At 37.4% G+C, this 71357-nt stretch overlaps 5 protein-coding genes across 9 annotated transcripts in view; 2 read left to right on the forward strand and 3 right to left on the reverse strand.

Annotated features, from left to right (window-relative positions):
* Positions 1-18882: 18882 nt before the first annotated feature.
* LOC107766542 (protein DAY-LENGTH-DEPENDENT DELAYED-GREENING 1, chloroplastic) lies at positions 18883-28704 on the forward strand. The gene is made up of 7 exons (XM_016585336.2): positions 18883-19866; positions 20711-20796; positions 24433-24606; positions 25972-26086; positions 27037-27134; positions 27601-27736; positions 28438-28704. The coding sequence occupies exons 1-7, from the start codon at positions 19243-19245 to the stop codon at positions 28504-28506; spliced, it is 1302 nt and encodes a 433-aa protein (XP_016440822.1). The 5' UTR covers positions 18883-19242; the 3' UTR covers positions 28507-28704.
* A 995-nt stretch (positions 28705-29699) lies between these two features.
* Positions 29700-47872, reverse strand: LOC107766543 (uncharacterized). Of its 3 annotated transcripts, XM_075223491.1 has the most exons (15): positions 47410-47872; positions 46449-46973; positions 45922-46020; positions 45778-45830; positions 38476-38533; positions 38191-38273; positions 37758-37835; positions 37479-37558; positions 35820-36007; positions 32103-32177; positions 31513-31553; positions 31200-31305; positions 30856-30938; positions 30224-30297; positions 29700-30024 (listed from the first exon to the last, which is right to left on the reverse strand). In XM_075223491.1, exons 1-15 carry the CDS (start codon positions 47608-47610, stop codon positions 29915-29917), a joined length of 1854 nt encoding a protein of 617 aa, XP_075079592.1. In that variant the 5' UTR covers positions 47611-47872; the 3' UTR covers positions 29700-29914. The 3 variants fall into 3 exon arrangements, 2 of the variants coding, with proteins under 2 accessions (XP_075079592.1, XP_075079593.1); XR_012695863.1 differs by lacking the exon at positions 31513-31553 and having other exon boundaries at positions 47410-47869; XM_075223492.1 differs by lacking the exon at positions 32103-32177 and having other exon boundaries at positions 47410-47869.
* A 2851-nt stretch (positions 47873-50723) lies between these two features.
* On the reverse strand, positions 50724-57487 carry LOC107819507 (serine/threonine-protein kinase STY13). Of its 2 annotated transcripts, none has more exons than XM_016645617.2 (3): positions 57197-57487; positions 55205-56179; positions 50724-51301 (listed from the first exon to the last, which is right to left on the reverse strand). In XM_016645617.2, the coding sequence occupies exons 2-3, from the start codon at positions 56101-56103 to the stop codon at positions 50962-50964; spliced, it is 1239 nt and encodes a 412-aa protein (XP_016501103.1). In that variant the 5' UTR covers positions 56104-56179; positions 57197-57487; the 3' UTR covers positions 50724-50961. The 2 variants fall into 2 exon arrangements, with proteins under 2 accessions (XP_016501103.1, XP_016501104.1); XM_016645618.2 differs by having other exon boundaries at positions 55205-56145; positions 57197-57446.
* Positions 57488-63621: 6134 nt separating this feature from the next.
* LOC107819504 (cell division control protein 6 homolog B-like) lies at positions 63622-70808 on the forward strand. 2 transcript variants are annotated; one of them, XM_075223493.1, is made up of 17 exons: positions 63622-63890; positions 63977-64079; positions 64353-64579; positions 65345-65419; positions 65504-65613; positions 65827-65933; positions 66062-66121; positions 66472-66545; positions 67457-67507; positions 67682-67731; positions 68160-68295; positions 68761-68850; positions 69418-69480; positions 69563-69658; positions 69763-69852; positions 69975-70091; positions 70670-70808. In XM_075223493.1, the coding sequence occupies exons 1-16, from the start codon at positions 63660-63662 to the stop codon at positions 70011-70013; spliced, it is 1602 nt and encodes a 533-aa protein (XP_075079594.1). In that variant the 5' UTR covers positions 63622-63659; the 3' UTR covers positions 70014-70091; positions 70670-70808. The 2 variants fall into 2 exon arrangements, with proteins under 2 accessions (XP_075079594.1, XP_016501100.1); XM_016645614.2 differs by having other exon boundaries at positions 63624-63896.
* Positions 70339-71357, reverse strand: part of LOC107819508 (beta-amyrin 28-monooxygenase) — a 3805-nt gene continuing 2786 nt past the window's right edge. The window contains exons 2-3 of the mRNA XM_016645620.2: positions 71311-71357; positions 70339-70808 (exon numbers count right to left, since the gene is read on the reverse strand). The exon at positions 71311-71357 is cut by the window's right edge and continues 141 nt beyond it. Of these exons, the coding sequence (XP_016501106.1) occupies positions 70506-70808; positions 71311-71357 (350 nt within the window). The 3' untranslated portion in view covers positions 70339-70505. The remainder of the gene's footprint in view (positions 70809-71310) is intronic.

Consider the following 71357-nt stretch of genomic DNA (forward strand, 5'->3'; position numbering starts at 1 on the left):
TGGACGCCTGATTGCTGATACTTCCACTGTTGTTCTTTGTTCTCCAGGTGGACGCCTGATTGCTAGTACTTGGTCACGCTCTTATCTTTGATATCCGTGTTGTTCTCCCTATTCTTCAGATGGGCACCTGACTTCAACAAAAATAGACAAAACAAAAGAAAATTTTCTGCCCCAGTTTGGTAGCTGGGCGCATCTGTGAGTTTAAACTGAATCACATCACCAAATATTACTAAGAATTTGAAAGCTAGGTCCCATTATCCAGGGGGTCCTCACAACTCTTAACTAAACGACGATTTTAAATCTAAGTTATATCTTGTTATCTAAGGAGGTATTAAACTACTCCCCATTATCCAAGAGGGTCCAGACAATTCTTAATTAAACGATAATTTAATAGATAAATTATATCTACTAAAGGGTATGCCTTATGCTAAATCTTGTTATCCAAACCAGTTTTAAACTACGTCCCATTATCCAGGCGAGCCCTGACAACTCTTAAATCAAGTCTTATCTTAAGAGTGACAATTCTACGGCTAAATTATATTATCCTACAACAAGAACTTATGCTAAACCTTGTTATATAATGGAGATCTCAAAGCTAGGTCTCATTATCCAGGAGGGTCCTGAAACTCCTAATTGAATCATATCTTAAACATGCGAACTTTAAAACCATCTTATTCCTTGGGATACATTTATGCTAGATTTTACTACTCATGACTGTTTTAAAATTTAAACTAGGTCCTATTTTCCAGGAGGGTCCTGACAACTCCTAACTAAATTCTATCTCCAGAATGAAAATTTTGAAACCAACTTATATTCTTTTGGGGTACATTTATGCCAGATCTTGCTACTCAGTCGTGTATTTTGAATTTTAAACTAAGTCCCATTTTCCAGGAGGGTCCTGAGAATTCTGCGATCAAACCTGCATGGTACTTGTCTTCCTTACAGGGTGTTTCCTGAAACAAATGTCATCTTTGCCCATGTTTCAAATCAAAGAAAATCTTGTCAGTTTAAACGTGGCGGTTAGTTGTGGCATTCTTGCTGGGGGTGGTTTTCTCTTTGCTAGGCTCTGCTTCATTTCGACTGCCTTGAACATGGTCGAAGGATTGTTTTGACTTTCTGACTGATCCTTAACTGCAGTATCCCCAACTGTTGTTCTCCATTTCTGACCTTTCTGTTTGAACTCGTATATCTCCCACGACATTACTGAACCATTCCACCGATTTAACTTTTGCTTACACCATATGTCCCACTTTTCATTATATCATCTCTAGCATGTTCTAGCCGCATTTTGCTTTGTGCAATTTCAAAACTGGTAGTAAGCTTTGAAATTCCTTCTTATTTGTTGAAACAAGGCTAAACTTGGAAAAATTAACAACAATGAAATGCAATGATTTTGGGAATTAAGAATAAAGAAGAAAATCCTAATTTGGATGACTGTTGGAGATAGGAAAAAGGAACTTATCTGAGTGGAGTCACTGGCACCAATGATCATGGTATTCATTTTGGATTAATCGGCCCAGTCTATTTAACCAATCTCTTTTCCAATTGTTTTACTTTGTGCTCCAAGATGTTCCACAACCCAATTTACTTTTCGCCAACTTTACGGATCTTGTTCGACTTGTAGTGCCCTGAAGGGTTTTCACTGACAAACCTCTCTCATTTGTTGATTCCTCAATTCTTTGTCGCCTGATGGTGCCCGTGAAGGTTTTCACCAATAAGACTCCCTCATTTTTATTTTCTCTTAGCTTTCGTCGCCTCATGGTGCCCGTGAGGGTTTTCACCAATAAGACTCTCTCATTTTCATTGATTTCCCTGCTTAGACCAGAGCGTTACCCTGATATGAATCACCTCTATTTGCTCGACTTGGCATCTATCGAAAATTTGATCGGAAGGTTTTTCTTTGGACCGTAATGTGGGCTTTTGGATGGGGTTAGAAAGAAAGGGTATCAAAGGCTCAAAACAATTTGACATGGGTTTAAAATTACAACTTTTGGAATCACATTTCTTATTACAAATACAACCTCTGCCCCAGTTTCTTGCTTGGGGATCTTTTGACTTTTATTTTACTATGACTGAACCGTAAAACTGCCTACGTATCCTTAACAGGAATCAAGTCAAACGTAGTTCACACCTGAATTTCCTTGTTGTTATACTTTTCACTTCTTTTCTTTTCCCTTTTTCTTTTCTTTCTTTTTCTTTCTTTTTCGTGATTGATTCCAAAAGAGGGGTATGAAAGAAATAAATAAGGCTCAGAAAGGGGAAACAAAGGGTAAAGTGTTTAGATAGTAGAACAAATTGCCTTTGCCATTTCAATCTTCGAAATAATGCCAAATACAAACAATCAACAATTATAACAAAGAAATCATACATAATATTTTTTACTGCATCAGAATTGATAGTCATGTCTATGCATTTTCCTTCGATATTTGTTAAACATAAAGCACCATTGGACAATACTCTGGTTAATATGAATGGCCCTTGCCAATTCGGGGCGAACTTGCCTTTTGCCCCAGCCTGATGTGGAAGGATGCGTTTCAGCACTTGCTGACCCACTTCAAACTTTCGGGGACGCACCTTTTTATTTTATGCTCTTGCCATTCTCTTTTGATACAACTGGCCATAACACACAGCTGCCAATCGTTTTTCATCAATCAAGCTCAACTGCTCTAAACGGGTTTTGGTCCACTCATCATTATCAATCTCAGCCTCAGTGACAATACGAAAGGACGGGATTTCAACTTCCGCAGGTATCACTACTTCAGTTCCATATACCAACAAATAAGGGGTTGCACCTACTGAAGTACGGACAGTAGTGCGATAACCTAGCAACGCAAATGGTAATTTTTCATGCCATTGCCTGGAACCTTCTACCATTTTCCGAAGTATCTTCTTTATGTTTTGTTGGCTGCCTCAACTGCTCCATTCGCCTTGGGACGATATGGGGTGAAATTGCGGTGTGCAATTTTAAACTGTTGACATACTTCTTTCATCAATTGTTGTTAAGATTAGCACCATTATCCGTGATGATCACCTTTGGGATTCCAAATCGACAGATGATATTTGAATGAACAAAATCGACCACTTCTTTCTTGGTTACAGACTTGAAAGTTTTGGCCTCAACCCACTTGGTGAAATAATCAATGGCTACCAGAATGAATCTATGCTCATTGGACGCTGCTGGCTCAATTGGTCCAATGATATCCATGCCCCAAGCAACGAAGGGCCATGGTGCCGACATCGTGTGCAATTTCGATGGTGGAGAATGAATCAAATCTCCATGTATCTGGCACTGATGACATTTGCGCACAAAACTGATACAATCTCGCTCCATGGTGAGCCAATAATAACCTGCTCGGAGAATTTTCTTTGCCAGCACATATCCGCTCATATGTGGTCCGCAGACTCCTGAATGTACTTCGGACATGACAGCCGTAGCTTGTCTAGAATCTATGCATCTTAACAATCCAAGGTCTGGTGTTCTTTTATACAAAACTCCTCCACTTAAGAAGAATCCACTTCCCAACCGTCTAATTGTTCTCTTTTGATCCCCCGTGGCTTGCACTAGATATATCCCCATTCTGATGTACTCCTTGAGATCATAGAACCATGGTTCTCCATCAAGTTCTTCTTCAATCATGTTGCAGTAAGCATGCTAATCTCGTACTTGAATATGCAAAGGATCGACATAGGCTTTGTCCGGATGGTGCAACATTGACGCTAGGGTAGCCAAAGCATCGACGACCTCATTATGGACCCTTGGAATATGCCTAAACTCCACTGATTGAAATCGTTGACAAAGATCATTCGGTATGGTATGAGCTTCAAATCGCGTGTTTCCCATTCTCCTTGAATTTGATGTACCAGAAGATCCGAGTCTCCTAAGACCAAGACTTCCTGGACATCCATGTCTGCAGCTAGCCTTAAACCCAAAATGCATGCTTCGTATTCAACCATATTGTTGGTACAATGAAAACGAAGCTGAGCTGTAACATGATAGTGATGCCCTGTTTCAGAAATAAGCACGATTCCTATTCCCACTCCTTTCATGTTAGCAGCCCCATCAAAGAAAAGTTTCCAACCTAGTTTTTCGGCCTGTTCTAGCTCGTCAATATGCATCACCTCTTCATCGGGAAAATAAGTCCTCAGTGGCTCATACTCTTCATCGACCGGGTTCTCGGCCAAATGATCGGCCAATGCTTGGGCTTTCATCGCAGTCCGAGTCACATAGATGATGTCAAATTCTGTGAGCAAAATCTGCCACTTCGCAAGTCTTCCTGTCGGGATGGGCTTTTGAAAGATATACTTCAATGGATCCAAGCGTGAAATGAGGTAAGTAGTGTAGGATGACAAATAATGTTTCAATTTCTGTGCCACCCAAGTTAGGGCGTAACATATCCTTTCCAGGTGAGTGTACTTAACCTCATAAGCCGTGAACTTCTTGCTAAGATAGTAGATGGCTTGTTCTTTCCTGCCTGTGACGTCATGCTTCCCCAGTACACAACCAAATGAATTTTCCAGGATAGTCAAGTAAAGAATCAAAGGTCTCCCTGGTTCTGGTGGTACCAGCACATGCGAGTTAGACAAGTACCCTTTTATCTCGTCGAATGCTTTTTGATACTCATCAGTCCACTTAATCGCAGCATCCTTCTTCAGCAACTTGAAAATAGGCTCACAAGTTGTCGTAAGCTGAGCAATAAACCTGCTGATGTAGTTCAACCTTCCTAATAGACTCATCACTTCAGTCTTGTTCCTCAGAGGTGGCAATTCTTGTATGGCTTTGATCTTTGATGGGTCCAATTTGATGCCTCGCCGGCTGACTATGAATCCCAACAGCTTTCCGGATGGAACACCAAATGCACACTTGGCAAGGTTAAGCTTGAGGTTGTACCTGCGAAGCCTCTGGAAGAATTTCCTCAAATCCCCAGTGTGGTTGGCCTGACGCTTTGATTTTATGATCACATCATCTACGTATACCTCAATCTCCTTGTGTATCATATCATAAAACACGGTAGTCATGGCCCTCATGTAAGTTGCCCCGGCATTCTTCAAACCAAATGGCATTACCCTGTAGCAATAAGTCCCCAATGGCGTGATAAAAGCCGTCTTTTCTGCATCTTCTTCATCCATTAGAATCTGATGATACACGGCATAGCAATCCACAAAAGATCCTATCTCACGCTTGGCACAATTATCGATCAAAATGTGGATATTGGGTAGTGGGAAGTTATCCTTCGGACTTGCTTTGTTGAGATTGCGGTAATCGACGCATACTCTGATCTTGCCGTCCTTTGTCAGTACAGGCACGCCATTAGCCAACCAAACAGGATATCGAGTGACCCGAATAACCTTTGCATCCAACTACTTGGTAATTTCTTCTTTAATCTTCACACTCATATTAGTTTTGAATTTCCTCAACTTTTGCTTGACGGGAGGGAATGCTGGATCAATAGGCAATTTGAAGACCACTAAATTAGTGCTCAAACCCGGCATGTCGTCATATGACCATGCAAAAATATCTTTGTACTCGATGAGTGCTTTGATTAACTCTTCCTGGATCTCTGGCTCGAGGTGGACACTTATTTTAGTCTCTCGGACATTGTCTATATCCCCTAAATTGACGACTTCTGTATCATTTAGGTTGGGTTTAGGTTTTTCTTCGAAGTGAATTAACTCCTTACTAATCTCTTCGAAGGCTTCATCCTCATCATCGTATTCTGATTCGTAATCACAATCTACTTCTTGAACTAATATTTCGGAATCAGATTGATTTTTAAGACTAGGCTGAGGATTCCTTATGCATGCCATGTCATTAGAACCAGCGTAAAAAGAACTGTATAGAAAAGAAAATAAAATAAAAAAGGAAACCATCAGGAATGATGAAGAAAGGGAAATTGTATTTCATTGAATGATAAAAGATAACAAGGTTTGCACACTCAAACAGACTGGAAAAAAAATGAAATCTGGATTACAACCCTGGAATAATCCATACAAACTTAAAGGAAAATCAAAGCAAACTATCAAGACTTATTCCGAGTAGGGAGAGGAGTAGCCTTCCAATTATTAAGCTTTGTTTTTGGACCGACAAATTGCACTTCCGCGTTGCTAGAACCTTCTCCAATTTCCACCATGTTCACATTGTCGAACAACTTCTCAAATCTTTCAATTAACTCCTTGTCAGGATCAATCACAGAACTGAGAATTGCTGTTACTGGGCGACTCCTCGTACCGGACTTGACAAATGATCTGGAAAGACATGGGACCGGCTTTGGAAGGACCCATGCCCTCTGTTTCAATTTCCTGTCTCTTTTTATGTCTGCGGCTGTGGGCTTGAATCCCAGACCAAATGTTCCCAAGTTTTCAGGAAGAGACACGGGCTGTATGATGCCTTGCAGAGCTGATCCCAAACCCTTTCCTGGTACAAAACCATTCTTCAGCATTTCATACGCTACCATGACTGATGCGGCGGTTATCTTTGGATTTGGGATACACTTCCCTTCTGGAACTTTCTCGACTACATTGCGTCAGAAACTGTGGTCCCTTGTCATCTTCCATTTCAATGAATGGAACAATGGTGTTGCTGTGAGCGCAAAAATTATCTTCGCCGTGCACAACTATTTCTTGTCTGTCCCATTCAAACTTGACCATCTGATGGAGTGTTGATGGTACTGCTTTAGTGGCGTGAATCCACGGTCTCCCTAATAGCAAATTGTAGGAAACAGCTATATCCAGCATTTGGATTTCCATTGTGAATTCTACTGGACCTATAGTCAGCTCCAACATTATGTCCCCGACGGAGTCTTTGCCCCCACTGTCAAATCCCCGCACACAGATATTATTCTTATGGATCCTCTCATCTTCTACTTTCATCTTGCTTAGAGTGGAGAGAGGACAGATGTTCGCACTTGAACCATTGTCAATCAATACCCGGGTAACCACGGAATCCTCACATTTCACTGTAAGGTAAAGGGCTTTGTTATGCTCAGTACCCTCTACGGGCAATTCATCATCGGAAAAAGTGACTCTGTTTACTTCAAAAATCTTGTTGGCTATCTTTTCCAGATGGTTTACCGAGATCTTGTCGGGGATATGGGCCTCATTCAAGATTTTCATCAGCGACTGACGGTGCTTATCTAAATGGATTAGCAATGAGAGCAATGAGATCTGAGCGGGCGTTTTACTCAACTGCTCTACAACAGAATAGTCATGCACTTTCATTTTCCTCAAAAATTCCTCTGCCTCTTCTTTAGTTACAGCTTTCTTTACCGGCGTTGGATTATTTTTAGCTCTTCTTAACTCCTCGGGAGTGAAACACCTTCCTGAGCGAGTCAAACCTTGTGCTTCACAAACTTCTTCTTTGATTTCTTTCCCTTTGTAAATCACTGTCACCCGTTCATAATTCTAAGGAACAGCCTTGTTGTTGATCACTGGAAGCTGAGTTACTGGTTTTATAATAACAGGCTCTGTGCGAGCACCCTTCACGACCACAACAGGTTTACTTGCAACCCCTGGTACTACCACTTTAGCTTTCTCTAGTTTCACTGCAACAGTGCTTGACGACCCTTTCTCGACTACCACAGCTGGCTTATTGTCTACCCCTTTCAAGTGGACCACTGATTTCCCACTGGTTACCTTCTCCTTTGAAATGGTTTCGCTGGAACGGATCATCATTACCGTCTGCGATGGTTTCTTAGGCTCTTCTCTTTGGTGTACCAACTCAATCATATAGGTCTCATGGTGAGCTGGCAGTGGATTATGATTGATATTTGGTGCTTCTAGGGCCTGGACCTCGATCCGATGAGTATCAATAAGCTCTTGCACAACTGTTTTCAATTTCCAACACTTCTCTGTATTATGCCCAGGGGCCCCTAAACAGTACTCACAACTCACTGAGTGGTCAAGATTTCTAGGAGGGGGATTTGGCATTTTAGGCTCAATTGGATTCAGCATGCCCAACTGCCTCAACCTGTGGAAAAGACTGGTATACGATTCCCCCAGTGGAGTGAAAGTCTTTTGCTTCTGTAACCTCTCACTCTTGAAGGCTTGGCTTGGTCGGAAACCCGTTCTGGGGGGATTTATGTAGGCTCTTGGGGGTGGATATGTATTTTGTGGAGTTGGGTATGGATTTTGTGGAGCCGGCGCACGCCATTGTGCGTGTGCCAGGGTTTGGGTATAGGTTTGTGCCTGATGGACGGAAAAATGGGGATCTGGCGGTGGGTAATATTGTTGTGGAGGGATATATGGAGTGTGGGGGTAATTTTGGTGGTAGGGTCGGGGTTGGTTATAGTAGGGTGATGGGCCTCTAGATCTGAACCAGGCTCCGGACTCAATTGTCGCAACATCTTCTTTCTGCTTTTTCCCAAGTACACCCCCAGTGCCGTTTTGGATAGCTTGGGTGGTTGCCTTGATTGCTGAATAACTCATGATCTTGTTGGACTTAAGTCCCTCCTCGACCATGCCTCCCATTTTTACAACCTCATTAAAAGACTTGCCGATTGCGGACACCAAATGACCAAAGTAGGTTGGCTCTAAAGCCTGTAAAAAGTAATCAACCATCTCGCTCTCTTTCATTGGGGGATCTACCCTTGCTGCTTGCTCCCTCCATCGGAAGCCATATTCTCTGAAGCTTTCACTGTGCTTCTTCTCTAGTTTAGTCAAGGACAGTCGGTCTGGAATGATCTCAAGATTATACTGGAAGTAACAAGCAAACGCTTGTGCCAGATCATCCCATGTGTACCATCTTCTGTGCTCTTGGCGGGTGTACCATTCCAATGCTAATCCACTCAAACTCTGACTGAAGTAAGCCATTAACCATTCATCTTTTCCTCCGGCTCCCCTCATCTTACTGCAAAAACCTCTTAAGTGTGCTACTGGATCACCGTGCCCATTGTATAGATCAAACTTGGGCATCTTGAAACCTGGCAGCAATTGCACATTTAGAAACAGACATAGGTTCTTGTAGGCCACACTTACTTGACCTCCTAATCCTCGCATGTCCCGGAATGACTGTTCTAGGCTCTTAACTTTCCTGAACATCTCCTCATGTTCGGGATTTTTGGCTGGTCTCTCAGCTTCTCTCGGGAGATCAAAACGTGGATTATAGGGGTAGGTTTCGGGAGCTTTGAAGGTGGGCTCTGGGGGGTAGTACTGGTTGTCCTGAGCTTGGAACATAGGCTTACTCAAGGATCTATGGAGTGCAGCTGGTGGAGATGCCACAAAGACATGGGTGACTGGCGGATGGGGGTATGGAATTTATTTTGGTAGTGGAGCTTGTGGCATATGAGAAGTAGTGCCATGGTAATGTTGGTAAATGGGAAAGCTTGGATCGATGGCAGGATGATCCTGAGCCTGAGCCGGTGGTGGGGTGGAAGCAGGGTTATCAGGGTAAGTTGGGGTTAATTGTCCTTTAGACAAGGCCTGATACATCTCGGCCATCTGTTGCTTAAGTTTGAGCATCTCCTGTTTCATTTTACTGACGTCCAACTCCTCTACCTCAACACTTATGTCGACATCCGGGATAGACATAATTTCTGGTATTGGTCCTTTTGATCTGGTTTGGTAATGATAATGTGCCAGTATCCTCTAGATAAACTAACTGCTTGAATTCTCTACAAAACAATAAACTTGTTAGTTTTTAGAGTTTAACACATATGCAATTACACGTTGGGATGCAATGCACCTAGGCAATTAACCATTTTCTATCATGCATTTGCTTCGGTTGCGTGCGTTATTCTGGCCTCTCATAATTGTGCCCCTTCTTTTAAGCTTCCTTTATTCTATCCTCCTTTATTTATTTTTCATTTCCCCCTTTTCTTTTTAGTGGTGGTCGAATCCTATAGAGATTGCCTACGTATCATGTCCCCGCATGAATCAGACCGTGCGTAGTTCTAGCAGAAACAATTATTACACCTCTAAAAAAAGAAATGCTTCCATTACAAAACTCAAAACTAACAAATTCCAAAAGACTAACAGATTCTGATGCAAAGATGAAATACAGACTCCGAAAATAAGCTATCATACTCCAACAAAAGGAAATACAGAACAGAAAGAAAATACAAACTCAACATGACTGACAGACTTTAACCGAAACGGAAATACAGACTTCATGAGAATTCATGAAACATCAATGCTCTTGGTGCCCGCGGGACATCATTCGGTCTCACCGCGGGCCTATATGCAAGATCCCTTTGAAGTCGATCCAAGTCACTCATTATCTTCTTAACAAATGTCATCACTGCTGCGAAGAAGGTAGTGCGAGTCATATCCTCACAGATCTGGCACTTCATAACGACGTAGTCGACGATGTTTCTAATTCTCTCTCTTATGACGCCATTTTCTTGTAACAAACGCCCGATCTGCTGGGCCCTGGCTTCCAAAGTTTGGTCGGCCACATGATTATGCTCCTGAAGTTGTTGCAAGTCTATTTCTAATTGCACCAAGGCCGTATAACAATGTTCCCTTTCAACCCTGAAGTCTTTTGCCTGTTTGATCATTTTGTTTTCTGTGGCGATGACCCTTTTCTTTAGCCCTGCAACCTCATTGTCATACTTTTCTTTTAGCTGCTTAACCAGACGTGCTCGTTCTGCCGAGTTTTCGGCCAATTGTTTCCAAGCCCTGGTTAATTCACTTTCTGCTTTGTTCAGATCAAAATTATATTCGCCCACTTTCCGCCTCAGGTTATCTATAAGTTTTTCATCTTTGGCACTTCGGGCAGGGTTTTTTGCAGCTATTTTCATCTTTTGAATTTGGGCTCGAAGGGCCTCATTTTCTTTAGCTAGTTTCTTTTTCTCCCCCTCATCTGCGGCGGCCTGCAGTTCTTTATCAAACTGTAACTCCATGACTTGCTTCTCCAATCTGCCTATTGTGGCCCTGTACTCATGTTCTTTAGCTAACCAATCCTGCTGTTCTTGTGACGCCCCGACGAAATCCTGGAGATGGGGTCTTTTGGCCGGCCTCCCAAATTCGATTTCTCTCCTATACCAAGCAAGGTATCCCGACGAAACTTCACATTTGGACCGATCACATACACATGTATTTGCCTTTAAGTATTGACACTCGTTCCAAATTTGGCGGACTGCTGCTTCGTGAGATTGTCCGTTAGGCCCGATCTCGACCACTTGGCCACTAAGATCTTCATCTTTCAAAACTATTTGGCATCTCCCCAACTGCCTCAAAACTCGATACGAGGCATAGGGCTGGATACTCCTGAGTCCCATCAAAAGGAAATGGGGTCCAGTGGCTGGCATATATGATTTCATCCACAGGCAGCTATCCAAATGTCCATTCTATTTGGCTTGCAGTGACGGAACGGAGGCGCGCTATCCACTTTGTGACCCCTTCTAGCAAGTTGATTCCATCAATCCTCGTAGAAAATTCCTCTATGCATGTTTTCTCTGTAGACCCATAACTCATAAATTGAGGACGACAGCATAGGTGTTCGATCATCCACATCTGCAGCAACACATTGCACCCCTCAAAAAAGTCTCCCCCAGCTTTGCAGGCTGTGAGAGCGCGAAAGATTTCAGCTACTATCATGGGTGCGAGGGTGCTATTGGCCTGAGTAAACAAAGTGCTGACAACCCTGGCTGCTCGTATGTCAATATTCCCATTTTTCTAGGAAACACCAAAAGTCCCAAAAAGACCACCATAAATGCAAAACATCTGTGTTCTTCCCACTTAAGGCGGTTTCTCTTGCTGCAGATTTTGTTTTCCGGCATGTTGAACCCCCTTATATGACCATATCTGTTGTATATAAACTGCAAAGTACAAAAACCAGCTGCCAAGTCTGGGTTGTGGACCTCCCTACTTATTTTCAAAGAGCTAGGAACTTGTGCACGGCTATGGCCCTCAGAGCAATTAGGTACTGGTGTCTCAGAGGAACTTTGGGACCCCCAATATATCAGACTATTTCTTCCAATGTTGGGTTAAGTTCAAAATCTGAGAAATGAAATACGTTGTGAGCCGGGTCCCAGAATATGACCAATGCCTTTATGATATCCCCTCTGGGATTAATTTTCAGCAACCCAGCGAGGCCTCCCAAGTATAGATTGACCGTGTCTCGCCCTGATTTTCCCAAGTCATCCCACCACATGTGCAACTCCAAAGGGATCTTGTTCATAATTGTTACTAGTAAATTCTGGCTTGTGCTCATTCTACACATTTATTAAGGTGATTAATCATGATTTACTCTATTTTGAATCAAAACTGACCCTTTTTTCAGATTTTTTTTTTCTAAAACCAAAAGCCCAACTTTGCAAATACGACCTTTCAGCACTTCCGGAGGGAGATTTTAAGGTTGTGTATGCTAACTGGCCAAAAATTGGAAAAAGACCAAAGGTGGTTGTTTATGCGAAATCAGCCTTTCGGCGTCCCTTTCGGGAACATTCGGCTATTTTTGATAAAAACGGCATTACCTTACCTATTTACAGTAAAATAAATTATTATTTTTTTCGTTTCGGGCTATTTTTGGCAAAAAGAAGTTCGACCCGATGAGGGTTGCCTACGTATCCCACACCCTGTGAGAATCAAACTGACGTAGTTCGGCAAATAAAATAAACTATTTTTGAAAACAAGATTTTTTTTTCATTTTATTGGCAAAATAAACAAACTATTTTTGAAAACAAATCTTTTTTCTTTTCCTTCTCCTTTTTTTTCTTTTTTTTTTAAAAAAATTTTCTCAGAGTTTCGGCACTATTTGGACATTGTTTTTTTTTCAAAACAGGCGATTAACTCTCTTTAACCCTCATACTGCTATTTCTCTTTCCTCAAAATATTCAAAAGCCGGTCAGCATGCAAGTCCGAAGCAAATAAATGCACAAGTAGCAAATAAGATGCATCACGATGGTCTTTTTCATTTTTAGTACACCTATCCTAGACAGACCCAACCCCTGTGTTGAGCCTCCAAAGTCAAATGCACATGATGCACACAAACGTTCCTATTAGGGATCCGACATGAAGCTGAGTTATTCTAGGTTCAAAACCTGGGCATTTGTTCTAGACTATGTACCCGAGCGGACAACTCGAGTCGAGGAGGGGGCTACGTACCGAAAACCAAAAGGCCATCCGGCTTAATAACTTGTCCGAGCCTCTTTCTTATTTCAAGGTATGACACTAACAGAATAGGGAGTCTCGACCAGCGAGCACATCCCCGAAGGTGAGAAGAGAAGGGTTTCGTAGCAGTTTATATACAGTTCAGATAATATCAAAGCGGTAAAAGCAGCATTTAGCACATTAGGCCTAAACATGTAAAAATCAGATAATAAACAAAACCAATTATAACAATTATTTCAAGCTCGAATTCTCGAACCCTGAACCAGAAGTTCTGGGTTCCAGTCCCCAGCAGAGTCGCCAGGCTGTCACACCTCTTTTTTTCCTACAACCCGGAAAGGGTATAAGGGAGTTTTTTCCAATTAAAGTGACAATCGAAATGGGATTATTTATTTATTTATCAAATTCAGAGTCGCCACTTGGGATAATTTTATGGTGTCCCAAGTCACCGGTTCAAATCCCGAATCGAGGAAAAGATTGACTCTGTTTTACAGTCCGCGAACACAGAAATCCGGGTAAGAAATTCTGTTAACCCGGAAGAAGGTGTTAGGCATTCCCGGGTTCCGTGGTTCTAGCACGGTCGCTCAACTATTATAATTGGTCTATTATCTGATTTTAATACATGTTTTAGCATATGGTTCAATTTTAACTTATTAACCGCTCTTATTCATTTTAGGAAGATTGCAACGTCATTTAAAATATGTCTTGAACCACGTCACATAAATGCACCCGCGGTCTACGACACATTTTATTTAACGTTGTTGGGATTTGGATTTGGGTCACATGAAATGCACACCCGAGTTTAGGAAGGTAATTTCAAATTACGCGCCTAAAGCAACTACGCATTTTTCAACTTTGTGAGGGCCATAGAAAATTCACTAAATGGCATGTCTCGAATTCTAAGGATTTAAAATTAATTAAATGAAGGCCATGAGTTTTGATATTTTATTGTGTATGGAGTGGTATAAATTGATAAGTACAAAAGGCCTAAAGAAATGGGTTAGCTACATGTATATCACTGGAGCCTTTTATTATAGCATACTACAATTCAGAAAGGTGGAGTTGGCATTTATGTGAAAATAACAAAAGACAGGTGCCAGCTTTGGGTTCATCTCCATATCATCTTCAAAAGACCGAATTTCGTTTTCAAATTCTAGAAAGAAACTAACAAAATTTTATAACAAAATAATGAATCTTAAATGACCATATGAGCACAAAAAAAAACCATGCTGAGAACTATTCGGATGAACCAGAAGGAACAAAACAAACATGGACATACAAAAATGCATTTTAAACTTGATTATAACAAAGAACACTTAAAGTAATTAATTTATTTAACACTATGCTAAAGAGAAAGTTGTAGTATCACCACTATAACTTCTACAGTACCATTTTGAAGCAGAGGAAGTTGAATCTTCACATGGTTAATTTAAGAAAATATGCAGCCAATAACATAAACTGAAGATAAGATCCTTCCACTAACGCAATCTATTTTTTTTTACATCTTAATGTTGACAAATTGTTCAACTTCACATACTTCTTTAAATTTCAAAATATGAACATGGTGCTACATGAGCTTGAAATCTAAATGTAAACAAAACAATACCTGCTGGTTACAAGTCATGAGCCAAGAAAAAAAAAAGAAAAAAAAACGAGACAGAGTCATGAACATACTAAAATAACGTTAACATTTGCAAATCTCAATTCACTCAATCAAAGAAACATCATTCATGTGAAATGATTAAATACGAAAGAAACTTTATCAAAAGAACCAAATCAATTTGTTTCTGCTTCAATAAAGATGCTCCGACATTTTTTAACTCAAGAGCTTGAATTACATACCTACAAGAGAGTGAATTCAAATGAATAAAATCTGAAAGTTGTAGAGTCAATACAGCAGCAACAACAAAATCTCTATCAACTCTTCTTCAAACCCAAGATTCAAGGCCCGAAATATTGAAAGAAAAATTTAATGAAAATTTTCAACCTAAATTTCTCTCCTCCCCCTCTCTTCTTTTTTTTTTTCTCTTTCTTCTCAAATTTTCTCTTCTATTTATAGCAAATTTTTTGAGATTTTTTAGATTTTCTTTAAAAAAATATTTTATTATTTTATTATTTTTTAATTAAAACAAATCTCACTTACAAATTGCTTTTATTTTTTTATAAAAAGAAATCCCACATTTCTTTAATTTTATTTTTTAAATTCCAACTTTAATTACTTTTATCTTATTTAAAATCCCACTTTTTTTACTTTTTAAAAGAGAATTCCACTTATTTAACTTTTCTTAAAAAAACAATCCACTTTCTTTTGCTTTTCTTTTAAAAATACTACTTTCTTTTACTTTAAATTTTTTTAATTTTCAGATACCTTTATATTTGTTTTTTAATTTCAACTTTCTTTTACTTTTTATTTTTTTAAAATTTCCACAAAACCTTACTTTTATTTTTTTAATTTTCTACTTTCTTTTACTTTTTAAAAGAGAATTCCACCTACTTTTATTTTTATTTTTTTTATTCAATACTTCCCTTTTTTTATTTTTTAAATCACTCCTGAAAATTAAAAAAAAAATTAATATTTTTTCGGATTTTTGTTTATTTTAAAATAAAAATAAAAATAAAATAATATTAATAGTAATAATTCACCTTTTAAATTTTGTATTTTTACCCTATAATAAAAAGTGTAACAAAGCTAAAAATTGTAGGTTAAAACCCCTAAAATATTTACATAGAAGAAGTGATAAAAAATTAAATATTATCAAAAATTAGGTGCTCACATCATATACAAGTAAAGATATTACCAGTGCATCATTATGCGGGGTTAGCACGTTATCTGCATCTGCATCATCAAATGTTATACCATCTTCTTCCAAAACTTGTCGAACTCGCTTCCTGTGGGTGACTGTAATTTTTGACACCTTCTTTGTTGCCATATATGTTATGCCATTGATCTCCTCCCCTCCAGTTATGACATTAACCGTTCTCTTTGGTGAAGGAGGTTTTGGCGATTCCTGCCTATTCTTTATATATGCTTACTTTCCCTTTTCACTAAACAATTCAGTTAAGTAACCTTGTTTTAATAAATGCTCTACTTCACCTTGTAGCAATCTGCAATCCACCGTTTTGTGTCGTGATCATTCTGAAATTCGTACCAAAAATCGTGATTTCTCCTGTTTGGGTTTGATCTCATTTCTTTTGGCCACCGTACCTTATTTCCCATTCTTCTTAAAACAACTACCAACTCGGATGTGCTAACATTAAAACTGTAGCCGTCGATTTTTGCTTTTGAGCTTCTGTCATCGTCTCGCGTATCTCGCATGTTTCGTTCTTTTCCGAACCTTGACAATGAACCTGACTCTCCATCCTTTGATCTAGGATCATACCTTGGTTTTTCCTGTTTTGAATGAGAATCCCTTCGTACTGGTCCCATATAAGGTTCGTACCTGTTTTTACCAGACCTTTTTTCAGTTTCAGCTCGTCTTGAACTCACTCTTTCATCTTTTCGGGACTGAATGATAGTATCTTCTTCTATCCGCAACTTTGTGATGTATCTATTGTAAACATCATTCCAAGTTGTTGCTGGAAATTCTCGTAAGCTTTCTTTGAGTTTACTCGTGGCTTCTGAGCTTTTTTCATTCAGATTACTAGCAAAAGCCATAGCCGCCCAGTTATTAGGTACACGTGGCAACATCATCCTTTCACGTTGGAATCTGTCTACGAATTCCCTGAGCAACTCCGTATCTCCTTGTTTTATTTTGAAAATGTCCTCCATTCTTTTTTCAACTTTTTGAGCCCCCGAGTGTGCTTTAATAAATGAATCTGCAAGCTCAGCAAAAGAATCAATAGAATTCTCAGGTAAAAGAGAATACCATGTCAATGCTCCCTTCGTGAGTGTTTCTCCAAATTTTTTTAACCAACACTGATTCAGTTTCTTGCTTGGTCAAATCGTTGCCCTTTACACCAGTTGTAAATGCAGTTACGTGATCCCGTGGATCAGTTATTCCATCGTACTTTGGGATATCAGACATCTTGAATTTCTTTGGAATCGGTACAGTAGCGGCACTTGGCTTCCAAGATTGTTGAGAGTATTTTTCCGTATCTATCCCCTTGATTATGAGCGGTACTCCAAGTATCTGCTCTATGCGATCGCTCTGCTCCTTGAACTGTTTCTGCAAAGTTAGTACTAAACTTTGTAAATCAGAATTAACCGGGTTACCTAACCCTCCATCACGAGATTCGCTAGGAGTTCCTCCACTGCCTGAGTTAACGAGTCCCGAGCGATGATTTTCTACGGTGTTGTTGTTTGGAGTTGGTGTTGGTGGTACAGCCGGCAACCTGTTGACAAAAGCTTGAAGGGCATTGCCGACCTGTTGAGCGATTAATTATTTCAATGCTTCATCAATAGCTTGATTATTCTCAACCTGCTCATTTATATTTGATTCAGATCCATCAGGAGTCCTTTCTCGAGATTGTCGAGGAGAGTGTTGTGGTGAGGGGACTGGAGTTCCATCACCTTGTTGGTTTAGCTGATGTTGCTGATTTTCTTGGTGCTGTAGATTTTGTTGGTTGTTGTCGTTGACATTCGACATGTTTGTTTTGACAGAAGAATTGATTTAGAAAGTAAAAGATTATCAGATTCCCGGTAACAGAATCAATTTGTTTACCAAAAATAGGAATTTCGGTCAAAGCGTAATTTTAGAAGAGCTCGGGTTACTGATAATCAAATAAAGAAATAATTGTATAACAAGAAAATAAAATTGGATTGAGAAGTAGCCGAGTAAGCAATATAAAACAATGTAAATAAGTATATTTCATAATAATCAGTGTGTCCATACAAATGTTATTTCTCTCCTTTTTATAGCTATTTCTAAGTACTACGTTTCTTTCCTCTCATAATAGAGCCATTATGAGCAATTAGTGACATTAATGAAACGTTATAATTGGCAATCATAACTGTTTCGTGAAGATTTTATAACGTTCCCCATCATTTATGCTCATTAATTGCAGATATTACGTATCTGTACTTTTTGTTGTCTTGGTTCATTCCACCGGTGTCTCTTCAAATTATCAAGAGACCTGAGTAACCGTTCCTTCTTGTTTTCTTGAATCTTTGCCCGTACCTATTAAGACCGCGTCTTTTTGAGTACTCTTTGCCAGCTGCTACTCTTTTGTTAATCCACGTGTCTTGACATGCCAACCACATAATTAATTCCAAATATTAACTCAGATTTTCCCAATACAGTTTGCATGTACTATTACTCTAGTAGGAAAAAAAAAGGATTATCACTAAAATTAAAAGAAAAAGAAAAAACGGGTTATGAAGACCATTGAAAATTCCCATCAAGCCAAAGAAAAATATCTTTCGCAAAAGTTGAAGAGTTTCTCAATCTTTTCTTCATTCCACACTTTGATCATAAAAAGGCTCATCTATAACTCTACATATTATTTCTTATGTCTAAATTTTTTGATTAATGCATAAATATCAGCTAGCAAATGTATGAAATTCAAGATAATAATTTAATTAGTCTATTGTGTAAGTGCTAGGAGAAAACTTTATATTAATAATTGAAAGTTACTTGTTACAAATATCAAAACATATATTTGATTAATTAAATGAATTTGTTTCTCTTTAATCAGTTAAAGTTGTGTGAAATAAACATTATCATTGAAATAGTATGAAATATCATACAATACCAAAAAATATAGTAACATAACTTGGAATAATAGGGCGAAAGTGTAAAGGTGTATAAAATGAGGTACGATTATGAAGATTATATTAGAAAACTAGCTAATTGTTAGTGGGAATAAAGTAAAGATGAAAAAAGAGTTGGAATATATAGATAACGAAAGCAAAGTTTATCTAAGAAACAGACCAAAATCTGTTATCCCCATTTTTCTCCCGCTAGGCTCGCTTCACTCAAATTGGCCCCATCACTTCCCCAATACTGACAATTCCACCTTCAAATTATCTTCACTAGCAGTGCCACTTTACTTTTTTCTTTTGGGGTTCCATTTTCTTTATTTTCTAGCCCTTTGTGTTAAATTTATCTTATTGACATTTCTTCAATGGTCCCTTGCACATTGTGGTTGCTTTGTCACTAAATGCTTGAATGGTCTTTTGAACAAGTAATATGCAGATTCTTGAATTGAGTTTATACTTTTTTGTTGCTCTATGAGTCTGAAAAATGTGGTCTATTATACATGTCCTTAATGAGCACTTCAATGGTCTTATGTCAAAATTTATTATCTTTCAAGGAAAGTACTAGCTCTCTTAACTCAGTATTTCTGCATAAAAATGCAATTGCTGTTAGTTGGAGGAGGAGGAAATCTTTTGGGGTTCCTCCAAATGCAAAGAAAAAGCAATCAAAGAAGAAAAGCTGGTGGAGAAAGTTCTTTCTTGAGGATGATGGGAATTGGTTGGGACTAAAGGATGAGGATTTGCTTGATGGACTTGAATCTGAAGGCTTAGGTAGTGATGATAATGATGAGTTATCAGAGAATGAAAAGTTTGAAGCTTGGAAAAGACGAGCCGAGGCGATAATGGAGTTAAGGGAAGCACAAGAAGATATAAAGAATGAGGAGAATAAGAGGTGGGAGGATTGGCTTGTGGATGGAAATACAGTTGATTTAGGTAATGGTTCATCTTGGGTTTCAGATTCCAATGACGCCATAGGAAAATCTGAAGATAATAAAATGCAGGAAGATCCTAGTGAATTGATACCTGGGAGGGGTTTAGTTAAGTCCGTGAGGGATATGATAATCGGTAGGGAAGACGATGATATGCTATATGAAGATCGGATTTTTCAGTATGCTTCATTTAACTCTGTGAGTACATTTGTGTTTAGTTCTATGCTATTTACTACAATTTACCTAGTTCTTGTTGTTATTCTCATTCAAATTAGCGTCCATTGGCCTGCGATTAGCTTAAATGTAGTAACATGGTCAGTGAGGATTCATATAGCCGGCCCAACTTGTTTGTGACTGAGGTATAGTAGTAGTAGTTGTTGTTGTTGTTGTTTTCAGGTTAGTCTCCATAATCCTTTAGTGTCTATAATCTTTCTGGCTGCTCTATAGTTCAACTTATTGTCAACTTATAGGCAAATTAGTTTAGGTGAAAATTTTGCAAAAACCTATTAGAATGTAGAATAATAAGGTCCAATAATTACATATGCGAAAGCTCCTTGCAGTTCACTAGCTTGTACAGTGAACATATGGTAATAGAGTATTTTCGATATCTCAAGAAGGGTTGAGGTAATAGCTAATGCTACCAAAATGGAGTATCAAGATTAAGGAGCTTCTGCAAGTCAATTTATTTTCCTTTTCTTTGTTATGCTTGATTAGAAGAGGGGCCTTGAAGCAGTGTAAAGTTGTCTCTGTGTGACCTATAGGTCATGGGTTATAGCTGCGGAATGGTTGTGTTCGGGTAGACTGCTTACGTCACATCCCTTGGGGTGCGGCCCTTCCTCTGACCTTGTGTGAACGCGGGATGCTTTGTGCACCAGGCTGCCATTTTTTTGTTATGCTTAACTAATTGTAAAGTTTATGAATCTAGAAACATCCAACACATCTGATATTATCATGTTCTTAGCACTGAGAATTCCCAAACTTCACATCTGCAATGTACTCTTTAAGCTTCATATTAGGAGTTATTGTTCTCTTCCTGTTGCAGGCTAAGTTTTTGGCAGTGCTGATAATTGTCCCATGGGCTTTGGATTTTGTAGTTCATGATTATGTTCTTATGCCGTTTCTTGACAGGTAACTTCTGTTTGGCTTTGTTTTCATTCCTTTTGGTTACATAGCTGAAGTGATTGATGTTTGATCTTTTGTACCTAACTAAACATGTTTGACTACCAAATGTTTTCCTATATTTCTTTTGCTAAGACCTGATAATGATGGTACCACTGTAGGTAACTAAACCATTCTCTGTTACATAAATGATTGATTAATGGCCAACCAAGAGTTACCATTTCCCAAAGGATCTACTGTGAAATCTAAAAGCACCATAACATGTCATTTAGATTGTTCAAACTCTAGAAGTCCAATGACAACAGAATCATGTGTCCACATGCTGGATGAAAATGTTGCTTCATCGGTTTCTTTCAATATCTTTTAGTTCCGATAGCCAGGGGTGACTCAAGCACATACCCTAAAGCCAAATTTTAATATGAGACCTAAATTTTTAAAAGAAAGTTATACGATATATTTTTATTTGAAGTCTATTCTTCTAACTCTGTGAGATATAAAGTTGTTAATAATTTTTTTTATAATCGATTTTCTCTAATAATTCTTGCTCGATTAATAATATAGCCAATTTATTTAATCTTTCTTGAGATATGATCTCGTCCAAGTCACACCTCTATTTGAGGTTATGAAACGGTCGATGCAGTAGTAATACCCAACAAGGAGTCGGGGTCGATTTTCCGCAGGGAGCTATGAATGGACTTAGGAGTATATAGTTTAGTGAATGAGCTTGAATTATCTCAAATTGCACTTCCACAAAATTGGGTTGTTTTTAAGTCTAAGTCAAACTAAGATTACCAACTAAGAATTAAAACTAGGAAATTATTTTTGTTGTTTTTCAAATGATATAAAAGGCCTAGGGCTATGACCTTCACCTAGGTGTTTGCCTAACGGGTTGTAAACTTTAAAGCTTGTTTTGTTGGTCGGGATGTATTATAGCTATCAATACTCAAGTACCCACTCAATACCTCTCGGTAAGAGAGTGATTTTGCCCAATTCGGCTTTCTCAAGTCCAAATGGGTATTGAACAAAACGGTTGATAAAAAACTCAAGTCAGGTTTTACTATCTCTAGGTTCAACCCTTTAATTGAGATCATCAATCTCTTGATTTACCCCAATTTCTTGTTAGCCTAGTTTTCCTAGACTAAGTCTCTCTTTCTCAAGTAGAAACCAAGTCAAATAGGCATGAACTAATGTTTGCAACCATTAATTCTACAATTAAAAGCAAGAACAAGGCTAAATAATAAAAACCCAACCATAAACAAGCAATAAATCAAACACCCATTAAGTTTACGCTCTAGGGTTGGGTCACAACCCTAGTGAAAATCTAGCTACTCATGCTTAAAACAGAAGAAATAGAAGAAGAAATGATAATTAAACCCATATTGGTGATTAAAATAATGAAATCTATGTTCACAAAGCTCAAAATGGCAAAAACTACTAAATAGGGTAAAGAAAAATGTCTACTGTGGCTGCTGATATTCAAAACTTGACTTAAAAAAGTGAAACTCTTCTATTTATGCAAAGCTGAAATTTTCGGACAAAATGACCCTTTCAGAGGTTCTGTGGCCGCACAATTTCATGTGCGGTCCGCACTTTGCTTCAGCTTAACAGGATTTGAATCTTGCGGCCGCATCTCTCTTTTTTTGCGGTCTGCACATTTCTATGTGCGGCCGCACATGGCTCTTCTGCGGACCGCACAAATTTAACTACGGTCGTGTAGCTTATCTTCTGCGGCCGCACAATAATTGTGCGGGCCGCACAATAATTGTGCGGTCCGCACTTCCTTTAAACTTGATATGTAAACTCTTTGAACTTTTGCTCTTGCTTAGCTTCTGCGGCCGCACATGTTATGTGCGGACCGCACTTTGCACTTGTTTCTAATAAGTTTGTCTTCACAATCTGCGGCCGCAAATAATATTCTGCGGTCCGCACTTTGAGCTTATGTGCCTGTTTTTGTCCTTGAGTTCAGATCACTCCTTGAGTTGGATTTCATCTTAGTGGCTCATTTTCCAATACTCCTGCAATTAAGCATATTTTATCAGTTTTCGGGAGCACAGTTAAACGCTTTTGGACTAAAACGAAAGCTAAAAGGCGCTAATAAGTAGTAGAAATCCCCACTTATCAAGATATTGTTGATCTTAGATAAGATTTTACAAAGCAATAGAAGTATAGAACTATTGGAAGATTAAAAGTATTGCTGAACACTTGAACTAGTTGAATCTTGGAGAAAGGTGAGTAATGAAATCTTGGAGAATAAAGTGAGTAAGAATATCAAAGAGAAACATAAAAAATATGTAGGGTTTTCTGAAATATGAAGAGATTAGAAAAAAAGAAAGATTGACTTAGACAAATTAAGGAAGAGAGAGCAAAATTTTTAATGAAGGAGTAAAAAATGAAAACTAAAAGTTATGAAAACTATTCATCTACACATTTTTAAGTAAGTCAAATTATTATTTTATTTATATATCTAAAAGGTTTTCTTTCCTTTATGGAGTATTAAAAACTCTAGTTTTGTATTAAAAATACTACTAAATATTATTTTTTAAATACCTATGAACCTATTATTTTTTCAAAAATGGGGCCCCTTAAATTTGGGGGCCTAAGGCACAAGCCTTACTCCACATAAGGTTGGAGCCGGCCTTGCCGATAGCCGTAGTGTCTGGGCCAGCTTGCGGGCACGTCGATTAATTCCACAGGATACTTACTACTGCTCACCAGCAACAAGTACCAGGTAACTCTGTCCACCAAGGCTTGGACAGATGGCAAGAAAACATCTAGTAGCCTCCGCTGAGATTTGAACCCGAGACCTCATGTTCTGAACCCACTTCAACTTACCACTAGGCCACTTGGGTGCTAAATCTAACATCTCTTTATATTCACGCCATTATAAATGTTTCAGAGAAAATGTTAAATCTCTGTTCTTCATTGTGCTAAGTTAACTCATTATCTTTCTAACTGCATAGAGATGCCTTCACCGGCAGCATTTGACTGGCCATGTGGCGTAAGTTAGCTTTTATATTGGATTTATGTAACAAGATTTCATAATTGGTCTTTTTCTGCGTGTCCCCAGCTGGAATGTATTACATTATCAAAATGAAAACTGTGCAGGTTTATTCTTCTGAAAAAAAAGAAAACTGTGCTGGTTTATTCTGGGTAGGATTAACTCGTTTGTTAGAAAACTGATGCTCTTTTATGAGCTTTTGTCGTAAGCTTTGCTGACTTCATCTTTATCCCAAAAAAGTAGGTTTGCGACTTCATTTATTACTTGTTCTAATGGTTCTAAGCCTACTCAAAAGTCATTTTCGTAATCAAGAACTACTTCAAGAAGTTTTCTCTTACTTGTTAGTGCGACAAATTCTTTATAGACAGTAGACTGGTAACATAGCTGTTCAAGCGTATTTCTTGAGATTGTGAAGATACATCCCTGCACTACCTTGGCTGACTTCTAAATCTTAGAAAACATTTTACTTTTTGGATGAGTATAGATAATACAACAATACAGTTCTATGGAAATATTATACTTCTTGCATGCTTATTTCCTATTCAGCTAGATATTACTTGAGAAGGTACTTTTCCTGCTGATGGTTGCTAGTATGAACGGAACTCCCGTTTAAGCTTTGTGTTGACTTTCTTATTTGTCATGGTCAGATATGTTAAGACTGTACCTTTAGCAGCACAGATGCTTGATGTCAGAAGAAACCAAAAGCTTGAAATGGTTAAGGAACTGAAGACTGAGCAAGCGCGCTACCGCTTTGAGGTTGAGATTGGTAAATCTCCACCTTTGTCCGAAAAGGAGCTGTATCTGGAGCTACGACACAAAGCGTAAGTTTTACCGTAGCTGATGCCTGTTCTAATTATGTTAATCTGAAGTGCTCCAAGAAATTTAGCTCATACCTTTCTTTGACCTACTTATCCACCTGATGTTAAAAGATTTGGTAGGAAGGCAACAACTGATTTTTGAAGGAGAGAGTGTTTGCACACACATTGGATAATCTTGCCTTGAACAATAAAATTCCTAGTGTCAAAAAGAAAACAAAGGGCCTTCTGAAGACAGCTACCACTTTGTGTGTTCTTTTCTTTGAGCTGATAAATATATTAATAGACTACATTTGTATTTTAGATTTGACTTCGTATTTTACAATATATTTATTGTATTGTACATAAGAACCGTATTGGGGTAGGGTGGATGAAATGAAGGTTAGCGTCTGGAGTCCCGTGTGACAAGAATGTGCCACCGAAACTCAAAGGTTAGTTCTATAGAGCGGTGGTTAGATCGGCCATGTTGTATGGGGCTGAGTGTTGGCCAGTCAAGAATTCACATATCCAGAAGATGAAAGTAGCAGAAATGAGGATGTTGAGATGGATGTGTGGGCACACTAGGCTGGATAAGATTAGGAATGAAGATATTCGGGAGAGGGTGGGCGTGTCTCCGGTGGACAGCAAGATACGGGAAGCGTGACTTAGATGGTTTGGGCATGTGCAGAGGAGAAGTTTAGATGCCCCGGTTAGGAGGTGTGAGCGGTTAGCTTTGGCAGGTACGAGAAGAGGTAGAGGACGGCCTAAGAAGTACTGGGCTGAGGTGATCAAACAGGACATGGCGCGGTTTCAGATTTCCGAGGACATGGCTCTTGATAGGAAGGTGTGGAGGTTGAGCATTAGGGTTGTAGGTTAAAGGGTAGTCGAGCGGTTTTCCTTTTTGTCCCGATTTCCCTCTTTGTACTGACGAGTATGATAGTGTTTTGTCTAGCTCTGCTAGCGATTTATGTTGCGTTTTGCACTTTTGCATAATATTTGTGTTACTGCTTTCCCATTTATTTGTTGTCTCTCACGTTGCTGATATTATTTTTCGGGTTTTGTTGTTACAAATCTATTGTCTCTGAGCTGAGGGTCTCCCGGAAACAGCCTCTTTACCCCTCTGGGGTAGTAGGGGTAAGGTCTGCGTATACTCTACCCTCCCCAGACCTCACTGGTGAAATTTTACTGGGTTGTTGTTTTTAATATATACTGTACATAAGAAATTACAGCTTGTATGATTCATCTAAATACATGCAATAACTCAATCTATTGGCTTGAGAGGGCTTTTATATTATCCTTCCCTGAAATCATCTTATAACATGTCTCACTTATCCTGATATGGCTTTTATTTGATTTCTGATACTGTTAGCCTCTGGGCCACTGCATGTGCAGGTTAGAGTTGCAGGACGAGTGGAGGTTAGAAAATCGAAAGGCATTTGCTAATATATGGTCGGACTTTGTCTTTGGGGTCTCATTATTCATTCTTTTGTACTTCAATGAGAGTAAAGTAAGTTCTCTTCCAAATGTTTGAATAATATCTGTCTTTCAACAAAATTTACCTCTTTGCCAATATACTTGTATCGTCTATGTTATTGGGTGAAAGCCGTTAAAGTGAAATGATCAACTTGCTTGGACTTGGTGTTATTAAGATAAATAAAGGAAATCTTTTTAACGCCATTTTCCCCTCATAACGCTCTTGAATCTTGATTGTTGTTTGCATGTTGTAACCTGTAACTTTTTACTACTACTCTATCCACTACCACCACATAAGAGATGTCGCCAGCCTTTATCACTCATCCACCACTGTGAGCCACCACCACCAACCACCCCTACAGCCAGTCATACCACCTCCTCCTTCAACCTCTACCGCACAACCACCATTGCCAACCACCTCCACCACCAGTCTTCATCATACAACTACCAGCAACCACCTCCACTACCAGCCACCACCACTAGTGACACTGCACAACCATCACTTTTGGCCATTGTCACATAACCACCATTAATCACCACTTCACAACCACCATTGACATCAACTCCACCAACAACTACCACCAGTCACTACCTCACAACTATCACTACTTGCCACCACCAACAACTGCAACACCACTAGCTTTTAGAGTGTACTTCATCAAACAAATAGTTTTTACAACACGGGGTAATTTAAGATTTTCTCTTATATTATGTGGATATAATATGTAATTTTGTTTTATTTGAGTTCATATTTATTAGTTGTAAAATAAAGATAAATTATACAATTTGAAATGCCGAGAAAACAAAGTCTTAATTCTTCAGATTTAAAGACAATACATGTATTCAGATTTAGACATCTTAATTAATTAAAAAACAAATGGGGCCTCAGTCATTATTTTCCTTTCACAAATAGGGTTTCTAAAGTGTACTTCCTCAATTTTTGTAGTGTTTCTAAGTTTAAAACTTTTTTGTCAATATCTGCAGGTGAAGCTACTCAAATTTACTGGTTACAAGATATTAAATAATGTCTCGGACACCGGCAAGGCGTTTCTGATTATTCTGGTTACTGATATCTTTTTGGGGTAAAGTTTGATTCTATTTCATGCTTTTGACCTTATTGAATGTTCTAAAGGAACTTATCCGTAAATATAGCACCTATCCATGTTAGCTAATTTATATAATAGCAGCAACTTCATCTCAGAAATAAATAAAAGGCAACTTCAGTTCATTACTTTTCAATTTTCAGAAGCAAACGGTTTAAGTAACCTAACACCTTTTTGGGATTTCCTCAAGGATGGAATTTAAAATTTCTGTTGCACTTCCAACTAAAACGATGTGCAAGGACTAGATGTAAAATTATTACTCTCATTCCCTAAAAGTTTAGTGGTACCAATCCTTGTTTCACTCCCTTTTATTCCTATGCATTTCTATTGTTTGGGCTTCTATTTTTTCTTTGGAGACTGTCAGCATTTCCCACTTCTTAAAAGTAAATAGAAGCCACCCTTCCAGAGCTCCATCATGTTGGATAATGCGGTGAATGTGTTTCAGGTATCATTCTGAATCTGGGTGGCAGACTTTGCTCGAGGTCCTTGTGGAGCATTATGGTATTGAAGTCGATCAAGCAGTGATAACCATATTTGTCTGCCTGGTTCCAGTTATAATTGATGCCTGTGTGAAGCTTTGGGTATGTGCTACTTTTTCAATAACTTGGACTCTTTTTTACTTTAATCTGGATGGTGAACAAAGTATATACTGTAAACTCCTTCCTGACCATCATGGATTGTCTTATCGGTTAAAATAAGCCTATTAGTTTTTTTTGAGAAGGAAAAAAAAAACTAATAGGCTTATTTTAACCGATAAGACAATCCATGACGGTCAGGGAGGAGTTTACAGTCATTGTTACTCGCCAATGCATATTAGTTAAAGTCATTGTTACTCGCCAATGCATATGTTCTCTTTGATTTACAAGAGTGCATCCAAGCTTTATATGCTGTAAACAGGGGCAGAGCTAGCGTATACGCTATGGGTTCACACGAGCCCAGTAGCTTTTGCTTGGATCCTGTAATTGTATTAGAAAATTCATTAAATATGTATAATGTTTAATTACAAACCCAATAACTAAGACGAGCTATGAGTTCGATGACAAGTTTAGAATCCATAAACTTCAAATCCAGACTCAAGTTTGGCCGTAAAGTCTTCCTTGACCCTCATGCATTCAAAAGAAATGAAATTTTAGCATAAGTCAGCTTCTTTTGCTAATATTCTTAGAATATCATTTTCCTGCTGTTTGTAGAAATCCGTTTACCATGTGTACTTTATCTATGGTATTGGAAGCAATGCAACCCATAGTTCTATCTAACGGAAGACTTCGTTTTTGCTTTCCAGATGTTTAAGTTCTTGCCGAGATTATCACCTAGAGTGTCCAATATTTTCCGGGAAATGACGAGGCATTAAAGAGACTTTCCCTATCTCTGGTTTTGGTTGCAGCAGCATCGACAGGTAGAACATCTGATTATTTGATATTTCAAATACATTTATCCTCTCTTCCACTTTTCCATATAGAGGCTCCATACCCTGATATTGGAGTAAAGTGTAAAAGCACATTTTGTATTTTTTTCATAATGTGAATAGCTTGTCATCGAAGTGGCGTCATTCCTTGAATATCTTGGATCAGAATTGTGGGAATATTTGTTACCCCCCATCATTTGTTTGTTTACAATAATCAGATTCTGAACAAAAAAGTTCGTCAGAGGTTTGAAAATACCTCTTTATATATCTATTTATCGCCTCATCTGGAAACTCTTTATATGATCTAAACTTGATATGGATAAACACTATAATTGTGGTTTCTTATTCACATGAGAGTGTCTAGCATGCACAACCATGTAAAAAGAGGCTTACCAATGTCGAAGAAGCCATAGACCAAATGCAAGCAACATTTCATCTAGCCAAAATATTTGGCTATGAGCTTGAAATGTATTTCAAATTTATTTTAGTGTGGTCACACAAGGTAATGGAACATTACAACTTGGAATTTTGATATTATTTTTAGGACAACATCATTCAATTTACAATTGTCTTCGATGAGCTTTCGTACTTTGCAAAAACATTATGCACTATACAACAAATTAAATAATCATCTAAAATTTCTTAACCAATGTTGTTTTGTAAACCATTTTTGTGCGGTTGTAGATTAGAATGATCTTTACTCAATTGCAACAACGACATGTAGATGAAAGTCAACTTCACATGTAAATGAACAAGTAATCAAGTTTGATCCAATTTTTTCTCAGCCATAACTTTAGCCAGATCCTTAACTCCCTTCAAGTTGAGAAGCAGCTACACACTCTCACGCATTGATTATTAACTTGCCAAGTTGGAAACTAAGTTTTGAAACTTGCAATCACAAAACTCACTTGGATAATACTTGTGCAATTTCATAATCTATCCTTGTAAAATTAGCAAACGAATCAACTGGACTTGAACTAGCTATTCGCAGGAGGAAGTCAAATACTTACTACAGCAACCTGATTGTTAACTAAAGTTGCAATGATAAAAACATAAAAAGCTTTAACATGATTTGAATTAAAAAAACTGGTCAGTTGAATTTTAAACATGATTATACAACTCTATTGCTTGGACAAACATTTCTGATCCGTATTAGAGATTTGAAATTAAGGGGGAGGCATTTACAAACTGCAGGAGAAATTTGTTAATTGTTCCTTTATTACAAGTTGGATCTACTGGTGGCAGAGGAAACTACAGCGTCTGTAATATATTACAAAGGGAAAATTATACACTAAAGATAAACTGGTTCTGTTTCTTGATCATGGCAAAATGATTTGTGCCTTGAGAAATTATTTCACCTCACTTTTATGGAATTGTAGATATCTATGTATTTCCCTGCTGTATTATTCCAGCTATTGTCAATACGCATAACTTTCTGTACGATAGCTTTCCATTCATTTGGTTCTGCATTATAATTGAGAACAACATATCAATCAAACAATTAAATCTGTATCTCAAAGTAGTTGGAGTCAGTTCTACGGATCCTCTCTATCAAAATCTTATTTTGTTTTGTGAGGTGAATGAGGGACTAGTCAAGCGGCATTCTTTGAAGGAAATCAGCAGGAGAAAAACTACATGGATATTCAAGGATAAAGTGACTTACTTTCTCGATAGTAAGAAAATGCACGGTCTATAGCCAGGTTAAAGGATCCTTCATCAATTCCTTCAAAGACAAACCTACATATATAATATGCTGACCATTTCAGACTCATAATTGGAATGCCAGTCAAACTTACTGATTAAAAAAGACAACAGGAAAACAGAAAAAGGATCCACCACCTAACAAGTTTTTTTTTATAAAAAAACAAAACCAACACAAAAAATATGGCTCTTACTGCAACAACCATCCTTAAACTTCTTTCACAGTTGCTTTATATTGAATTTACTTAAGCTGAAACCAGTGGGTTCGCCATGACTTCTTTTTTAAAACCCCTTTAGCTCTGAAATTTAGCAATGTAGCTTGTATTATCAGTAAGAATATTTTTCTTGAATAAGAAAACCTATGCAAACTCAGAAAGCAACTGCATGAGTTGTTTTTCATTGAGGTGAATGATGATCAACATCAAATACCACATTTGTTGCTTAATTCCTCTATTTATTCTCATCCTTGATATAGAAAACACACACACACACACACACACAGAGTTAAAGTCCAGAATCCAATTCATCCTCGAAAGCTAATGGCACGACTAGCATCAATTTTTAGTACGGGATTTCAAGAATTTGAACAGTTACCCATTAGCAATCTCAGCTTGAGATTGATCATCCAAGTCAAAAACCGTGTCCGCGAGACCACCCGTCTTCCTAACTATTGGAACCTGAAACAGATGCAAAAATTACTTGTTGTTGTTTCTTTCTTAAGATGGAATGCTTTATGTTTCTGGAAGCAATAATTGGATAAACCACCATTTTGTCTTTTACAAAAAACACACACAGCCTTAAATAAAACCGTTCTGACAAGTTCTATCTACCATATAAATATGTCAACTCAGAAGCAGAAAAAGAATCAGATATTTTCCCCAGCTTTAACAACGTAAAATGGGAAAAACAAACTATTCTTAAAAAGTAAGAGTACTTACAGCTCCATAACGCATTCCAATCATCTGTGCTAGCCCGCATGGCTCATACATTGATGGCACTAAGACCATGTCTGCAGCAGCATAGAGCATATGCGACAGCTCCTCGCTTCATGATTGATGCCATTTGAAAGAAAATTGATCAGTCGTGTTAATCATTCCCTCATGCATCCAGAGTATACAAGTGGTTCGTATAATTTGAAGTTCATTAAATCAGATAAAGAATAAATCTTTACCAAGATACATAAACATTACCAGTAATATTTCTTGAAGGTTAGGAATATTAAATAATCAATTGGCTTTCAAAAATAGTTACCTGTACATCAAAAGGATACGGATGTTGGGGCCCTTGTTATACTACAAAGAAAGTAATTGATATCACCATTGCATGGTCATTCAGAAAGGTTTAAAAACACAACCAGATCTATTGGACTCCTTCAAAATAAAACACGTTCTCTCAAATGTGAAAAATACGTACCGGTGGAAATTATAAGCAGGATGGAATTACATTTGTTAACATATGAAATCACTAACTGTTTATTACGTCTAGCTTACTCCAGAGGAGAACTTGGGAACATGCATTAATAAGCAATTAGTGCAGTTGAGTAATTCTATCACTACTCTTCTTTTTCTGTTCCTTTTTCTCTTTGGTTTATCAATTGGCATTTCTTTCAGGTCAAATGCAGCCCTTTGGTATGGACCCTGACATCTAAATCATTAAATAAGTCCGACCTAAAATCATAAAAGAATGGTAAAGAGAAGGAAAACTAAAATGGTGACCATGAACTGTCTTATCAGTGGTGATGCTTCCATTTTCTATCTCATGGTGATGAAAAGAACCGTACATGTCCACAGCATGCCAGCCAGAAGAATATTTCAATTTTCAAGTCTAGAAATTTGAGTTACCAATTCTGCTAAACCTTCAAATTCTCTCTCAACTCGACCATCTGAAGCCCTGCCCAAAATCACCAACTGTCCACCCTGAAAAAGATGCCAGCAGCAGACTTCAATTACAACGCCAAATTAATACCCTATCAGCTGGCCAAAAAATCCTACGGATAGTTGCAAACTTGCAACTGCCGTTAGGAGATCATACAAGAAGAAATAATAAGTGTGACGACCCGGCCAGTTGTCTCATGAGTTATCGCTCCGTTTTTCCCCATTTCTGCTTCTTTATGCTTTGTTTATCCGTGTTATGTGGTATCGGGTTGGTCGGATCGAGTCTCTTTTAAGGAAGTTTAAGTTGGAAAAGTCAACCGGATGTTGACTTATGTGTTAGAGGGCTCGAATGTGAGTTTCGATGGTTCGGTTAGCTTCGGGAGGTGATTTGTGACGTAGGAGCGTGATCGGAATGAATTTTGGAGGTTCGTATTAGATTTAGGCTTGAATTGACGAAGTTGATATTTTGACGATTTCCGGTTGGTAGGCGAGATTTTGATATAGGGGTCGGAATGGAATTCTGAGAGTTGTAGTAGCTCTGTTGTGTCATTTGGGATGTGTGTGCAAGATTTCAGGTCATTCGGACGTGGTTCGGTTGGGTTTTTGATCAAGAGCGGAATTTGAAATATTTTAGAAAGTTTTGCTTGAATCTGATGTGTTTTGGGTGATTTGATGTTGTTTGAGGTGTTTTGAGGATTGGAACAAGTTTGAATAAGGTATTGGGATATGTTTGTGCTTTTGGTTGAGGTCCCGGGGGCCTCGGGGTGATTTCGGATGGCTAATGGAGAAGTTGGAATTTTGTTGCAGCTGTTGAATGTGCTGCTTCTGGTATTTCCGCACCTGCGGATTGGGGACCGCAGGTGCGATAAGGGAGGTCGCAGAAGCGGAAAGTGCTGAGAGAGTCAGGAACCGCAGAAGCGGTGAGATGGACCGCATCTGCGATGTCGCAGATGCGGATGAGGGATCGCAGAAGCGGAAAATCGTAAGTTAAGTGATTTCGCAGAAGCGGAGAAATAACCGCAAATGCGGTACCATAGAAGCGGAAAAGGGGCCGCAAATGCGAAAATGACTGGGCAGAAGATATAAATTGTAGCCTTCGCGAATTTTAGCTAATTTCACCATTTTTATCTCGGCTTTGGAGCTTTTTGGACGATTTGAAAGAGGGATTTCAAGGGAACTTCATTGAGGTGAGGAGTTTGGACTTAAAACTCGTTTTTATGCTATTATTACACGGATTAGAGCTAGAAATCATGGAAATTAAGGGTGAAAATTGGGGAAACTAGAGCTTGGAAACTTAGACCTTTAATTGGGGATTTGAAGGACTATTTGGGGTCGGATTTGAGAACTTTTGATATGTATGAACTCGTGGGGAGATAAGGAATCTATTGATGTAAAAATTATTGAATTCCGAGACGTGGGCCCGGGGGTCAGGTTTTGGTAATTTCGGGATTTGTGTCGTATTTTGATTATTTTCGCTTGGGCTTCGCTCCCTTAGCATATTTTGACGTCCTCGTTCTGATTTTGGATAGATTCGACGCGAGTGGAGGCCGATTCGAGGGGCAAAGGCATCGCGAGCTAGAGATTTGACCAGTTCGAGGTGAGTAATGATTGTAAATGATGTTTTGAGGGTTTGAAACCCCGGATTTGCACATCGTAGTGCTATATTGAGGTGAGGCACACGCTCGATGACGAGTGTGGGGTCGTGCACTATTGGGGATTGTGACTTGGTCCGTCCCGACTGATGATTTTACCGCGTATTTGATTGAAATCTATTTGTTATCATCATTATTTGGGCCGAATGTCATATTTGGGCCTTATGCCAACTATTTGAACCCTTCGAGGATTTTTACTGGTACCTCCTCACTGTTTTGACTTTATACTTGAACTCAGTCATGTTATATTTCACTGTTTTCGTACTCATCCATGTTTACTTTGTTTTAACACTTAAATGATCTTTTAAATGATATTTTGGGCTGAGAAACATGTTTTACTACTGCCCGAGTGGCTTGAGAGGATTTTTTTTCTGAGTAAGGCCGAGGGCCTATGTTGTGAGAAAACATTTGATACTGATTATGAGGCCGAGGGCCTGAGATATGTACGCCACAAGGTGGCTTAATTGATATGAGGCTGAGGGCCTAGTGATGATGTCACGAGGCGGCTTGTTATTGCGCTTGGGTCGTAAGGGGGCCCTCCAGGAGTCCATACACCCCCAGTGAGCGCGGGTACCCACTGTAATGTGAGATTGAGCCCGAGGGGCTGGTATTGTTCTATGTGATTGCCCGAGGGGCTGGTACTGTTCTGAGATGTTGCTCGAGGGGCGGACTTGTTGATACTGTGCCCGAGGGGCGAGCCTTTATGTGTTTACTTTTCATAATTGACTGTCAATTACCTGCTTAATCATTGAAAAAGACTTTTCATGAAACTACATTTGAGTTAAAGAATTCTACCTATCTTTCACTGATTTACTTGCCTTTCACTTATTTACTGCTTCATTATAGAATATTTTGTGTCTTACGTGATTTCTTGCTTTCAGTCTTTATTTACATTTGTTACTCATTGAGTTGGAGTACTTACTTTACTCTATGCACCCCTGTCTGTAGATTCAGGCGTTGCGGATCCTGCCAGTGCGAATTGAGAGCTCCCGGCAGATATCAGATTCCATGAGGTAGCTGCTTGACGTCCGCAATCCCGTGTTTCTCCCTCTTTATCATTTCTATCTCTTATCAGACATTTGTAATAGTTTGTAGACTCTTCAGACTTGTATTAGGTTTTATAGATGCTCATGACTAGTGACACCCCGGTATCGGGCTGTGTTGGGTTATTCTTCCGCGTATTTATGATATTATCTGCTACTTTGGATTATTTAATCATGTTTCGACTGTTTCTTAATGCTTAATTGTTAATAAATCGGAAAATGGGAGGTTTCGGCTGGCTTTGTCTTCACGAGAGGCGCCATCACGACCGGGTCCGGGTTTAGGGTCGTGACAATAAGAGGTGACAATCTTCTTTTTCACATGAGAAAACAAACACGACCTGGAAGTTGCGTGTTGCGCTATAGTTGTATTTAGTAACTTGAACAGTAACAGGAGGCTTATCTTGCTCTTCTTTTCCAATAAAAAATGCTTCAAATGGGCAAGGGAATAAAACTTTTTAGCATGCACTAAAACGGTAGCTGGCCAAGATTTTAAGGCGAGTTCGAAAAACATATGTTAGTATACTTGACACGATGAAAGCAACAATAATAGATCATTATTAGAGGCATGCTTGTCTCTGTAGACTTGAGTATTGTTTGAACCATACAGCCAGTATGCATTCTCCGACTCCCCTTGCTCAGGTGACCCTATATCCTCGGGGTGGGGAACTGGTGGGCGTTATATGTATCAAAATTTGAAAGGCGATAGACGAATCGGGATTCTACACACTTGGCATGGTTTATACACAGGATTGTGTTGGGAAGTGCAGAGAGTAGTTTAACAAATTTTGTGCTTGTGATGGAGAAGTAAGGCACATCATCTTGATGACTCTCTTTTGCTCATAAATGATAAATGATCATCCAACTGAATATTTCATAGAGAAAATGCATCCTATGTGCTGTTTATGTGTACATTTGACCGATTTGATGGCTGTTTTCCCGAGTCTAGGTGAACTTTTGCCAAAAAGAATGAGATGGGGATAAACACTTACTAGTTCTTCAACATGCTTGATCGCATGAGTGATAAGATGGAGACCCTTTTGAGCGACCAATCGAGTAATGCAGATAACCAAAGGTACTTGATCAGCCACACAAGCACTCTGTTTAATGCTTTCAAAAGGCAGACCAAGTCCCCTTTGAACAAATTGTTTGCATATCCTCTTCCCTTCAATTTTGCTGGCTTGCAAAACACAAAAGTGAAATAAGAAGAGTTGAAGAAAATATCCTTACTTGTTACATAACAAATCAAAAATGTATTTTCCAAAGGAAAAGTCCAAATCTAGTAGTTCGCAAGAGAAATTAACCATGAGAAAGCCACATTCTCCGGATGGGGCTCATCTCTGGGAGACTCAGTAGAAATACTGGAATGAACTTCTAGGTGCATACGTTTCTCTTCCACCGTCGAGTTCAAATCACGCCGCACTTTGATAAACTCAATTTAGATTCAATGACCAATGACTGGTACTAGCTATGACACAACTATCGTAATTAATATGCGGGAGTGGAGCATGAGGCTTTTAGGGAAAACATAAAGAGTTTGGTAATTTCCTGTAACCATGCAAATCGGTTCAAGAAAACAGCAAGCTAGTCTAACCAGAGTATAGAGCCTAAATACAAGCCCCTGAGCTATGATCAAAGAGCGTCTGAAATTCCCCAAAGACTTGCTTAGGGTTGCTTCTTGTTCACATGCCAAAAAGATTTTATTAAAGATTGTCCTGCATTTGTTGGATTATGTAAAGATTGTCCAACTTTTCTCATCCCATTTCTGGGCTTTGTGCTCTACACTTCATTTTATATGAACTAGAAATCACAATATTCCCAGTTTCATCATGTCCATGTAACAACTAAAGAATGAAAACTAATTGACAGCTCTGTCCTGTTACCTGATTGAATGGCAATGTCTATTAAGTGCAAACTCCTAGTGTCTCACAGTTTCAAGAATATAAACTATTGAAGAAGACAACAAGAAAGCAAACACAGCATCTTGTGGAGCAAGGCAATAATATCAGTTTATCCCCCCCCCCCCCTTTCATAGGTAGAAATAGTTGAGAAATCATTACAGTCAATCCGCAGGTTGATACTGAGATCAAACAGCGCCAATAAAATGCAAATATTTTGAAACAACTGACATGTTTTATTAGCATCCTTTGTTTCATTAAGAGAATGCAAATTCCTATGGTTGCAAGGATCTCTGTCTTTAAACAATTACTTCTTTCCCTATGATTACCCCAAAACCTAGATAACAACTCGAGACCAAAAACCATATCTCCTCTTAATGTGTCTTAGAGTCATAGATTTTGCATCAATGTCCTTTCCTGCGTTTTCCTTTATTAAGATACATTGGAGATATGAGTATCGGGAAATAATTTGAAGTCACTTTATTCCGTTGTCCACGGAGCTGTTGATGGATGACTAAAATTGTGACAATTTTCTGGTAAAACCCTCTGCATGAACCCCCGTAAACCTCATCATGCTTCCTCATGTCCAACATGGATGAGGTGACCATTTTTAATATTTCCTTGGGTTAAGTAACATGTAATCTGTTTGAATCCATACCAACATTAGCATCCCTCATATGGGAAAAACATATGTAATTGTAGCTCAAAGCAAGTCGTATCCAAGTAATTCTAAAACATCACAGACATAATTACCATCAAATTTAGCAGGCAAATAAACATCCGTTGCTGGATTCCACATTTCAGTATCGATCCCATTTAAAATGCCAGAATACCTGAATGATCACATAACTCGTTTTTAACAGCTTTATTAGGAAAACAGATACATAAAAAGCAACTTAAACATAAAAACTGGTAGTGACATGACATTTAATATGTCACATGCTAATTTCCAGAGAGGTTCAGAAAGAGAGGCTGAAGCATGATTAGTGAAACAGAACTTAATGTAACAAAGGCAAGTGTTGAAGACATTACTTATCACGGTTTCGCATCAAAGCACTAGAAAGCCATCCGGAACAGAGTGTCTCCTTCAGATACGTCGGTGAAACTGTACTGAAATTAAGAAGAGAGATTAAAGAAAATGGTTTCTGTTACTGATGACATAAAGAATGAAGATAGTCCACGCATGTTCAAAAGCTTTACAAATGCTATGATTTCACTACAAACAATATGTTATCTTAGTAGATGTAACCTTTTTTCGGGACTTCTCCTTATTAGAGGCACCAAGAAGTAAAGCGGGAGAACCAAGAACATGAGTAGCGTGGTTAAAGTTCTTATTAGGGAGAAATGAAAAGGGAATTGACTGATTAAACTGTGACCAATGCAAGTGGAGAAAATGATATTCACACGAAGAGCGAGTAAACCTTGTAGGCAAATTAGGTAGCTAAGCAAGTTTTAGCTAACTTACACTACAGCATTGCTGTATACTATGCCACCTTTCAGCAAACTTAACCTCTCTGGATTATGGCCAACTGTGCGATCATCGACGGCCTGCCACAGAGCAAAAGAAATTCATTCGAGCAACAAGAACTGTACCCTAATGGTAAAAGAACACACGAGTATGTGGCCAAAAATAATATAACACATTCAAAGCTATAAACGACTACACAGAGGCACTGGATTCCTGGTAGTATTTTTAACTGAAAAATAACAGACTACAAATTATGATTAAATTTTGAATAAATGAGGACACCTTGTCTTCAGTTGCATAGGCAGATCCATCAAGACCAAACTTACTGAGTTGCTCTTGTCTGCCAAAGAAATTAGATGAAGTCCATGAGAAGAATTTAGTAAATCCAAGAAACATTGTTGCATCACAAGCAGCTACCAATGGTTAGCTTCACATCCTATTATTTTAGCTTAGCTGCAGATCAATATCATGGCCTCTTTGAGAAAGAAAAGGAAAAAAACTACTTGAGCTTTACTCCATTGCATAGTTCGGTTCCAAGTGTTGCACAGCAATGAACTGGACCAAAAGAAGATCAGAGAAGGAATATGTATGTTTGACAGATCAAATCCCTGCAGCTTTTGAGAGAACTAATCTCTTTAGCTTCTTATATTAACAAATTTTTAATGAGTAAACTGGTGCAAATGGGAGGAGCAAGGCAGGTCTAGGCAAGTCAAAAAGAGGTGAAGCTGCTAAGGGGGCAGGGTATGGCAGGTTAAACTTGTAGCTCGGAAAAGCTTAAGCCCCAATGTCCCACCCCGCCACGGCCCCTTTGCCATGTCTAGTCATTGTAAAATTTACTTTCAAGTTGCAAATTTTCCCTCACTACTTGAATCCTGTGGTTGATAAGACTGTCTACTACTGACCAACTGAGCCTATTTGGATATGTGACTAGCCTGCAGAGATCCTTAGGCAACAGTGGAACAACTCTTTCTTCAACAAACGAACATAGCAGAGAAGAAGCCAATTGGAAAATTCCATACTACAAAGTTTTCCTTTGGTATGTTTGCAACAACAACAACAACAACAACAACAACCGAGTAAAATCCCACAAGTGCGGTCTGGGGAGGGTAGAGTGTAGGCAGACCTTACTCCTACCCCGGAGGACTAGAAAGGTTGTTTCTAAAAGACCCTCGGCTCAATAAGAAGAAAATAAACAATAGACTACAGATCGGTGACAACAACAAAAGCCAGAAAAATAATATCAGCATCGTAAGAAACATAAAAATAGATGTAAAAGCAATAACAATAACCAATAATAATGCCATATAAAATAGTTAGAAAATAGTGTGGAAACTACATAAACCACTAACAACCCACGGCGAAACATTATCAGCCTGGCCCCGCCCCCGGAACAACGTAGAAAAACGCTCGACTCCCTCTTAACCTACAACCCTAATGCTCGACCTCCAAACCTTCCTATCCAGAGCCATGTCCTCGTAAATCTGAAGTCGCGACAAGTCCTGCCTGATTACCTCACCCCAATACTTCTTAGGCCACCCTCTATCTCTCCTCGTACCTGCTATCGTCAACTGCTCACACCTCCTAACCAGGACATCTATGTTTCTCCTCCGCACGTGCCCAAATCATCTAAGCCTCGCTTCCCGCATCTTATCGTCCATGGGAGCCACGCCCACCTTATCCCCAATATCTTCATTCCTAATCTTATCCAGCCTAGTGTGCCCGCACATCCATCTCAACATCCTCATTTCTGTCACTTTCATCTTCTAGGTATGAGAATTCATGGTTGCCCAACAATCATCCCTGTTAGCGGAAACGTAAAAGAAAGAACACAAGATTTAACGTGGTTCGGATCAAAATAATCCTACGTCCACCAGAGAACAGTTGCCTTTTTAATATTAACAAAGGAAGGGGAGAGTTCCCAATTACACTTAAGATAATTTCTCTCTTAACTCTCTACTCACTACAATGTGTTGTATTATTTTTGGGATGGTTTTTACAAATGAAGGAGTGCATCTATTTATAGAGGTAAAGACCTCCTCTTGATGTCATTGGTGACATCAAACTACCTCCTCTTGATGTCATGGGTGACATCAAAGGAGGAAGCTTCCCCTATCATCCACACCAACTCTTTCCACCAACTCTTCCAATTGGCATACCATTGTTGACTAAACATAAACCAACACCTTCAATCTCCACCTTGGTTTGCGTTTCGAGCGTGCGTGTGAACAACTCTGGCCAAAACTTCTAAGCTTACTGGTTAACCCCGTTGTAAGAAACAAGAAGAATCAAACCATTGTTGAACATACCACCTCCACCTAACAACTGTTCTCTTCGGAGTTGCATCAGTTGATGCACACCCCCGCCAAGTCCTTGCAGTGTGCAAACTTAGCGAGTGGGACTATCTTGGTCAACATATCTGCAGCATTATCGTCTGTGATAACCTTCACGACCTTGATAGTTCCCTCCTCTTCAACATCTCGAATAAAATGAAATCTGACATCAATGTGTTTAGTGCGCTCATGAAATCTCTGATTTTTCATTAGATGAATAACACTCTGACTATCACATCTAAGAGTTGATTCCAGCTGAACCAAACTCAATTCCGCTACTAAACCTTTCAACCAGATAGCTTCCTTCACCGCCTCCGCTGCTGCCATGTATTCTGCTTCTGTCGTAGACAAAGCGGCAATCGACTACAGAGTCGACTTCCAACTAACGGCACTGCCAACGAGGGTAAAGATGTATTCAGTTGTGGACCTTCTTCTGTCAAGATCTCCTGCATAGTCAGAATCTACATAACCGAGAATTGAAATACCTCCACCATTTTTTCGAAAGGTCAGACCAACACCAGAAGCTCCTTTGAGATATCTCAATATCCACTTGACAACTTCCCAATGCCTCTTTCCTGGGCTGGACATGTATCTACTTACCACACTTACAGATTGAGCAATATCTGGACGTGTGCATACTATAGCATACATAATGATACCAACTGCACTGGCATAAGGAATCTTTGACATATGCTCCACCTCATCCTCGGACTGAGGCATTTGTAACTCTGAAAGATTAAAATGATGAGTTAATGGTGTACTTACAGGCTTGCACGTATGCATATTGAATCTCTTGAGAACCCTTTCAATATACCTTTTCTGAAAAAGATGTACAACACCGTCTTCTCTTGAAATCTCCATACTAAGGATTTTCTTTGCAGCTCCTAAATCCTTCATGTCAAATTCCTTACTCAACAGTATCTTCAAAGCATTTATCTCTGTAATGTTGTTAGCAGCAATAAGCATATCATCAACATACAACAGTAAATAAATCATTGAGTTACCAGGCATCTTCTTGTGATACACACAGCTATCAAATGCACTCCTTGATAATTCATGTGCAGTCATGAATGCATCAAACCTCTTGTACCACTGTCTAGGGGATTGCTTCAAACCATACAAAGACTTCTTTAGTTGGCATACGTGATCTTCTTTTCCCTCAGCTAGGAAACCTTCAGGCTGATCCATATAGATTGTCTCTTCTAGATCACCGTGTAAGAAAGCAGTTTTGACATCAAGCTGTTGAAGCTCCAAGTCAAATTGGGCAACCAATGCTAGTAGCACGCGAATTAAGATATGCTTCACGACTGGAGAGAAAATCTCATTGTAGTCAATTCCCTCATTCTGACTGAATCCTTTTGCAACCAATCTCGCCTTGAACCTAGCATCTTCCACTTCAAAAATTCCCTCTTTCTTTCGGTAGACCCACTTGCATCCAATTGTCCTCTTCCCCTAATGTCTTTTCACTAAGACCCATGTCTGATTCTTGTGAAGAGACTCCATCTCTTCAGTCATGGCTAACCGCCATTGTACAGCATCCTTGCAAGAAGTTGCTTCAATATACGAGGAGGGCTCCAGATCCTTAATCTCTTCTTGTGCAGCTACGAACGCATATGCAATCAAGTTTGCTTGATCTATAAGGCGTTCCGGTTCTCGTGTCTGCCTCTTCTCCCTCCCATTTGCAATTGTGTATGGTTCATTGACAACAAGTTCTTCAAGGTCTACATCTTCTGACTCATCTTTAACCTGAGTCTCTTGATCCTTTTCCTTGGCAAGCTCCACCGGAAGCTCCACCTGCTCGTCGTTCTTGTTTCCTGAAAACTCCACGGAAACTTCACGGGGATCAAGTATATAGGATTCATCAAAGGTGACATCTCTACTAACTATAAATTTGAGTAAAGACAAACACCAAAGTTTGTACCCTTTTACTCCATCCACATACCCTACGAATATGGCCTTCTTAGCCCTTGGTTCAAGCTTTCCTCATTCGGAGTCCGATGCTGGAGATCGATTGACAATATGAGCAGCAGTGTGAACTGCTTCAGCCCAAAATACTTTGGACATTTTGGCTTGTAGGAGCATACAACGAGCCTTTTCAAGAAGAGTTCTGTTCATTCTCTCGGCAACTCCATTCTGCTGTGGGGTATGCCTGACAGTCCTATGTCTTGAGATCCCATGAACCTTGCAGAATTCATTAAACTCTTCATTGCAAAACTCCAAGCCATTATCTGTGCGAAGATACTTGATTTTCCGCTCCATTTGATTTTCAACCAAAATCTTCCACTCTTTAAATGCTTCAAAAGCATCACTTTTTGCCTTCAAAAAATGCACCCAAACCTTTCGTGAGAAATCATCAATAAAAGTGAGAAGATACCTCTTTTTGCCCTTCGATGGAAGTTTAGAGGGACCACATAAATCTGAATGGATGTAGTCCAGCACTCCTCTTGTCTTGTGTTTGCCAGCGCTGAAGTTGACCTTCTTTTGCTTCCCTAGAACGCAGTGCTCACAGAAGTAAAGTGTGTTGATCTTCCCACCTTCCAAAAGGTTACGATTGCTCAACATCTCCAGCCCACGTGCGCTCATATGACCCAGTCTCATGTGCCATAGTCTTGCCTTGTCATCATTAGATAACTGCACTGTAAATGCATTTGCAGAGCCAACAATGGTGCTTCCAGCCAATGTGTAAAGGCCGTTCTCCAGCTTGCCTTTCAGCATGACTAAAGAACCTTTAGTCACCTTTATAGTTCCTGCTTCGCTCATGTACCTGTAGCCTTGTTCATCCAGAGTACTCAGGGAGATCAAATTCTTCTTCAGATCAGGAACATGACGGACTTGTGTAATAGTCCTCACGACTCCATCATGGCAGCGAACCCGAACTGAGCCAATGCCAACTATTGCACAAGTTGCATTATTGCCCATTACTACGGTTCCTCCACTTTTCTCATAGCTGCTAAACCAGTCTTTTCGGAACGTCATATGCAGAGTGCAAGCAGAGTCTAACACCCATTTGTTTCCATAACTACTATTATTATTACACGATGTTGTTAGTACATAATCATTATCAAAATCATGTACCTGTTCAACTGTGGATGCACTCGCCTTTTCCTTGGACTTTGACATTAGGCAGTCTCGTTCAAAGTGCCCCTTCTTGCCACAACCCCAACACTCTGTATTCTTCTTGTTCACACGAGACTTTGACCTGTGCTTTGATTTGCTCTTTTCCTGTTGGCTAGTCCGGCCTCTCACAAAGAGCCCACTTGCCTGGTCATCTCTATCTCCTTCAATGTGTATCCGCACATCACTAGAGTTAAGTGTCTGTCGCACTTGCTCAAGCTTGATAGGCTCCTTGCTATACATCATTGAATTCTCAATATCACGATATCCTGAAGTCAATGAAAATAGCAAAGCACATGCAAGCGTCTCCTCCTCCTTTTTAATTCCTGCAATCTGTAAGTCCATGACAAGTTTATTGAACGCATCTAAATGATCTTGTAACGAAGTACCTGACCCCATATTAAATGTGTGAAAATGCCGTTGTAACATCCTTGTTGTCACTGATCGGTCTTGGTATAGCCCTTCTAGCTTTTCCCATAACTGTTTGGCTGTCTCTTCGGTACCCGTACTCACTTCACAAAGCACGTTAGGTGCAAGAGATAGTTGGATTGCACTCAATGCATCCCCTTCAATCTTCTCCTTGTCGAGAGTTGATATATCCTTAGGATACTTTCCGTCAATAGCATGGATGGAACCTTACCTCCGCAGTAACGCCATCATCTGGATCTTCCAGATATTGAAGTTGTTGCGTCCACTGAATCTATCAATTTCAAACTTCATGGAACTCATCTTTGCTTGTTCTTCCTCCTTGGATCGTTAAAGAATCATGTTGCTCTGATACCAATTGTTAGCGGAAACGTAAAAGAAAGAACACAAGATTTAACGTGGTTCGGATCAAAATAATCCTACGTCCACCAGAGAACAATTGTCTTTTTAATATTAACAAATGAAGGGGAGAGTTCCCAATTACACTTAAGAGAATTTCTCTCTTAACTCTCTACTCACTACAATGTGTTGTATTATTTTTGGGATGGCTTCTACAAATGAAGGAGTGCATCTATTTATAGAGGTAAAGACCTCCTCTTGATGTCATTGGTAACATCAAACTACCTCCTCTTGATGTCATGGGTGACATCAAAGAAGGAAGCTTCCTCCTAGCATCCACACCAACTCTTTCCACCAACTCTTCCAATTGGCATGTCATTGTTGACTAAACATAAACCAACATCTTCAATCCCCATACAGCATGGCCGGTCTAACCACCGCTCTATAGAACTTGCCTTTGAGTTTCGGTGGCACTTCCTTGTCACACAGGACTCCAGATGCTAACCTCTATTTCATCCACCCCACTCCTATACGGTGCGTGACATCCTTGTCTTTCTCCCCATCCCTCTAAATAATTGACCCAAAGTACTTGAAACTCCCTCCCTTGGGGATGACTTGTGAGTCAAGCCTCACATCCATGTCCGCTTCCCCCGACGCATCGCTAAACTTACACTCCAGATATTCTGTCTTAGTCCTACTCAACTTGAAACTTTTAGACTCAAGGGTCTGTCTCCAAACCTCCAGCCCCTCATTAACGCAGCCTCGTGTCTCATCAATCAGAACTATATCATCAGCGAACAACATACACCATGGCACCTCCTCTTGAATATGGTGTGTTAGTGCATCCATCGCAGGGCAAATAAGAACGGGCTGAGCGTAGTCCCTTGGTATATTTGCAGAAATGAATAAAGATTTTTCAGATGGCTTGCATATCAGCAGCCATTGACAATGGGAATTCCACAACACACATAATAGTTCCCTAATTGCACACAAATTGCTTTACATTGCAAGGTGATCTGGATATTATTAAATCACCTTCATCTATATTACCTTCCAAAGTTATTCGCTAAGGTGCAATTAACAATTAACATATTTCACACATACATACTAAAAGAGAATACACATGGGTTCATACAGCTGCAAACTGAGATGAAATATCACAAGGAGGACAAAAGACCATCCTAGACATTGTCTCCATTGCTGCAGCTTCTTTATTGGTGCATCTTGTTAAATTTTCAAGGGAATTTATGGTGCGCAATGGTCTCCTAGGACTAAATTACACCATCATTCAAGAGGTTAAATATAAACAGAGCATAAAAGACATTAGAAACATGAATCCATATTTCTTCCTTCATCTGTAGCCAAAAGAGTGTACCTGCATTCTCCATAATGCTCCATGTTGTGAATAGTCAATACAATTCTCGGTTTCTGCACAGAATGTGAATGCTTAAAACTACCGAACTATAGATCTGCTCCAGATCAATTAAGAGAATGAAAAACGGAAGCCCCTAGATCACACCTGGAGTGAGAGAAATTGGTACATATCCCAGTAAAACAGAGGTAAAGCACCTGTCTGCCATTCATGTACATGAATGACATCAGGTTGTGTTCCTGTTACCTGTTGACCAGTAAAATCAGTCACGACCTTGTTTGTATACACATCAACTCAAAACACTGGAGCAGCTTTGAAACATTCGGACATCAAGAACCTACTGAATTGAGGCTCCAATTAATCAACTAATTTTAAGACTAAAGTTGATTGAGGCAGCAAACCATATTGGCATGCCACCGTCACATAAAAATTCCCATGGCTGTCCAAAGATGTGCATAAGTGTATATAACTAGCATGCGATAAGATGTAGCTCAATAACTGATGGTAAAACACATTAACCCAAAAATATTTCCAACAGATCAGATGTAGCTCAATAACTCGTGGAATTAAAACATTAACCCAAAAAAGTTTCAATAGAATTGTCAAATTGGAGTAAGTTTTAATCTTTTTATACATGTACTATGAAGCAATTTAAAACTTATGGGCTGTAATACCTGCATCAATTCCAGGCAAGCACGGCTGAAAAACAAATATGCCTCTAACTCATTGTATGACCCTCCATATATGTTTGTTCCCTTGAAAAAGTGGTTGGAAGGTTCAATAAGTATCACAGAAACGCCTGAAACTTCTCCTCGATATGCATTACAGGCTACCCAGTTTCCGTCAAGATATGAGTTGTAAGTTTTGATCAAGGCTAGCTCATCAATTAAATGCTTAGGAATACATTCATAGAAAGGAAGTATGACATCAACTTTATGGCCACGCTTTAAACATGCACGTCCAAGTCCCGTTACAACGTCACCTAGACCCCCTACTTTTGCTATAGGTGCCATTTCAGCTGTCACGTGAACAATGTGCAATAGATCAGCATCCTTTTCCACTCCAGCGGGATCATCGGAGCTGAGGTCCCAAAATGGAAACTCCCTTTTCCAGAATGAAATTTCATCATTTGGAGAAGGCCACCGAAAACCCTCAGACTCGCGATCAGCTTCTGAACCTTCTAGTTGGTCAGCTTCCAACTGTGAGAAAACAAATTGAAATCAGTTGGAAAAATGAAAAAAATAGTTGATGGCACATTTCTTAACCCAAAAAAAAAAAAAAATCCTCTTTTTTCCCTTTCAAGATTCCCCTTTTTTATGACTGGTGTCGGGTCCAACTTGCATACACCTAGACTATTCCACCGGTTACCTTCTACTGCCCACCAGCACATATACCAGCTAACTCTGCCCACAAATGGAAAGAAACGGCCTTTTTCAAGACTTTTTAACAGAAGGTATTCTAAGTCCTACTACATGTTTTAATTCAACCATTTCCACCTTCCTATACATAAATTTCTACTGATTATTATCAATAACAACACTTTTCTAGGGAATTTGGTGCTAAAATATATATAAAGAAAGAAGAAGAAAAAAAGGTCTGGCATAAAACAAGAAAAGATGGCGGAATTTACTTCACCTGAGCATCAATTCGAGGAAAAAGATGAATTTTGAAATTTCGCGAATGGGAGTTCAAGTAGGATTGTTGCTTCAACAAATTGGCCTTACTGCTGATATTGTAGCATGAACGGTAATTGATACTACTGCTACAGTTTCCATTAGGGATAAAAGATGATGGGAAGGACAAGCAGGAAGTGAAATCCATGGCCATTATTGACATATCTTTGCGTTCAACATACACAAACACTAACAAAATGTGGAGTGCAACGAAAGTATGTAGCGTACACTGTAGATACCCAAGTCGATTTGCCCGGGGGTGGGGAGGGAGAGTGACAAGTGACAAGTGACAAGTAAACAGTGAATCTTGGTGCTGTTGTTGTTTGGGGGGTTTGAAGCTTATAGGTGGGCCACAAATTACTTGAATATACCTTTATTCTGCAATTGCACCTTAATTTGACAACTTTCCACAATTGGACCAGACTACTTGACATAGTTTCCTTGTTCCAAAAATTTCATATTTTTATCATATTTTTTCTTTCTAAAATATATTTAGCCATAGTGGGCTTAAAATTTCATTTTTTCAAATGAAAATGTTATTATGTTTGGACATGAATATAACTGTAGGTTGTTTTTGAAATTTTGTGAGTGATCTGAGTGAAAATTTTGAAAAAAAAAACTTTTTAGAGTTTTTTAAATTTTCAAAAAATTCTAAAATTCATCTTCAAGTGAAATTTAGAAATTTTATGGCCAAACGCTTATTTCGAAAACAGTGAAATTTTTCGGAAAAAAATGAAAAAATCCGTATGTCCAAACGGGCTCAATATTCTTATTTTATGTACGGTCAGAACTCTCTAATAACATCATCCCTATATAATAGTCATTCACTATAAAAGTAAGTTTTTCTCTGAAGCAATTTTATCTTATGTTATATTACATGTCTTTTATTACAACACTTCTTTATAGCAACCAAAAAATATCGGAACAAACAACACTCTTATTAATAGGTTTGACTGTATTAATATGACTAGTTAAATAGAAGTTCATCCGTATAGAGAATGAAAAGACGCGCCAAACTCTCAAAGGCCAACGCCACTCACTTAAAAGGATATTTTTTATACTTTTCATATATGTAGCTTATATGTTACTTTATAGGTACATAGATCGGGTTAGTTCGGATTTTCTAATTACCAAACCAAACTAATTATATCATGTTATTAAATTTAAAGACCAAACCAAATTAATAAAAGTTAGATTTTTTAATCTCGATTTTCCTCGGGTTTTTTCGGTTTTTTTTTTTATAAAGTCTTCATATCACAAAACGTAGAATTTGTGCTTCAAATATTTCTTTAATCCTAGTAACAGAACTATATAAGGTGTTTTTCAATAAAATAACATAAATATGAGATGAGTCAAGACATTGTACTAAAATATTTAACATAAAGATAATAAAATCGTATAGAATAAATGTTATTAATAAGTCATAATGAAAACAAACATAATTTAAAATTACTAATAAGTTGCTAAAATAAGTACGACTAATAAGTATTATTTACATGACTAAACACTAAAAGAGAAATAAGTTATGCATTTTATATAAACCATGAAAAAATTAAAAAATAGATATCCAACACTTTGATTATATTTTATTAGCATTAGTATTGATTTGATTTTGATTTGGGATTTATGTGAGTTACTAACATTTATGGACTATAGAACTTATTGGAGCATCCAAATATTATAAGTCCAAGGTTGAAATAATACGTTAAAAATAAAACTATGAAAAAACTTAAGAAATATTTATAAACTACACTACAATAAATATTTTTGTGTATTAAATATATTTAAAACTTCTATACATATAATGTCGGGTTGGTTTGGTTTCAGTTTGGTTTTTTTTAGTTAAAACCAAAGCAAATCAAATATGGTCGGATTTTTTTTTCTAACACCAAACCATAGTCAAATTTTTTTTATTGGCTTAACTTGGATTATCGGATTGGTGCAATTTATTAGTTTTATTTGTACACCCCTACTTTTCATATATGTAGCTTACATGTCAAAAGAGGCTTTCGTTATTTTTTTAAACTATTTGACGAGTCAAATGTAAAAAGGGACGGGGGAATAGTGTTATCTTGATACTTATTGATTAAATTTACTAAATGTTTTCTACAAGTTATGCTTGGTTTGTTGAAAAGTAACTGTTAAGATTTTACTGTACTTGTTATTTTGCTCATTAATCTTAGATTATTTTGTTAATATCACTTTATTAAGAATAAAAATTAACTTACATTTTAATTTGAAAGTTTAAATTTGATAATTATCATTATCGTATAATTTACTCCTTCAATTTACATCCAAATAAATTTGAATAATTAGCTTTCTCTTTCTCCAAATATTGAAGCAAATGCAACATTTACTATTTCCATGCCATGACTTGAGCCAATGATCCTACGCGTGTGCTAACTAATCATACATTCCTTGTGTTTTTCACATATATTTTTTTATGGAAAAATGACACTTTATAGCCACTGCATTAGAAAAAATATATAAATTTTTGATATTTTTTGTATATATATACATTAAGTATGCTGTATACTTTTTCGGCTACCGAATGTAAATAATTTCTGGCGTGGGCTAAAAGTGATAATACTCCGATTTTTATCACTCATGTCATTTTCTAATGACATCACTTCGGACGCTATCGGATCATTACCTTTCACCGGTATAGGTATCAAGTCTTTTCAATCAAAAGTTTAGAATCTCTATTTATATCTCCAGCAACCGCCTTTGGAGGGGTGGGGGGGGTTAACATACGAAGGTGACCTACAACTTGGTATTGAAGAAATTCTCCAAGTTTTGTGTTTTAAAAATAGCACTTTTTGTCTTAGGACAATGTCAAAGAGTTTACCGTATACAATTTGGTTATTGAAAGAAAGAAATGTCAAAAGGCATGAAACACTGCTTTTCCGTCCAAAATATACTATAATCACTGAAGATTCAGCAAAAAGGTTGAATGCAATCACAATAACGGAAGTCAAATAAGGATGTTTGGTAATAGTATCCCACCACACACGTCTTCCTTATGGTCAACTTGTCTTCATCTTTCCTCATATCTGTTATAGTTAGAAGAAAAGAAAAAGAAAGATATGACCCTACTGCTTTTGAAGCAAATATATTGCTGATGTCCACACATTTTCTGCACAAATAAAACAAGCATCAGAAGTACAAAAGGGTAGGGGGTGTGGGGTGGATCAGCATGTAACATCTTCAGCACCTGATAAAATTTGATCAAAGTAAAATAAAAAGGTAGGATCTAAATACAGCCACAAAAGGACATGTATAATTACACATACTTCTATTATCACTAATCAGAATCTTCAATCCAAGGAGAAAAGGAAAACAAAAAGAAGATACAACAAACAGACAGTTTTTATCATAACTTTCTCCCTTTTTTCTATCTGAATGACGAAATTATGCCTCGTAGATACAAATGGCAAACTTTGGTATCAGTTTTGTTTTGCCTTCCCAAATTCTTTACTCTTGCTCTTACTGCCTACTGTTTCCTTTTTCCATATCAATCTGTAGTCATAGGTTGACTGATGCAGCACCTGAAACGGGCCTTTCTTACCGTTGTCAAGATCTCTGTCTCTGCAACCTCGAGCATTCTGACCACCTGAGAGAAGGGTGGTCTATTGTCAGGGTTAGGATCCCAGCAGCGCGTCATGATTTCACCTAGGACAGGCAAACAATCATTAGGGATGGTTGGACGGACACCTTTATTGACAACTGCAAAAGCTGCCTGTACAGCGGTCATGTTCTGGAAGGGAAGCATCCCCGTTATGAGCTCCCAGAGAACAATGCCGAAACTATAAACATCAACTTTTTGTGTGTATGGTCGGTGCTGGATCATCTCCCTGCAAAACAAGCAAAATGCACTTAACTATCTTTCTAGCTCTTTTCATAAAGGATTGCTCATCTAACTCAAGGTGTACATCCTAACTGCCATATCAACTAAGAAACAAAGTAATAAGCTATCATAAGTAGTACCTTATCTTTTTTACCTTTTTTACTAAAGGCTAGCATAAGTAATATCTTAAAAGATAAAAGAAAACCACGATAAGTTCTGATGTCTTCTGATTTGTTAAAATTGTAGCAACATATTAATCAAGTTTCCAATAGAAAAGGCACCCGCGTAGTAGTGACGCGATAAACAACCAATCAAACAGCTAAGCTCAGCCTCATACAAGGTTGGGTCAGCTATATGAGTCGTGTGCAAACACTACAATCTATTCAGGCCCAAATTGAAGTGAACGTGTTGTTTTTGACATTAAATCTTTGCCATAGTTATCAAATAAAACATAGGTGTTAATGATTATCTTGTTCTTATGTCTTAATTACTACATGATTATAAAGTTTATCTGACAACTACTAACAGCTGTTAAGTATGCAATGCATTTATTGAAACTTGGCACTACGGTGTACAGAAGTGTAATACATTCTTCTTGACAGACAAATGTAGAATATTCTTAGGTGTGTGAATCTGCATCTTCTATACTCTGGTGTGCTTTTTATGAGAATGTACATATGTGCTATGTCAGCCTATCTAAATCCTTTAGAAGATTTGACGCATGCACTTTTCTTTTCCTATTCGAGGAGATAAAATCTTATTTCCTCCAAGAGAGATCTAAAAAGCTGAAAATTTCAAGGGAAAAAAGATCTGCAAAACTCTTTACATATTTATTCTCAGCTAATGGAGGCTGAGTGGAACTCGTTCAACTTTTTGCATAAAATAATTGACCTTAGCCTAAAAAGAATTCTCCATGCAGAAGACAGCACCACTTTTTGGCAGCCACAAGCCCACAACCATAGACAAGAATGATTTTTTTTTGGCTACGAGGTCTCCACTGCTGATTTTTGGAGATGAAAAGCCGACGTGGTTATCAGCATTCCGACATTTCATGTAATAAGAAGCAGGAGCAACTAACGAAGGACTCTCGGCAGGATGGAACAAATGGTGGCAGGAGATACATACAAAAATGGATAGAAGAAGATGACAACCCCTTGGAAGTAGGAGGACCTGATATTTGCAGTTTTGCACATTAAAACATATTTGACTAGGCCTGCTAAGGAGACAGTATGGAGGAATGTGATCCTTGCAAGATATGGATGTTGTAAGCAATGATGGTTATCATATAAGGTGTTCACAACATATGGGTTAAGTGAGAGGATGGGATTACGGGATTTGGAGGTCCCAAGATTTATTGGCTTCGCAATTGGAAATGGTAAATGAATTTTTTTGGCTTGATGTATTGCAGTAGCTTGACTCTCAAGGAGGATTCCCCAACTTATTCTCTACCACAGTTGATAAGAACTCCACAGTAGCTGAATTTATCAAAAGAGAGGCAGACCAGGTGTCCCAGGATGTACCTTTTGGGAGACCAATCCAGTAGTGAATTGGAATAACATTGACGGTATCCTACAGAAGTTATATAGTCATGCATAGTCTGGAATGAGGACAAAATTATGGAGCAAACAACAAATATATTTCTCAATGAATCATGATATAGATGCCTGCTTCGGGTGTTGAGGCAAGGCCAAGACAGAAATAGTACAGAAGTTTAATGCACCTAAGAAGGTGTAATTCTTTACATAGTGTGCCGTGTGAGATGCCATCCTAACAGCGGATGATTCAAGGAGACATTTCGTGGTAAGTTGGTACTGCAGGTGTAAGAGGCATGGATGGATGGCTCCCAAAGAGTGGGATAGTGGTCAATGAAGTGGGGGCGGCCTAGTGGTCAATGAAGTGGGTGTGACTTAGTGGTCAATGAAATGGAAGGAGAACATGAGGTCTCAGGTTTAACTTTTGGTTTAAAGAATTTATTAAGTCAAACCATGCATTAAAAGATTATTTCTATTAGAAGAATAACTATGCTCAATCCAAAGCTATATGAATACTCAATAGATAATTTCAATTAATTCTATCATTTACACCATGAACTGTAAAGTCCATTTGAAATCATTTAGGTATTCGAGGATGTGCAGTATAGTTTAAGACGAGTAGCAAAGATATCTACTAGGAAATGAATTCATGTAGAGACAGTTGAACTCTTCGCCCATAAGGTAAAAACCTAATTTGGCAGAATTCATTCATTTATGATGGGAAGGTTAACATCCAGTCTGTGTAAGAATTTTCCTCATGCATTACCAAGAACAAAAGATAATTAATCAATGTGTCTCCCAAGAAAAGGCTAGGATGATATGAGTCATCTATCACATTAAAGAGTCACTCATAGGCCAAATGGAGCTATATTTAGAAGCTATCATCAATCACGATAAAACTATTTTATACACATGGCCAGATCTACAAAATGAATACCCAAAACATTTGATTTCCACACCTAATTGTACAAACTAAAAATAGGTCCATCTAGTCCAGGTAAATTTCAAGCTGGCCACCTATAACCAAACAGCGTTGCACCTACTTTTGCTCATTCAGGAGCTTCCCACAAGCATTGGAAGTCCTTGTCAAAATCGTGTCAGAAAGAATGTCCCAAAAAGATCTACAAGGAATTACAGACTCTACTTCTGTCTTCCATGTTAACTTAACCTTCCATAAGAAGCATCAAAACCAGACATATCCATACGACTCAAACTAAAAAAAAAAAAATCAATCTACTCTTCAGTAGCCATATTTCAGGACACAGTTTCAAAGCAAAAGACAGTGAATGCTATGATCACACAAGTTGTATTTTCGACAATCTACTCATTCTTACTTTTATTGTTTGAAATAAGGAATAAGAAGAAACTAATCTTGGAGCAAATTCTGTCAAATTTTAAGTTAAGAATAAGAGATGATATTAAAAAAAGCTAAACTACAGCCTACAACTACCAAACAGAAATGGTTAATATTTCTCAGCTCGATTACTGTTCCATGGAACTTGCACCATGAACAATTTATTATTATCAGAGTGTTGATTAGACGAAAGAAAATACACCAAAGAACGGCATTGGAGGGAAAAAGAACAGGAGAGACCAATGTATGGTGAAGACAACAAATATATAATTAACTTTGAACCCTTCCAAAGTTTAAAACAAAGGTGACAGACGACCTTCTGTATGTTGTTCTAAATAGAGCTTTCCTTAAAAACACATGAGTCCGAACTATGTTTCATCTCTCTCGGACATATCCCGAAAACTAATTCTATGAGCTAGAGTGAAGTGAATCAAACTAAACTCCGCAAACAAAGGAGAGCAAGGAAAAAGGTTGGAAATCATTTGAAATAAAACAAGAATACTAAGTTGATCATCTTTTTGACATTTCTAGCAAGAGGCACAAATAACTAAGTTGAAAGGTTGAACAGAAGAAACAACTTCTCTCTCTTAGCAATAACAGGCATACAATAGGAACATTAGCACAAGTGATCTGGTTGTTTCCAAAGGATATTCAGGTCCTTAAACCCAGCATCTCCTTTCTTTTCACTTCAAATCTACTTTGTGAAAGGCAATGCAAGGTGCTTTTATTTAGATCATCAGATAGAAGATATAATGCAAAGTGAATGTTCAGACAAATATCACGTTGGAACATAAGCATATCTTATTGCGACCATTTCCCTGTTCTCTTTGATAAGTTAAAGCACTTGTGTTGCAAACACAGTTACACGTGTATGCAAAACATATGAATGTCCTACTAAAAACTGAAGGCCACAAAAGTAACGTATGAAACAGCCAAAGTAGCTCTGTATTAAGGTTCTGCCAAAAGACCAGAGTAGAATAATGGAATTACATTTAACGAGGCTGCTAAAAAGTTAGAGACTTACGGAGCCATCCAGCGGTATGTTCCAGTCTCTGGTGTCATTCCTTCAGTCTGCACCTCAATACGAGCAACCCCAAAGTCCGCAATCTTGATTGATTTATCAGCAGCAATCAGTAGGTTGTCAGATTTCAGGTCACGATGTATCAGATTCAGGCCATGCACATATTCCATACCCCTTGCCACATCCAAGGCCTGCTTTACTGCTAACTTCAAGGGCACAGATCGATTTTGTCGCTTAGTGAGAAACTGACGAACTGATCCTCCTTTTGCATATTCAGTGACAATACACCACACCATGGGTTTACGGCACGCACCGATAAACCGAACTATGTTTGGATGTTTCAACCTTGCCAACATCATGACTTCCTGCTGAAACTGTTGCTCCATCAAGTGAGCTCTCTCAAGATCATTCTCTGGCCTCTCTAAAAGCTTGATCGCAACATCCTCACCATTGTAAGTTCCCTTATAGAGCTTCCCAAAAGCCCCTTGTGCAAAAGCTGGTCCCATGTTAAGCTTCCTCAAATCAATTGTCCACTCATCATAATTCTCAAGCCCATTGGTAGGAAATCGAGGATCCATCAAAGCTTTAGCTAAGGCATCGTCACTCAATCCATGAGAAACTTTCCCCTTGTTTACACTAGCTGCAACAGAATAGTTATTGTGGACACGCTTGAGACCCTGGTGGTTTAGAATACGAGTGTGTGAATCATTTGATCCAACACTGCTGTTATCCATCGACATTGCAACAGAACCTCCACCATTGCTCATCCGCAAGCTCCCATAACTGTCGATTGACATGTTTGATCCCTCACCAAGCTTATGGTAAAAATTTTGTGACAGTCCATAATGTTCATGGTTTTCATTTAAGTCTATAAGTCCCGCAAACTTTGGAGCTTCCAACATTTTCCCGTCAAAGCAGCTGCAGCAAAAATGCTATAGGTTCTTCTGCATGAGTAATTCAAACTTTAACTTCGCAACCCTGTGTAAAGAACATGAAAAATCAGAACTTGTTTTAAGAAAATTCTTCTCTCCCAGCTTCATGCATCAAAATGCAATAAGAAAGATGGACAGAGTAACTAAACAAAGATTAGTTTCAAAATCAACACAAATAACAGAAGCTTGATGAAAACCAAGTGCGCAAAAAGAAATCCATCTTCACTCTTTACTAACAGGTAAAATATTATGTAAAGAAAAAGGTCCTCAACTCTCTGTTCATTCAATGCCTTCAAATCAGCTAAATGACTTGGTAATTAAGACAACAATTCAATTACTACCTCGTACCTCCTGTCCTTTTTATCAGTCATTTAAGATTTTGGGAAAACTATTCATTATTCAATAGCATTAGTTCTAAGGGGTATTGACTGAATTACCATTATCTCTTCCTTATATGAGTAATTAATGACTGTATGCTTTCTTGGAATAATAGGGGTAAAATTGGGGGGGGGGGGGGGGGGGTTAATGCATTCTTGGTTTTCTAAAGCAACAAATTTTGGACCCAATTTGTTTTTGTCCAAGTGACAGATAAAAATGACGGTAGGGGGTAAAACTTGTTTGAATTACATGCAGAAAGACCTTGAGAACCCTAAAATATCTGAACCAAAATTAAACACACACACATAAACTAAACTAATACGACTTATAAACTGAAAGAGAAATTTAAAAAGAAAAAAAAACTTAAACTAACTGTAAAAAGTTCCATTTTTCCCTCTTACATTTTTCTCCCAAAAAGAGGAGGGGTTTAATCGTAATCACGATAAAAACGCGTCGAGTTCTACTACCTCCGATTTTTAAAAAAGCCAGATACTTCAAACGTAAGCAGGCAAAGATAAAGCTATACCCCTGTGAAACCCAACACAGAATTTAGCACAAAAACAAGTAGCTGAAAATTCACACGAAACCCCTTAATTCAACTGACAAAACCATAAGAAAACCCAAAAAAAATCAACAAAATTAGGTGATCCAGGGGTAAAATCGAGAGAAAAAGAGCTAAAATTACCTCGATCGACAAGACTTGACTTTATCCGATCGATTTTTGCAACACCGAAAAGCTGTAAAAACAAAGTCTTTACCACCAGCAGCGGTAAAAAGACAACGACGGATGAACGGAGGTAAAAAGTAGCGAGGAGAAGGTAAGAGTAGAAGAAGAAAGAGTAGAGAACACAAAAAGAGAGAAGAGAAAATGAACACGAGAGAGAGAGAGAGTAATGAATGAACGATGTCTTAGCTACAGGAGCTACCTTTCCTCCGTCTTTGGTCTCTGGTTCTTTTTTTATTGGCAAAATTATTTATATTTGTTAGCTAAAAAAATAAAAAATATATTTTCGGAAACAATTAAAAATACATATTTTTCTTTTTCTTTTCCAGCCCGAGGAGACATCTGGTGTGCCCACTCGTACCTTGCACCTTCTGTCCTTGCATACTACTGGTGGGGTCTACCTTGATCTGGACTTTAAAAACTTGTGTGTAATTAAGATGGAACATTTGTAAAGGTGCATGCATTTAGACTAATTCAGTCGAATACTATAGGGTTATATTAAAAAAATTATATAATAATATTAATTTATCGTGATTAGATGATAAATTTTTTAAATATTAGTTAATAACAATTAAGTGATAAGTAAAAGTATATATGAGCACTAGTGACTTCGATGCTCTCATTTCTGTATATAAGATTTGGTGAGATAATTCTATCCCTAATTCACTTTATTTCTACAATATTATACTTAAGCCATGGTCCTAGAACAATTTCCATCCCATTTTTTACAAAAAGAAGGATATAATAAAAACCAATCAACATTAAAAAAAAAAAGCAAAATACATAAACATCTCATTTAAGTTATCCTCATGGATCAGATAAACATCCCAACCGAGCCCTTTTTTATTTTGACATTTCAAGTGACTATTAAGTAGATCGAGTAAACACCGACCTAGTGAGCTCGCGTGCGTGTAATACACTTCTGGAGACTCACGTTGTCCACCCATCCCAAACAGTAATAAATGATAATTGTATGTATAATTCCGAATATACCTTTAATGAAGTCCCTAATTTAAGCCCAAACCCTAAATCTCACTTCATCCTTTATTTCTCCATCTTCCTTCTGCTAGTCGCACTTTTTCCCCGCCATTGTTAGTGACCTTTTCTTTCAATTGGAATGAAACTGTCAGCTTAAAGAAACAAGAGCACAATTCATATTTTTTCTTCGAGTAGTAACGCAAAGTGCCTGTTGCTAGCTTCCTTTAAATCCCCGAGAACTTCATAAGAATCACATGATTAATTATTTGGAAGAAACTCACTTGTTGGTTGCTTCTTATATTGATTTTGAGATATTTATATCATCCCAATTTGACAAATTATTGATGAAAATTGATTGTTAATTATCAATTTATTGGTAACTAGTATAAAAATCCGCTCGATGCACGGAAATTTGACAAAATATTAATCTTATAAAATTATGATATAATATATCATATTAATTTAATAAATATTAGTTATATTTTATTATTTAATATAGTGTGTAGAAATATAATACAATCTATAAAAAATTAAAGGATACTAATCGAGTAAATTATTTGTTCCTTTTTATTTTTATTATTGAATTAGCAAGTACTTAGTACTATTGATAATTTTCTTGAGTGTTATTTATTTATCTTTTATTTTTTAATTAATTAAAAATATAAATAGCATAATATTATCTCAATCCCCCTCTTTTTGTACATTCCTTTCTACTGTAATACTTATTTGATTAGTTTTCAGATTTTGTAGTTTATTAAAAATTTAAATAATGTAATATTTTTTTACTAAATTATAATTTTGAATTCATCAAAAGTATAAACTGATAAGAAATATATATAATATCCTAATAGTATCTTTATATTTTTGTATTTTTCATTTGAATTGAAAGTTTTTTTTATTTTATTTTAAAATAATTTTAAACCACAACTTTGAAACCACACCCCAATTTGAATTGGTAATTTTTTATTTCTTTATTTTCGTTTTTTATTTTAAAATAATTTAAAACTCCAAATTGAAACTATTCCCCAACTTGAATAGGTATTTTTTTAATTAATGTTTTTGTTTTTTTATTATAGCTAATTATAAGATATCTATATTTCTTATTTCAAATAGAATAACTAATTAATTCAAAATTTAAAAAGTTTTTTTTTAGTTAAAAAGGTAGTTTATTTTGTCCTAACAGTGCCACTTGGCTTTTTGTGGTTATGCCACTTATCTTAATAATATGCTTTTACCTCTCCTTTTATTATATATAGAAGATTGTCTAGTCTCTAATATTTTGGATGAATATATTATTTTGGGAAAATCTGGTAGATTTGGAAAAGGGGATGAGAGGAAGAAGATGAAAAGGGAGTTTTTCTTTTATTTTTATTTTTTTTTTGGGGGGGGGGGGGGGAGCTGGTTTAGGAAAAAAAATTCCTTTTTTAAATGTATTTTTTTTAAAATACATGTGTCAAGTTTTTATGGCGAAATTACACGTGACATTTTTTAATTGGTTTATTTGACATGTCATTGGCACGGGTAACTCACGCATAGGTTGTGCTGCACTCGGGGTGTTTACTTGATCTACTTAATAGCCATTTGAAGTGTCAAAACAAAAAAGGGCTCAGTTATAATGTTTATTTGATCGTTGAGGATAACTTATATGAGTTGTTTATGTATTTTGCCTTTAAAAAATAAAAATAAAAATCAAACGTGAACATATTTATTGAGATGAAGTTGTATTGAGTTCTGTCTTTTACATCTCAAGGGAGTTGAAAATAAGTGCCTATGTCAATTAAACAAAGTGAAATAAATAAGAGGTATTGTAAGCAAATAAATAAATAAATAAGAGGTAAGAACATGAAGAAAACAATTGTTAGATCATGACATGGAATTTATGAGCATAAAGCTTTAATTTGAGTAAATATTTGACTCAGTCAAAGCTTGAAGATGCGAGTTGTGAGAAGCAAATTGTGGTTAGAATTATCGCGTACCTCGTACTTCAATCTCGACTAGTTTCACTTTAATTTGAGTCGGCTATGTCCGATCTTTCAATCATCTAAGAAGAAATCACCAATGTTAAAATAATAAATGTGTTAGAATCACAATTTAGCTTTACCCCGTCCCAAACTCGATTTCGGATTTAAATATGAGTATTTTTAGCTACGAAAATGAGTTACTTTAGGAGAATATCTAACTTGCCAAAAGTAAGAAAGAGAGGTAATATGGTAAAAATAGCACGGTATAGCCAGTTTTCGGACTGATCATTCAAAAATAGCAGTATTTATCAAGTCAATGAAAAATAGCCACTATTTTGCTGCAACATAGACCGGTCCAGCATAATATACTGGAGTTCGATGCACTTGTGTATGAACTCCAACATATTATGTTGGACCGGTATACTTTGCTGGATCCAGTATAATATACTGGAGAATAGAGCGCTGGTGCTCCAAACTCCAATATATTATACTGGACTTGTATACTTGCTGAAACTCCAGTATATTATGCTGGAATTCTAGTGTACTTATGCTGGAACTCCATCATATTATGCTGGAGTTTCAGCATACTTATCCTGGATACTGGAGTTCAAGTATACTTATGCTTGAACTCCAACATATTATACTGGCGTATTTTTCGGATTTTGAACAGTGTTTTCGCTCAGATTTATCTTTACATGAAAAGTGGCTAAATTTCGATTACTTTTGAAACTGGACTATTTTTGAACGACCAGTTGTAAATCTGGCTATTTTTTAATTTCACCCGGTAATATGTGGAGATAACATCTTATAGCCATTTTTAAGCATGTTGTTTAAAATATATCAATAATTTATAATATATTTAAAGATTAGTCAATTCGTTCAAACTTCAGGACACAACATCAAGCTTGAACCTTGAAAACTTCAGGACACTTCAGGACATCGCGTCCTAAAGTTCGAACATTGTGTTGATAAATTAGAATTTTATGTTTTGACTTTTAAATTAGCAGTTCAAAAATTCATGACACTTAGTCCTGTATTTCAAATTAGCAATTCAGGTCAAGACACTTAGTCTTGATTTTCAAATTAATAGCTCAAAATTTAGCACACTAAGTCCTGAATTCCAAATTAGCAACTAAAAATTTAGGATACAAAAAATCATGATAGTTACCTGAAGTTTGGACTAATTGGCTAATCTTTAAATACATAGTAAATTGTGAATATTTTTTAAATAACATGCTTAAAAGTGGTTGCTATTGCACTTTGCCAGTAGGCTTGTCAGTACCGGGCTGGAGCATATATGGGCTAGGCCAACAACCCATTTAACACGGGATATTTACACAAATACCAAGCCAGATTCACTATTTTTTCGTGGAAATGACACTAGTAAGCATGATGTTTAAAATAGGGAAAATGCATAAATACCCCCTCAACCTATGAACGAAGTTCCAACTACGCACTTTTTCTTTATGGGAATCCTATTACTCTCCTAAACTATTCTAAAATGAAATAAATATCTCCTTGAAACGTCATAACCAGACGTTTCTTGGGAGGTGAAACGCACTCGCTAGCCAATGTATATTTTGTCACCCTTTTATTTTCTCTCTCATTTTGTTCCTTATTTTGATATATTATTCTATTCTTTCATGGCTAGTAGCAACATGACAACAATGAAGTCCAAGATTTTAATTCTCCGATATCAATTTCGGTCAAAAAATAATATTTACGTAATGATAATTTCTTTGGTCGTCGTTGCCGCAGAATTTTTAAGAAATGAATTGTATATTTTCTTAAAGTTACTGTCATAATTAATTAAGTGTAATATCCAATAAAAAGATGACACGTGTACATATAATTAAATTTAAATTTATTTTCTTGCTAATGCAAAGATAAGAATGAACCCATAAAAATTTGAGGAAAAAAATACTAATCTAAAATTAAAAAATAAATTTTCAAAGGAATGGTATTGTAAATAGAGCTCAATACCTTTTAATGGTGGCTGTCATCTCGGGAAGAAGGAAAAAATGTAAAAGACAAAAGATTAAAAAAAAAAAAAAAGAGAAAGACTAGTAAGTAAATTTTTGGGCTTCTCACTCTCTCAAATAAAGTAAAACACACACTTTGCCACGTTAGCATTTAGGGTGTCAATGATTTCACTTTATAATAGTTCAAGGGGGTAATAGGGTCCTCGAAAATGAAAGGTGTGTAGTTGAAACTTAGGTCATAGGTTGAGGGTGTACTTATGCATTTTTCCTTTAAAATATAGTAAAAATAGTATGGACTAGCCAAATTTCGAATTGATAATAAAAAAATAGTCAATTTTTGCAAAGTTATTGAAAAATAACCATTATTTTTGCTAAAACGCGGAAAGTTCCAGCATAATATACTGGAGATTGGTGCACATATGTATGAACTTCCAGCATAATATGATGCAACTCCAACACACGGGAAGTTCCAGTATAATATACTAGAGATTAGAGTACCTGTGTATGAACTTCAAGCATATTATGTTGGACCAGTATATTATGCTGAAAGTCCAATATATTATGCTGGAAGTCTAGAATATTATGCTGGAATATTTTTCGGATTTTGAACAATGCTTTTGTTCAGATTTATCTTTACATGAAAAGTGGCTAAAATTCGATTACTTTTGAAACTGTGGATATTTTTCAATTACCACTTGTAAATCTGGCTATTTTTGAATTTCACCTAAAATATATCCATAGTTTACAATGTATTTAAAGATTAACCAACTTCGCTCAAACTTCAGGACACGACGTCCTAGAGTTTAAACCTTAAAGTTCAAACTTCAGGACATCGTGTCCAAAATTACAAAAATTGTGTCAAGAAGTTCGAATCTTATGTCCTGAATTTTAAATTAGTAGTTCAAAAATTCAGGACACTTAGTCCTGAATTTCAAATTAACAGCTCAAAAATTCAGGACACTAAGTCCTGAATTTCCAAATGCAGGATACTAAATCATGAAGTTTTAGTGAATTGGCTAATCTTTAAATACATTGTAAATTACAAATATATTTTAAATAGAGGGCTTAAAAGTTGGCTATTGTTGCACTTCCCCGTTATTTTTCTTACCCGATATACATAGATTATGTACCACAGACTATTTTTAATTTAAACGATTAGGTGTCAACTATTTAGGTTAATTCTTCATTTAACATGGACTACCAAGACCATTATGCAAGCTCGTTGATAAAAATAAGACACTTTGGTCTTACTATTATTTTTAAGGCATAACTTCAAGTTTAACAAGTGTTAACCGCCCTCACTTTTGACCTTAAGGGTTTGATCATGGATTAAGTGGGGTAAAAAATTCAAATCCATCAATTTTCAAGGTAATTAAATGTAATTTCGTGATTCCTGCAACCAACAAAAAAGAAAGAAAAGAAAATATACAATTTATGGCGGGAAATGCAGTAGGGTGCTTCTTTAGCGGGAAAATGATATTATCTCTGTACAAAATCTGACATATGTACAAGTATAATATACTATACTATCATCTTCTGGATTCACAATCACTGCCCACAATTAGCCGTGATTCAAATCGCCTCACCGGTGGCAACAATCCAATGGCTGAGATCCAATTATCCACTCCTCAGAAACGCAAACTCAGATCTAATTCGACTCCTTCACCAATGCAAAGCTCTAGTGCGAAATGGAAATCTCCTCGTCGATGCGTCAAAGACTGCCCTAAGAGTCCTGTAAAAGTAACTCTATATGTATTTAAAATGTGTCTCCTCACTGGATTAGTAGATTCCTACTTTCTTAATCTTAATAATTTATTCAGATGCAGGGGAATTTTGGGGATAAAACAATAAATATGACCAAATCACCAGTGAAAAAGAGATTGTCGGAGAGTTTTCTTCAGAAGCCAATGTGGAATCCAAGAGGCAAGTTTTGATTGATTACTATTTTGATATTGCGTAATGAGATTTAAATTGATCGAGGTGAAGCCAGAATTTGAAATTTATGAATACCGGATTCTAATTCGTTTAAGTTACGGGGTTTTAAATTAACGTTTTGTACATATTTAATAGATTTCTTAAGACTAATACATGGCTTGTATTAAAGCTCCTTGGTTTGCCGAACCCATAACCTGTGTTCTAGTTCTGTCCCTGGGGATGTGTAAGCTAAAGTTCATTTACTCCATAAATATTATGTAGATGTGGAGCAATTAAATGCGGTGAAGGAGGCATTGCATGTGTCTACTCCTCCAGCAACAGCAACTGTGGTGTGCCGAGAAGTCGAGTACAATAGAGTTTTGGACTTTTGCAAACAGTCTGTCGAACAAGACAAGGCTGGGAGTTTGTATATATGTGGCTGCCCTGGCACTGGAAAGTCTTTGTCAATAGAGAAGGTCAAGGAGGTCCTGGTTAATTGGGCAAATGAGGTGTGTGTGTGTGTACATTATATAGCTCGTTGTTTACTTGTTGGTTTGTGATGTTCAAATCCAAGGGAAAGACATCCATGCATTAATAAATTTGCAGTTGTTCCTTGGCCAAATCATTAACTGTTTCCATCTACAATATCCATAATTTGTTGGCCTGAACTGGGCTGAAGTGCAGTCAAATTGCTAAACTCTCATCTTGTAGTGCAATTGAAATTTGAAATCAGTAAAATTGAAAGTATATGCTAGAAGTACTGGCGCATTAACAAAGCCTACCATGTTTAAATGAGGTAGGGATCATTTGGATTCTGACTACTAAGATATTTCCATCATAATTTTAATAGGAAGTTGCTGTATAAAGTACTTTGGAAGAGGCAACTATTACGGTAGCTGAGCTTCTACCCTCGAATGGAAGCACCGAAAGGTAGGAGTTGTGCGTAATGTTACTTTTTGTAGGCCCTTTCATTCATCTTTCTTTTGGTCTTAAGAAAGGGCCTTCGACTGGCTAGTTTCTTTTTGTCTTAAGAAACCAAACAGTTTATTTTCCTCACACTTTCAATGGCCAAGAGCTAGCTTGTTTTTATTTATTCATTTTGGAAATTGTTCTTCATTTTGTACGAGAAGCATTTGAAGGTTGGAATGTGTTGATCGATTTTGAATTAACTTAGTATATAACTTTTGCTTATGTAACTTTGATAGTTTATCTGAGTCATCTTTCTAACTATTGTAATGGCTCGTTCTAACCAACATTTTATTTGCTCATTTCAGTCAGCCTTGCAGACACCAGATTTATTATCTCTCAGCTGCACTTCTCTGTCAAACACTTCCGACATTTTTGGAAAGGTTCATTATCTTTAAACCTGATTCTGTAGCTGAATTATGCAATCTCCATGTGCTTATCAGCTTATGTTATGACCTTTCTGACAGATACTCGATAAAATTCATCCACGGAGAAAAGCAAATGGTTCTATGTCACCTTTGCAGTATCTTCAGAAAATGTCATCTCAGAAGCAGCAGTCAACTGGGAGGAAGATGATGTGAGTACTGTATTAAATGCTTTATATTATTAGCACCTCAAAGGTTCATTGTCTTTGCTTAACATGATTCTTTTATAGTAATATTTTTCAAGTCAAATTGCATGACAATGTGAATTGCAATGAAGTAATTTTCGCAAGATATAATTATTGTGTTTCTCATGCGGATTTTTTGCTTGAAGGCTTTCTGTCGTTAACAAGCTAAATGCTCAACAGGTTGATAATCGCTGATGAGATGGATTATTTAATCACAAAAGACCGAACTGTGCTTCATGATCTGTTCATGCTAACTACGTTTCCTTTCTCCAGATTTATTCTGATAGGTAACACTTACTAGAAAGTCAATCTCTTTCTATATTCATTAGAAATTTTAAGTATGCCTACATTTTGAATTGACAGAAGTAGTTGATTTTTGTTAATCATTGCTCATTACTGTATTCAACTTTTACAGGAATTGCTAATGCCATTGACTTAGCTGATAGATTTCTTCCCAAGCTACAATCCTTGAACTGTGAGTATCTTTGACCTTCACGTCCTACCATTTTCCAAATTTCTTCTGTCTTGTTTAAGTGCATCTGATTTTAAAGAGAGTGCCCAAAAAGTTTCAATTTTTGGATTCAATTCTTAAATGAGGGGGATGAAATTTTGTTGTGTGTGACAATCTTTCTGATGTTTAAATATGTTGACTCCAGCAAAATAGAGAGTGGAGCATTAACTTTCTTTTGTTTGGGATTCTTCCTTGATTTTCTGTAGTGAACGCCTGTTTACTAATTTCTCCTCTTCAATGTAAAATTATGCTAGATAACCCATTCCGTTTGGAAAGGAATTTAATCCCTGACATATGATGCTGTACTTTCCTAGGCAAGCCTGCAGTTATAACATATCGTGCATATTCTAAGGACCAAATCATCCCCATTCTTCAACAAAGATTAGAGGTAAGTCGGCTGCTTCTATTTTCAAACTCTTTCTCTATCTATTTGCTGGATTCTGATCCCCACCGTTTACTCTGTACTTAAGAGCCAGTATTATTTCTTCATTTTGTCATGATAAAGTTAGGCATATAGTAGATGCATTCAAATGATTTGAATAAAACTTGCAGATGAAACCGTTTTAGGGGGTTAGGATACAAAGTCTCAGTCCATTATGTCTTTAATCAATGTCTTGGTACAATAGAATAATGTTGAAATATTAAAGGCGCTCTAATTAAATCTCAAATGCATCAAAAGAAATACTCCAGTTCACGTAGAATCTTTTGTTAGATCTCATCCATATCAATTTTGCACTTTTGAGCTAGTGACTTATTCTGGTGTCATTATCAACAGTCACGAGTCTGCATGGAGAAATTTTATGTGGTACAAAAATTTACTGCATAATAGCAACTTGTGGACCATCAACTTTTGTGTAGTGTTAAAGTGTCAACTTTTTAAGTGTATGTTTTTCTCTGCCTTGAAAACATTTAGATGACCTTAAAGGTAGCAGTACAATAAACAATTGCATAACAGGTAATATATGAGCATCAGACAGGTCACTGTAATACACACAGTTTTTGCATAAGTTACTGTAATACACTTAATCCATTGAGCAAATGAAATATAAGTAACTCACTAACTAGGTCAGATTTTGTTTTTTAGGAGTATTAACTTGGTCAGATTTTATAAGCTGGTTCAGCAACTAGCTGGAAAGAAATCTAATGAATGACCAAGGTCTGGCTTTCAGGATTTCCCATCCGAAGTAGTCAACGTACAAATTAGCTGATCAACTTTATCTGCACAAAGCATGGCTTCAGATCATTTTTCATGGCTTTATATTTAATGAGAGATTTTGTTTTATGTGTACCCTTGATCAGGCATTTCCTTACACTGTCTTCCAGCCTCAAGCATTGGAACTATGTGCCAGGGTAAGTCCACTAGAATCCGTATTTTACTCGATTGCATTTTCTTAACTTTCATTTAGATAGTGTTGTTCTGCGAGTACCTTTATGGCGATCCAATTGTCTACTCAAACTTAAACCTATGATGAAAGACTTATTTCATAATACAGTGCACTTATATTAGTGCTTCTAATGTGGCAGAAAGTTGCTTCTGCATCTGGAGACATGAGGAAGGCTCTCTCAGTTTGCAGGTTGGTGAATTTCCCTGCAAGTCTGATTGACCACAATTTGAGCAAATTTCCTGATTTGATATAATTTGTTGTCTTAGTAAATCTTTACTTATTTAATTGGATGAGATAGCATTGTATTCATTGAGCTATATGCTGCCCGTTGCTAAACCTGCAGGATTTTGCATTGACATACACGTATATACAGTATCCATCTGTATATTAGTCTGAGTTATTGGGGAAGAAGAGGGGTAGGAGAGTAATATAGAACATTTGATTTCTTATGGCTAATATGCTAAGGTACTCTTTAGCAGCTGATTTGTACCTACATGCACTTTGATACTTAAGTTTCCAGTGAGCATGTGATCTTATCTTAATCTTAGATTTGTTAGAAGAGCTTCTTGTACTACTTTTTGAAGTAAACTTGTTTCCATTTTCATTATTGTTTTCAGGAGTGCAATAGAGATGTTAGAAGGTGAAATAAGAGATTCTATCTACAGTCTTCAGTTACCATCATTAAAGATGGGACTTTCTGATCAACAGAGAGGTGGTGCTTGTGATAAGTCGCCTATCCAAGAAAGTGGAGTTGTGAGTATTGATGTTATTTTTTCATCTTTTTATGCTATCAAGGTTTATATTTGCTATTTGTGTATCCGTAAAATACGAGGGTAAGTTTGAGTTTCATATATCTAGATGTCATCCTCAATTGTTTATATATGATAAAAGTAGATAAGTTCACAAGAGTTCTTATAAGCAATCACTAGTAGGAGTTGCATGCATTCTACTTGTGAAGTTATTTTCTTGCTCAAACCTGCAATGCACTTGGTATACATTTATTACATTTTCATTGTTCAGTGAATGAGCTTTTCAGCAATTTGTAATGTGGTGATGAGCAAATAGTAACGTTCTTTCATGGTGCGTTTGGCCTCTTGTTTTTCTAGTAATAAATCTTGAAATACTGTAATTTGAGGATCTTCTAGAGTCATTTTTCTTTTGTATCATGTGCTGCTATTTTTTTAAAACTTGTGTATAACTTGGAACTCCTTTTAACAGGTCAGGGTTGACCATGTGGCTATTGCTTTATCAAAGGCATATAAATCACCGGTAGTCGATACTATTCAATCGCTTCCACAACATCAACAGGTAAAGTCGTGTTTGTATCCACTACGAGACATTCTTAAGTTACTTAGACATATTTTCACGTTAGTTAGATAGAAGAATTTTGGAGTTTACTTTCTTTCCATATTGTAGTCATCTTTTAGTATCTAGTTAGTGGAACAAGCAATTTAGGTCCCTTGATCTAAAACTGGAAAACATTTGCTACTGCATCGTGGTGAGAGTACACTCCCCAACTAGACCATCATGGCGTCCATGCAACCACCACACAGCTCCACCCAAAAGAATAATAAAGAGAAGAGAATAAAAATTCAAGGACAAAATAGGAAACAAATTGGTTATGAACTCAAAGATCATAGGAAATATCTTTTAGCAGAAGCTTTATTTTTTGTGGTATAAGGAAGCATACAAGTTTTTGGTGTGGAAAAAAAGACCAGACTTTATATTTTGGTAATTTGCATCTCTGTTAATGCTCAAAAGACCTGCTCAATAAAGCAACTCTTCCGTGAGGTTCCCTATGTTGTTATATAGCATAAAGAAAGCACACCCTTCCATGTCAGATGGTAACAGCACATATTTGGTATTCTGCTGCAGATTATACTATGTTCTGCTTTGAAGCTATTCAGGGGGAAGAAAAAGGATGCGACTATAGGGGAGGTAATTTTTGTTCTTTTTTAGCTGCGAGAATAAGTAATACAAGGAAATACATGGGGCAAGACATATCTGTATTCTGGTGCAGCTGAATATCTCATACGTTGATGTCTGTAAATCGACTTTAATCCCACCTGTTGGAATCATGGAGCTCTCAAACATGTGCAGAGTGCTAGGTGACCAGGTAACATATTAAGAAGGGATCTATAGCAAACATTTTTTTTCTTTGATGTGTTCTCAATTAAAGAAGAGGAAGCAGCATGACACAAGGTGATAACTAAAACGCAGGGGATTCTAAAGGTAGGGCAAGCGCGAGAAGATAAATTAAGAAGAGTAACGCTAAAGGTAGATGAAGCAGATATCACCTTTGCATTGCAGGTAAAGAAGCTATTTCTTTGTGCTCTCGCTTCTACTCTTATTTTATAGGCATGTGGTTAAGAGTTCATATTCTTTCATGCATAAGTTATGCACTAGTAATGTGTTACAAAATTTTGAAGCAGGGAATACGTTTATTTCGAAATTATCTTCAACAATTGTGATGGGCGACATACAAGATTACGTATACCTATTTATACATCTCAACGATATAAATAGCAAATTCATGTCCAGCATTTAAGGTAAATTCATTTACTTGAATTTCTTTAGAAGCTAATGTTTGAAGGAGATATATTTGACTCGTCTTCTGTTCCTGACTAACAGATATCGACCCGAAAAATGCAGATCTATTCTACAAAATAGCTCTAATTATAGTTAAACTAGTGTAATCTTTGTACGTACACAATTTGATATAATACCATTTCTCGATGAAACTAGTCCTTGATTTGGCACCCGTTAGTCATCACAATTAAACCACCATGCAACTCATAGAGAAATGATTTCATAACCTTCTTATTATGCAATTCATGGAATACAACATTAAATATATATGAGACACATATTTAGAACTATGTAAACAACAAGTGCAAAACCAATAAACATAAGGAGAAACAACTATGTATAAAAGCAAAGTTATATTCTGGCAATCTTGTTTATCATGCCTTGTTGTGAGGATAGAGCTTGACCGGAAGTCCCTTCGCCGGAATCGGCATCGGATTGACGACGATCTTCTCGTCGGGAATGATTTTTTCCCACTTAAACCTCTTAACAAGATGGTGCATAAAAACAAGTATTTCTAAACGAGCATATTCTTTTCCAGGGCACATCCTAGGTCCACCTCCAAAGGGTACAAATGTGTATGGTGCAGGTCCACTTCCTTCAAATCTTGAAGGGTCGAATTTCAGAGGTTCTGGAAATACTTCTGGATTTCTGTGTGTAGAATTTGCACTCCAGTATATCTGCAATAAATTTTCAATTCACAAAGAAAAGTTAGTCTCCAATCTCCTTTTTCTGCTTTGGTGTGATATTAATTGCTTATTTATTTGTTTATTATTCCCTCTCCTTCAATTAATTTATGTATTTCTTTAGTTGGTTTTTAAAAAAATGCCACGTTCGGTTCCAGTATATAGTAACTTTCTAATTTCGAACCTTCTTGAGTTAACCTTTAATGACACTCCCTTATAGGAATGACTCCTATTATCGGATTCGGCAAAATCTAAAGCTTAGGGCAAAATCATGTGTTTGTATTAAAGATCCACTTAATAAGTTAACATGTCCAAATATTATATTTAGAACCTAGGGCCCGTAAACTTAAAATTTTGGCTCCGTCTCTCAATATAACATGTTTAAGACCATAGGATTTAAAGGATATTTTGGTATTGTTACACACATCTTTAGTTTACCACTGTTTTAAAATTCCAAACTCAGTCAAACTAAGAAACATAATTTTTTTTTCCTTACCTTCCATCCTTTTGGAATGGAGAAACCGTTGAAAGTGAAGTCAGCGA

The sequence above is a fragment of the Nicotiana tabacum genome, chromosome 10 (assembly GCF_000715075.1).
Source record: "Nicotiana tabacum cultivar K326 chromosome 10, ASM71507v2, whole genome shotgun sequence".
Classification (NCBI taxonomy): domain Eukaryota; kingdom Viridiplantae; phylum Streptophyta; class Magnoliopsida; order Solanales; family Solanaceae; genus Nicotiana; species Nicotiana tabacum.

Excerpts from the sequence above, each read along its gene's own strand:
- LOC107766542 (XM_016585336.2), top strand. The coding sequence starts at position 19,243 with ATGTCCTTAATGAGCACTTCAATGGTCTTATGTCAAAATTTATTATCT. Across the intron at positions 26,087-27,036 it reads TGTACTTCAATGAGAGTAAA|GTGAAGCTACTCAAATTTAC; the intron begins GTAAGTTCTCTT and ends CAATATCTGCAG. Across the intron at positions 27,737-28,437 it reads ATGCCTGTGTGAAGCTTTGG|ATGTTTAAGTTCTTGCCGAG; the intron begins GTATGTGCTACT and ends TTTGCTTTCCAG.
- LOC107766543 (XM_075223491.1), bottom strand. The coding sequence starts at position 47,610 with ATGTCAATAATGGCCATGGATTTCACTTCCTGCTTGTCCTTCCCATCA. Across the intron at positions 37,559-37,757 it reads TTGATGCGAAACCGTGATAA|GTATTCTGGCATTTTAAATG; the intron begins GTAATGTCTTCA and ends GTGATCATTCAG. Across the intron at positions 32,178-35,819 it reads TCAAGCATGTTGAAGAACTA|GGTGGACAGTTGGTGATTTT; the intron begins GTAAGTGTTTAT and ends CATCTTTTTCAG.
- LOC107819507 (XM_016645617.2), bottom strand. The coding sequence starts at position 56,103 with ATGTTGGAAGCTCCAAAGTTTGCGGGACTTATAGACTTAAATGAAAAC. Across the intron at positions 51,302-55,204 it reads ACATACCGCTGGATGGCTCC|GGAGATGATCCAGCACCGAC; the intron begins GTAAGTCTCTAA and ends CTTGTTTTGCAG.
- LOC107819504 (XM_016645614.2), top strand. The coding sequence starts at position 63,660 with ATGTACAAGTATAATATACTATACTATCATCTTCTGGATTCACAATCA. Across the intron at positions 67,732-68,159 it reads AAGGCTCTCTCAGTTTGCAG|GAGTGCAATAGAGATGTTAG; the intron begins GTTGGTGAATTT and ends TATTGTTTTCAG. Across the intron at positions 69,659-69,762 it reads GCAGAGTGCTAGGTGACCAG|GGGATTCTAAAGGTAGGGCA; the intron begins GTAACATATTAA and ends ACTAAAACGCAG.